The sequence below is a fragment of the Triticum aestivum genome, chromosome 5D (genome assembly GCF_018294505.1).
Source record: "Triticum aestivum cultivar Chinese Spring chromosome 5D, IWGSC CS RefSeq v2.1, whole genome shotgun sequence".
In the NCBI taxonomy this organism is placed as follows: Eukaryota; Viridiplantae; Streptophyta; class Magnoliopsida; order Poales; family Poaceae; genus Triticum; species Triticum aestivum.
In genome coordinates, this window is record NC_057808.1 from 83,985,411 (window position 1) to 84,057,499 (window position 72,089).

General features: G+C 47.0%; 2 long non-coding RNA genes across 3 annotated transcripts; both read right to left on the bottom strand.

Annotated features, from left to right (window-relative positions):
• Positions 1–22,783: 22,783 nt before the first annotated feature.
• LOC123119596 (uncharacterized) lies at positions 22,784–25,689 on the bottom strand. Of its 2 annotated transcripts, none has more exons than XR_006458757.1 (2): positions 25,085–25,689; positions 22,784–23,089 (listed from the first exon to the last, which is right to left on the bottom strand). It is a non-coding gene; the product is annotated as an uncharacterized lncRNA (long non-coding RNA). The 2 variants fall into 2 exon arrangements; XR_006458758.1 differs by having other exon boundaries at positions 22,784–24,503.
• An 11,775-nt stretch (positions 25,690–37,464) lies between these two features.
• LOC123119597 (uncharacterized) lies at positions 37,465–41,817 on the bottom strand. Its single transcript, XR_006458759.1, has 4 exons — positions 41,131–41,817; positions 40,873–40,979; positions 39,936–40,069; positions 37,465–39,717 (listed from the first exon to the last, which is right to left on the bottom strand). It is a non-coding gene; the product is annotated as an uncharacterized lncRNA (long non-coding RNA).
• Between the last annotated feature and the right edge of the window lie 30,272 nt (positions 41,818–72,089).

Below are 72,089 nucleotides of genomic sequence, written 5' to 3' on the forward strand. Positions count from 1 at the left end.
TTTGGTGCTGCATTAGACTAATATCATGCCTAAAAGCACATCTCCATTTATTGAAACTTGCCCTCTCACTTCTGAACACTTTGGCATTTCTGATGGTCCAGATATTCCAGCAGGCAATGAACACCACTTCAGTGAAGAAAGGCTTATCAAAACTTCTCCTTGCCTGAGTAACCAAATCAAGCATGGAGCTGCCAGCAGACCAATCAATCTGCAAATAATTCCAAATCCTAATACTGAAAATGCAGTTGAAGAACAAATGGTCCCTGGTTTCTCTAGTCAGTAAGGGGCAGAGCTGACAATGAACTCCATCATCCATTTGCCAATGTCTTCTTTCAACCATATCCTTGGTGTTCAGCCTGTCCATGATAAGCATCCAAGCAAACACCTTGATCTTGATAAGCATCCACGCAGGTTGTTGTCACATCCCTTGATGTTATGGAGCCTTGTCGGTCGCCTTCTTGTCGGAAGCCCCACTATTTGAAGATGGATGCACTGCATCGCCGGAAACTGCCCTCTGAAGCACTTGTGGTTTCCTTGGCGGGGCAGGGGGCTCCTCGTGTTGTTGCTCTTCGGGGATGTCTTCATTAGCAGAGTCCCGGTAACTTCATCCTCCTGCTCCCCAGCAACTTCACCTTCTTCGGCAAGATTTGCCTTCGGCGCCTCTCCTTCTTCACCAGTTTCAGGTGTCAACTGACCAAAGTCACCAGCCTCTATGGCTAGTTGTGCTTCTTCTGCTCTGCTGGCGATGATGGCTACCTCTTCGTCAGTGGTTGCGGAGATGAGTTCTGACTCCTTCCTGATGGCCTTCTCCGCCAAGGTGTCAAAGAACTTTTGCACGCGGTCTGCCGACGGTTCAGCCCAATTTGCAACAACACCATGAGCGTTGCACTCCGGCATCATGGCGATGATGGTACTTAGGGCATAATTGTTGCATAGGGGGATTATGTGTGCAGGCAATTGGAAATTTTCATCTGGTCTGAACAGAGCATGGAAGAGAGAAGTATGCTGCAAGGTCGTCAAGTTGTTGTTCAACCCTGGGTGCAATCTCATGATGTCTGCGGCGTTCTTGAACTCCCATGCCTTCCTGCCTTTGTTCTGTAGAGGAGAAATTCAGCGGCGGAGAAAGTCAGCGCCTATCATGTCAATGGTGAGCCCGACAGCCCTGAGGCGATGAATCCTAGTTACCGCGATTTTGAGCTTCTCGTCCTGAGGGTCGAAGTCGCTCCAATCGTTGCCGCGGATCACCTTTGTCTGCCGGGGCGCATAAAATGGCATGAAATCCTTCTCTTTGATCCAGCACCACTCGGCCCGCCATTCCTCCCACTTCTTGTGCAAATTTCCTTCTGGATATATGTCTTTGTTCCAGCCTCTCAGAGTCCAAGTGATGGAACCGGAAAGAGCATCTCATGTCTCGATGCAGGGGTTGAAATAATGGCGGAAGAGGGTTGTGTTGGGGATTACTCCGACAAAGTTTTCACAGAGATGGGCGAAAATGGACATGCAAGTGACAAAATTTGGCATGAAATCTAGGAGGTAGAAGACATATGTCTGCATGATGTCGTTGAAGAAAACGGAAAAAGGATGGCATAGTCCGCAATAAAAGTATGCGACAAAGAAAGGAAATTTCTCTGTACTAGTTCTGACAGAGCCGGGAAGTACATGGGCGGTGTCGTGAGCTTTTGTCTTCCTCCCCCACATGTATGCGTACCGGTTAATCAAGTCGCTCCTCAAGAACCAGCTTGAAGACGGTGTGCTTCTTCTGCGCCTCCGCCAAGGCGTTCTTCCTCACCTCTGCTTTCGGTCGACGACCTTCTCTGCCTTGTCTTTGCTCGCCTTCGGTGCCATGGCAGTTATGGAAGCAGGGGGCTGAGGAGGAGCAGGAATGTGGAGGCTGCGGATGAATGGGATGTGCTCTATTTGGGTGCAAGGAAGAAGATGATGGCTGCTAGAATGGAAACAAAGGAGGTAAATGAACAGTGCCCTCCGCGGATTCTTTTTTATGGGGAAGGCGCGGGGGTTGTCTCTTTACTGGCCGACGTGGAAGCGCTTTTGTAGGCGCACTACCTCTGTAGCCGTTTCATTCCACCTCTCCCATGTTCCGCATTTAATGCACATCATGGGGGGCACAAATGAAGAGAGGATTATGGCAGTTAACTCCTACCACACATGCATGTGCATTGTTTGGGCCTAGCCCAACGACACCTCGCATGCGTGTGTGGCCCAGGTCTGGGGGCTCCTGTCGGTGCACTAAAGTTTAGGTACTTTAGTATCCCCCATACTTTTGCACAGGCAGTGGCAGCCTTCCCGACGGTAGGGCTTGCCGGAGGACAACTCAAGACTAACAAACGAAGATAGAAAGAAGACCTCCAAATCAATTGATCGAGAAGTACTATAGAGGAGTACAGAAGATCAGATTTGCAGTTGCCGGCCAGTTCCTTGCCGGCAAGATAACGAAGACCCGGCATGCTCCAATTCTGGCAAGATTCCACTACCTTGCCACCGCTCCACCTCATCGATGAGATTGTCACTTATCGATAGGTGTTGAACGGGCAGGTAGTTAGGTGAACCCTGTCTGGGCACGTGTCAGCCCATCACTGAGGATACAAATTTAATTACGCCCGTCCTAGGAGGATGTCAAGGGAATATGACGTAGATGGGCGAACGACGCCGCGATCTGCCTCATCTACACCGTGCGGCCGACCTGGCCCGTCGGTTGCGCGCGCCTCTGCCGGTCCCGTGAAGATTGTCCTGAGTATAGCGCGCCCTCTGCCGATCGAGCCACTGGTTGCCATCATGTCGTCCCTTCGGAACGCTGCTCGCCGCCTCGAGGTCTTCGCCCCGGCTGCCCTGACCAGCGCCGCTCCCGTCGACGCCCCTTCGAGCTATCGCGTCGCGGCCCGCAGTCCACGCCACCGCCCCGAGATCCTTCCGCCGGCTACCCCCGTAGTAGCCACCGCCTTTGTGTCGCCCCTTAGAGCTGACGCATCGTGGCACGTGGTCCACGCCGTCTCTCGTCGGGCCATCACCCCAGGCCAGTGGTTCTCACAGTGGCTGCACCGACGCGTGAGCCGCCGTTACACTGCCTCTTCGGGCTGTAGCACCGCTGGACGCGGTCACCGCCGCCGCCCGAGGCCGTCCCCACGGCATCACCGACCCGTGCACCGCCGAGGCGCCGCCCCTTCAGGTCGTAGCGTCGCGGCACGTGGTCCACGCCGCCCTGAGGTCTTCCCACCATCACCCTTATCTGCCCGCTGCCCCTGCGTCACCCCTTCGGGCCGTAGCGCCGCGGCCCGCGGTCCACTCAGCTGTCACCGCGCGTTGATCTCCTGTGGTATGCATTGTGTCACCGCCCTCGGTGTGGGAACGCCACCGTCTTCATCCGTCTTCGTCACGCTGTCGGGTTCCTCACCTACTTCGAGCACCGCCACCGCGCTCCTAACCAAGCCGCTGCCACTACCGTCAGGCCGCCGCGGCCGCCACTCTTCTTTGGTCGCCGCCGCTGCTGCCGCCATAGCCGACGCCGCCGCCCGTCCACCCCCTTCATCTTTGTCCAACACCAGCCCATCGCCAACGTCGCCGTCATCTACCCTGACCACTTCGTCTACTATGACCACCGTTGGTGACATCGGCCCCGTGTCGATGGACGCCGCAATCAACGTCGAGTTCTTCCCTGATGTCCCCTCCGACTTCTCCAACATGGCATACAGCTCATGCAGGTCCCCGTCTACGCATGCCCGGTGCTGGCAACACCGATGCGTGTCTTCGTCCATGACGTGTCCTCGGTCCTGGCAAGCATGGAGCGGCGCTTTGTCAACTTCGTCTTCATCCATTTACACATGTCCTGTGCTGACAACACCGATGCATGCCTTCATCCATGACGTGTCCCCAGGCTTGGCAAACCTGGCACGACGCCTCGTCAACACCGTCTTCTTCCCGACGCACCACTACTTCGACACCACTGCGCCCATGACTAACTCGGCGCCTCCTTGCGCCCGCGGCTCCAGGGCATCTTCCTCGACACCGGCTTGAGCAGCCTAGTCGGTTTCCACTCCAGCCACGCCTTCCGTGATGCATCGACCGTTACGACTGTGGGGGTGTCCGTCTGCTTGCCCTCAGATTCTTCTCCAGTCTCACCGTCTGCGTTGCTACCGTTTTGACTGCGGGGGATGTTGAGTATCGTGATTGTATTGGAAACATAGGATAGACTAGAAAGTACTCTGGCTTGTCTTGTACTCCAAGTAGATCATGTACTCCTATATATATCCCCACGAGGCTCAATCAATACACCCCATTATATTCCGCTAATCTCTCTATTCCCTTCTAACAACACACATTTGGTAGGTACAACTCATGTTTCACACGCAACGACCGCCCTTTCCAAGTCCGCCACAACCATTGCAGCATGCTTCTTTTTCAATGCCACTAGACGGATTCCTTTACCAGTGATAATGTAAAAAAATCCTCGACATCCAGATGTGTCCTTCAAAAATCAAAATAGCAAAATAAAAGTAGAAAGTTCATAAATGCAACCCAAGAGCTCTTGCTGCCTTCCAAGCCCACCGCAGCAAAGGTATTTGATTGTTCTCCATGAACTGTCCATCTCATCTTAGCTTGAAGCATTTCTGAACCCTTCATCTATCTTTGATGGACCAATATAGATATGAAATATCGAGTGAGGATGTCCTACCAATCACATGCAATTATTAAGCACATGTATCAAATTTAATGTGGAACTCACCACACCATAACACGTATCGATGTAAGGCATAAATGTTCTAGTCGCTTCCTTAGTTCAGCTCTCAAATTTCAACACAAAGTAGGAGTTGTATAGCAGATGTCTTTGGATATTACTATATGTTTAGTAAAACACTAGGTTCATTTGTTCAAACCCTGGCTAGATCATCATGTTTTTGGGCACCTCGAAAGCTATAAAAAAATTGCCAATTTCAGTTTCATTCCTACGGAATTCCTTTTGGCCCATTATCAACCTAATGTAGACCGGTTTTGTGGTTGTATTTGGGAAAAATTATTTCTTTGACCTGCACACTATAAGTTTCATCTTTCACTACTGCAGGATGCTGCTAACGCGACACTACGATTAGAGACCCTTTGACGAAACTGTGTGCGATGCATTAATCACAAATGGGGATGTAAAAAAACCGTCAAAAAAGGTGCAAAACATTTGCGATGGAGGATGCATCAAACACGATTCAGATTTTAGTTGCATGTGCGATGCAGGGCACACGGTTAACCCGTTCGAACTGTTTGTGATGAGGCAGAACAACAGAAACGGGCAGCCATATCAATGTGTGTGCGATATACGACATACAATTCACTCCGATGAACCGTTTGCTATTAGGGAGTGCAACATAAATGGTTAGCCAGATCAAGGTGTGTGTGATATATGGCATACGGTTCACTCGGACGAACTGTTTTCGATTAGCGAATGCAACAGAAACGGTTCAACTTAACAAGATGTGTGTGATACGTGGCAAACAGCCGACTCGGATGAACTGTTTGTGATGAGAATTTACAACATAGACAATTAATACAGTTAGTTCGTGTGCGATTCTGTGTGTACAAAAAACTTTGAAAAATGCAAACTAGTTGCTTGCGGTGGCTAGGAGTATCGCACACGATGCGTCTGCGAGTACTCATGTGCGATGATTAGTAAGTTACACATGCATTTCCTTATGTTAACACTTGTGTGATAAATAACACGTGGCACCGGATACGGTATTCGGGTTGTGTGTGTGCTCCACTTAGTCTTCCCGCGCTCCAGCGAATGCTTCCCGCGCTCCACATGGGTGAATTGTAAAATCCACGCCTATTCCCTCACCGGTTTCCCGCCACCAGCTAACGGCTTGCTGCATATAAGTTATATGATATAACCCAGGCGGCAACGCACCGCCGCGACACTCTGCAAAGATCTAGTCCTCACCCATCTACCATTAGTTATTCCAAGCATGCCAGGCAACGACCAAAGCTTCAACGTCGACGCCTACCTGCGTTACATCTTCGGCGAGGAGAACGAGCCGGAGCAGGTCGGGGAGCAAGAGCTTCATCGGCCGGTGCAGGCACCATGGCCCATCGGCAGCGATATCGGCATCACGGTCCTTGGGAGCACAATCGACATATTGCAGAGGAGGTGTGATGAGCAGTTCGCCATCCACCATGCAAAAGATCCAGAGCTGCTCGGCGGCATGATCGACGACCCACCCGAAGAACTGCCGTCACCAGTGCTCATCGAGAGCCTGATGACCCACTAGGAATGGGCAGAGGACCTCTGCGATTCAGTCAAGACAAAGGCAGCCTGCGGCTTCATCATTGCCCGCGGTGGCCGTGTCAACCTTGATCCCGATGATGTGGTGGCCAGGCTCGAGCGCATCCTTGGCGGAGTTGACGTCCCCGATGAAGTAAAACATCGCCAACATGATATCTTGAGGATGCAGGTGATCGACGAAATTTGCTACCAGGCCAGAGACATGGAAATGGAGCGGTTCCACGGAGTTGTCATGCGCACGATTGCACGCTGTCAAGCTCTTCTGGAAGAGGCCCAGCAGCCCCAAGAGCCTCCTAGCGCTAGCAGCTCCGTAGGCGGAGGCGGGTCGGGACACTCGGAGTGAACGGCCGCAAGGGTGCTATGCTGATCATGGAGTCCGAGAAGACCATCGTCGGAAGGCCGCCAGCTCAGCCTTTTAGCTTATATTTTATTATAATTGTATGCATATGTAGGTCGTGAGTGTTTTGGGCCTTGCCGCATTTGGCATTTTAAATTATCCTGAATATGTAAGACAATTATTAAGAATTATTAACCGTTGCCATTGTAACTTTGCCTCAACGGCGAGCAGAGCGCGCGCAGGGACGCCAGAGCGGAGTGCACCGCGGCCGCCTCAACGGCGAGCAACGACGTGGTCAACCTTCTGCCATCAATAAATTTTGACCTTGTTTCTCGTCACATTGCTGATTACAACGCAATAAGTAATTGCAAATCTGTTCACACCTATCAAACTAATATGTGTTCACACTTAGCACCGGGCTATAAAAACTACCCACTCGAAAATTACTTCACAGTTCCTCTCCTCATCACCCACAAAACTGGTTTTTTCTGTCAAGTCGTTCCGCCATGACCGGTAGGAGGAGTTTAGGGTGGACATATAACCAGGCAACAAAGACCAAGGCCGCGAAAGCACTAGAGAGGTCCCGCCGCGAAGCCGCAGCCGCAGCAGAGATGTCCAGGCGCGCCGTGGAGCCCTCGAACAAGCTCTCACGGGCACGCGAGGGCTCTCACAAGCGCATTCGCGGCGTCGGCCATCGCGACGAGCCGGCGTTCCTGAAGTCCTTCGCCGGCGACGATGACATTCTCGCTGGCGTCACTACGCAGCAGGAGCTGGTCGACGGCTTGATGAAGCTGCTCAAGATCAGCGATGCCTCGGTTGACAAGGCGACCGGCCTCGTCGAGCAACTCATGGGTGACAATGTGAAGCTCCTCAAGTTGGTCGCCGAGAAGGAGGAGGAGGCCGCTGGCTAGAAGATGCTGCATGAGCAGAGCAGTGCCTCGGAGATGACGCTGAAAGCGGTCGTCGAGGAACTGATGTATGGCTTGAGGAAGCTCCAGATCAAGCGCGAGCAAGAGGTGGAGGAATCTGTGGCTGCTTTCAAGCAAAGTCGTGAGGAATTGAAGGAGCTGGAGGATTTCCCCGCCCGGTGATCCATCGACGAGTAGAGCCAGTAGCGACCCAGATCGTTGTCTGCAATTTCCTTCTTTTCTTGCCCCCGTGTCTTCCGGGCTTTGCCGCATGTGGCATTTTAAATTATCCAGAATATGTAAGACAATTATTATTTGTGCCATTGTAAATTTGTCGTCGTATTATTCGTTGCCATTTTATTTGTGGTCGTATTATCCGTTTCCCTATGTGGCAATTTAAATTAGGGCGGAATACGAGTTGAAAATACGAACAAAGCAAATGTTGCCATGTGATCAAAAGCAAACACCCTCCGTCTAGGTGCTTTAATTAACCCATTAATGGAGAAGTTGTGAGTGAGGCGGGCAGTGGCTGGTGCATGGAGGTCAAAGAGCTTGCTTCCCGGTGAGCATGGGCGGCCTTGCTGCTCACACGTGTCCCGTCGAGCCTGCGAGGTGGACAGGATGCATGGGTCCCGTCGAGCCTGCGCGGCGGACTGCTCGCACGTGTCCCGTCGAGCCTGCACGGTGGACTTCTCGCGCTCGTCCTGTCTAATCAAACAGCTGCACGCACACCATCGAGTATGGTTTAATTTAGACATGGTTAATATAATACAACTGTTTGTGATATTAATGTGTCAGTTTTTTGTTTCAAAAAGGACTTCGTTGGCTACTAATGTGTGCGCCTCTTCTCAAACTGGACGATTTTTTTACCACGGCATATATGTGCCATGTCATGAAACCATGCCAAGTTTCATGTTTTTTGGGTGAATTTTTGATTTACTGGGATTTAAAAACCGAGATTCTCAATGTTTCAGGACGACGACAACTTTGTAATTCATTCCCATTCCTTCAACGAGACCTAAACATGCACCCAATGACACATGTACGATTTTCCACCCATTTTGCTTCACAGGAGCATGTGGTTGTAGCTCAAATTTGAATTATGGACTACATTAAATGCATAGAAAACTTAGTAATTAGTAATATATATACAATGGCCAAACCAACCCTGAACAGTTTCAAATTTCAGCCCGACACTCCTGTTATTCTATGTTGCCTGTAGAAAACAAAGTTGAAAGCGAGAATACGCTGCGATTATCGTTTCGCCCACAAGAGGGGCATGTTTCCCTACCGGAACCACGAGGGTTGCGACAGGCTCCGGTTTGTAAAAGGCTTGTAATATAGCTTCGCCCAAATTGGACAATTATATGTACCATGTAGTGACACCATGCCAAGTTTCATGATTTCCTGGTTAGTTTTGGATTTACAAACATTTAAAAACCGAGAATCGCAATGTTTGTGGCCAAGCCAGGACGGCGAGACGGTTGAATTCGTTCCCATTTGTTCCATGGGACCTAAACATGCACCCGAAGGAAACATGCATGTACGTTTTTTCTAGCCATTTTGGTGCACTGGAGCATGTATTTGTAGTCCGGATTTGAATTATGGACATTAAATGCCTAGAAAACTCAATTAATGAATAAAAAAGGTCAAACGAACCCTGAATAATTTCAAAGTTCAGCGCGAATCTCCAGTTGTTCCGTGTCGCGTGTAGAAGAAAATACGAGGCTAGAAGAGGGAGTGATTATCGTTTGGCCCACAAGGGGACACGTTTCCCTATCGAAACCACGAGGGTTCTTGCGACAGGCTCCGGTTTGTAAGAGGTTTGTAATAAAGCTTGGCCCAAATTGGCAATGTTTTTACCACGACATATATGTGCCATGACGTGACACCATGCCACCTTTGATGACTTTCTGGTGAGTTTAGGATTTATGGGGACTTAAAAACCGAGATTCGAAATGTTTGAGGACGAGCCAGGACACTGGTACGGTTGTAATTCGTTCCCATTCCTGGCATGAGACCTAAACATGCACCCAAGGACACATGTATAATTTTTCTAGCCATTTTGGTGAACTGGAGCATGTATTTGTAGTTCAGATTTGAATTATGGACATTAAATGCCTAGGAAACTCAATTAGTGTATAAAAAGGCCAAACGAACCCTGAATAAGTTTAAATTTCAGCACGGATATCATGTCGTTCCATGTTGCCCGTGGAAGAAAATACAAGGCGAAAAGAGGCAGTGATTACGTTTCGCCCACAAGGGGAACACGTTTCCCTATCGGAACCACGAGGCTTCTTTGAGAGAAGCTCCAGTTTTTGTAAGAGGTTTGTAATAAAGCTTGGCCCAAATTGGACAATGTTTTTACCACGACATATATGTGCCATGACGTGACACCATGCCACCTTTGATGACTTTCTGGTGAGTTTAGGATTTATGGGGACTTAAAAACCGAGATTCGAAATGTTTGAGGACGAGCCATGACACCGGTACGGTTGTAATTCGTTCCCATTCCTGGCATGGGACCTAAACATGCACCCAAGGACACATGTATAATTTTTCTAGCCATTTTGGTGAACTGGAGCATGTATTTGTAGTTCAGATTTGAATTATGGACATTAAATGCCTAGGAAACTCAATTAGTGTATAAAAAGGCCAAACGAACCCTGAATAAGTTTAAATTTCAGCACGGATATCCTGTCGTTCCATGTTGCCCGTAGAAGAAAATACAAGGCGAAAAGAGGCAGTGATTACGTTTCGCCCACAAGGGGGACACGTTTCCCTATCGGAACCACGAGGCTTCTTTGAGAGAAGCTCCGGTTTGTAAGAGGCTTGTAATAAAACTTGCGCCACAATGGACGAAAAAAATTCCTCGACATATAAGTGCCATGTCGTGACACCATGGCAGGTTTCACGATTTTCAGCTTAGTTTTGGATTTACGGGGATTTAAAAACCGAGATTCTTCTCACGAAATGTTTTCAAATAGCACACGGTTCACTCACGAAAGCCGATATTCAATGAAAACTTCATGGAAACCATATTTTAAAGTTTCATAAAAATCTGAAAAAATGTGGGATGTTAAGAAGGTGATGTTTTATTGCGACACAAAATTTCAAGTTGAAAAACATTACGAGATGTGAGCTATGAAAAAGACAAATTCAGCCCTAAATAGTCACATTACTATTCAACACTATTCAACGCTGATTTTTCTTTTTCATAGCTCACATCTCGTAATGTGTTTCAACTTGAAATTTTGTGTGGCAATAAAACATCAACCTCTTAACATCCCGCATTTTTTCAATTTTTTTGAAACTTCAAAACATCTTTTTCTCGTGGTTTTCACCGGTTTCCACCGAATGTTGGTTTCCGTATGATATCCCCCTGCTGCGCGCGCGATCTGAGTCGTGCGTTCTGACTGGCCAGAACCCAAACCCCACGGATCGTACGTGTGCACCGTTGGATGCTCCCAGATCGAACGGCAACCCTGAGCCCTTTTGACAGCACATGCAGTACATCGTAAGCACTGTGCGCATGCGTCGTGTAGCTCACGCTTCCTTCTCTACTAGGTTTTCATTCAAAACAGGTTACCGTTTCTCGCCACTCCTCTCATCGGTTTCCCGCCTCTTCTCCTAGATATGCATGATGTAGATGTTTGTTTAATTCTTATAGTTCATCTAATCCAAAATCAATTAGTTTTATTAAAAAAATCTATTTTAAGATTCATGGAATTGTGCATTGTAAAGGTAAAAACAAAAAGTGACAATTCATTTAGAAAAAAAATGTTTGGGCAATTAAGATATGGAAGATTCTAGAGAACAAATGAGAAGTGCTTGTGTTTTGAGGTTTGGTGCATTATGCTTAAGTTTAACCATGGAGTCTTCTAGATTGTACATGTGGTAGAATCTGGTGGAATGTAGATGATATCCAACGGCCAGTAGTGCTCGGATTTGCCATCTCTGTACCGTCGGATTGGCTTCATCCAACGAGCAACTTTCAAAGTTATTCGCACACTATATAGGTGTATAGATGTGTCTCATGCTAGACAAAATAAAGTTTGAGCGCATGCGTGGGACGACCCCCCCCCCCCCGCCGCCGCCTCGAAGTTGGGAAACTGACATCGTACGTATTGAACCAGGCTTGGAGTCGGGTACGGTGTTCGGTTTGTAATGTAGTTGGTGGCCCATCGAAGTTGTGCATTTGGGATTTAAACACATCATACACCATCTTACCCATACATATTTTTGGGCCGCATGCAGTGTATACGGGGTCTTCAGATCGACCACGTCTCCCTTGTGCGGTTTTTTGTGACGACACGGATATCTATGGGCTCCCCGAGTGTATGTATATCATCCCTTTGACCGATAATGAGGGGTATGTGTTGTCCATGAATGGATTCCTCCTAGTTCGTGTTAGGGCCGGTCACCGTCAAATGTCGGTCAACCAAAGCTCAAGCTCATGCGTTGTCAGGATTCCCTCCCAGATGCTCGGATTGCTGGGTTCGACCTACATCAAACCCTGTGTATCTCGTCCTTACCTACCTTGCATTCATGGTTGTTGTCTGTATCGAGAGGTAGGCACCACATCTAAATTGTACATTATTCTATATTGAAAACACACATCACCCCTTCCCAACGTACATCATTTTGGGCCGCATGCAAGAGGTGATGGTTTTGTGGTCCCTCTCGTGCGATGTTTATGATGGTTCAATCTATTGGCTCAAGCGGTTTATCGACAACAACAACTGTCATTTGACCAAACGATAGATTCATTGGTCCGTCTTATGGTAGGTCATGGCGACATGCATGTATGACCAAAGTATCGATCATTACGTGCATCCGCCCCGCTGACACGAAGTGGGAGGTGGTGGGCCAAGCATCCTAGCTAGGTACGACATTATGTCATTATATATATCCTAGCTAGGTGGTTGTTAGGGTGCTTTCGGGTTTGCGAGGCAGGTGCCACCAAAGTTATGCATTGTGTATTTAAAGTTTTAAACATCCCCAATATTCATACATATCTTTGGCCACTTCCAGGTGGTTCTTGACTTCTGGCCCCTCTCATCGATCTTCAACGACGCGCCCAACCGTGGGCCCGCGGGGTCAAATTTGTGCATTGGAATTTTGAACATCACAGACCACCCTTTTCACTCATATATATTTGGGCCACATGATGGTGTGGCTTCTTTTGACCCTCTCTAACGTTATTTTTTGCTGCAAAGACTCTGATGACCCTCAACGGACACGGGGTATAATATCTTAACCGTGTGCGATACAAGTGCGATGTGAATCACCACGCCTGCGCAAGCGCGAGCAAATTAAGGTGGAGGTACTGGCTCAACTGTGTGCGATGCAAGTGCGCTGAAATCACCACGACCGCGCAAGCGCGAGAAAATTAAGGTGGAGGTACTGGCTCAACCGTGTGCGATGCAAGTGCGCTGAAATCACCACGACCGCGCAAGCGCGAGCAAATTAAGGTGGAGGTACTGGCTCAACCATGTGCGATGCAAGTGCGCTGAAATCACCTCGACCGCGCAAGCGCGAGCAAAGGGTGGAGGTACTGGCTTAACCGTGTGCGATGCAAGTGCGTTGTAAAACCACCACCTGTGCAAGCTAAAGGCGGGTAAGTTTATTCAGAAACTAGGACGAACCGTGTGCGATAGACCAGCTAGTTAGAAATATAAAAAACAAACTACCCGCCTTGAACATTGCAAAAATCGGCGGATCCGCGCCACTTTTCCTTATTATCATACACGCTTATTGTTATTGGACCGTGCGCGATCTTGGGCACTCCCGCCCGCATCAATTCCTTTACCCAAATTTTAGTAGCCGTCGTACTTCAGCCGTCGCCTACACTCCTCCAGCACCGACCTTATAGTAAAATTGCAGTAGCCGAGGCATTTGAACCGTCGCCCTCCCTCGTCCACCACCATTCCACCCACCATTACTAAAATTTTCAGTAGCCGCGGCGTATCCTCAAACACCAACCCCCCCTCCACAGTCCCCCACCCGCCCCTCCCCCCTCGAACCCTAGCTCACGACGGCCGCCGGCGCCGCCGCCAACCCCTGTCGGTCTGCCCGTTCCTCCTAGGTTAGATAATAAAGTTCAGGTTACCCAGCGATTCCCATACCGTCGCCCCACTCCTCCTGAGTTTTTAGATGAGGCCTGCGGTGTCCCTCCCCGCCAGATCCACATCCCCTGCTCCAGAATGTCGCAGCGTAAGCTCGACCACGTATCCCGGGGAGCCCGACGAGCGTTCGGCCAAGAAGAGGTTTATCATGGCCTCTCCGGCGGACGTTGGCGAGGTGGCTGCCGTTCGCCCCGACCTGTCGATCCCGGAGCAACATGTCACCGTGGAAGCCAGCGAAGACGTTGACTACGTTACCATGCCGAAGGCTTCATGTCAGCGGGCTAGCGTATTACTGTATCTCGGGAAAGCTAGCTACGACATCAAGCTCGTCCACACCGACGGCTTCACGTGGGCCATGCCACAGGTTAAGTGGTCCATCCCCAACCCCTCTGGTTCAACCGCCCTCGATCTCTTCGACGGACCTGCCGCTGATCTCCTCCGCCAAGCGGTCAAGGATTTGCGAGCTTTATACGCCATCGAGCCCATTTTGTCATTTCTAAAGGACACATTCTACGGCGGCGGCTTGGGATCCTCAATTGCCAAGTCAGATCCCATCGACCACGACCACGAGGAGGGCACCCACGAAGGTTCTTCCAAGGTGAAACAGCCCATCTGTGACATTAGAGAGCGCACCATGGGTCTGTGCTCTTCCAACTGGAAGGATCCCGTCCATGAAATGTGAGGCAACATTCTATCAGCAAATCTTACCTTTTCTAGCTTGCCAACCCGTACCCTTTACTGTAGTAGCATTTGTCGTGCGGTGCTTTAACTGTGCCATGTTTAATTATTTCAGTTATGCAAAAATGTATTGTTCAATAGGTCTATGTGATGTTTAAGTATGAATTGTCCACTTCAGTTTCACGAATGGCTATATTTGGTTGTTTATAGTGAGTAGATGCCTTGTTTATCTATATTTGGTTGTTAGGTTGGTTGGAGTGAGCATTTTTTAGTTATCGAGCAGATGCCTTGTTTATCTGTATTTGGTTCTTAGTTTGGTTGCAGTGAGCATTTATCCAGTTATCAAGCAGATGCCTTGTTTATCTGTATTTGGTTGTTAGGTTGATTTTTTTAGCATTTGTCTAGTTATCAAGCAGATGCCTTGTTTATCTTTATCTGCTTGTTAGGTTGGTTGCAGTGAGCATTTGTCCAGTTTTCAAGCATATGCATGTTTATCGGTATTTGCTTGTTAGGTTGGTTGCAGTGAGACTGTCCAGTTTTCAATAGCTATATTTGGTTGTTATACCGTTCATTTATGCCTTGTTTATTTCAGTCATTCACAATGTGTTATTCATTATGTGCAAGTCGGAACTGTGCCGCTCGATTACATCAATACCAGTTTGAACGGCTATATTTGGTTCCAGTTATTCCTGGTGTAGTTAACACATGCCTTTTATTTCAGTTTTACACATTTATCCAGTGTGATGTTTAAGCATTACCTACGTTCTATACATTTTCAACAATACGAGTTTGAATTGCAATATTTGATGGCTGTTAAGCCTGCTATCGGTAACATTGCCTTCCATTTTATATCTGCTTTAATAGCATGCTGAAACCATCACATTCAAGCTATCATTTGGAGATGATGTTGTTTACCTTTGCTATATTTGTTTGATGTTAAGATTGTTGTACTTATCATGCCTTTCCACTACTTATGCAGGACAATAACGGGAGTGGCCACCATTTTCCGCCGAGGTTAGCTTCATCCCTCGGCTTGTACTCCCCCCGTCGTTCCATAATGTAGTGCATATAGATCCAGGCCTGGACACTAGTTAGCTTCTAATATTGACTTGTTGCTTGTAGATACATATGCCCTTGGCAAGGATCCACGCATCGATCATTTTTGCGTATGGGGCAATGAGATATTGATGAACAAGCATCAAGTGAGAAAACTGATAAGGATTATTAGCAAAAAGATACGAATGGTGGCAAGCAAATTATTTGTTTATGCTCTATCCAACACAACAGTGAGCTGTAGGATGGTAACTACAAACTCTGCAGCCTTCTCTTTTTACTGCCCATAATGAGTTGTTAGACAACAATGTCTGAATCTTTTTCGTTCCCAGTGGTTCCCGAAGCAGTTCACTCAAGATTACCTCGCAAAGTACATGATTAGTGGACACGCAATGAAGGTTAAAGTATTTCATCCAGACTACAATGAGCATCGAGAAGTCCTAATGAAGATAGTGAAGGATGGACGAGCAGCCATCACAAGGGGTTGGCCTAGAGTCGTGCGCGCATTACGCATGGAGGAGGGCACAATATGGACATTCCGCTTCACCTTCTCCAGCAACCATAATGTCTTTCGCCTCTCTCGTTACAGTCTTTAGTACAACTGTGGTTCATCATTCTTTACTTGGTGCTTCTGTAGTTCTTCAGTATATGTATCTGTGCATCGAATTATGGATTCATGGTTGAACCTATATTTGTAATAAACATGGTTGGATACGAAATAAGTAATTGCCTACTTTCAAATTCAAAACATGTGATTTTTAAATTAGGGATTAATTAGGGATTACACTACACACGGTTTGCGAAAGCGAAACGTCTGCGATATACGTGGAGATCAGAAACGTTTCTAGGATCCACTACGTGTGCGATTAATCTCCACTGCACACACGACTTTCTCTTGAAAACTGTTTGCGTTAGGCCACCTTGCGCAAACGTTTACCACATAAAAAGTGTGTGTGATTGACAGCCTTTGCCACACAGTTTCTTCTACGCACCGTGTGTGATGCATTCAATAACGCAAATGATAAAATTATTAATATCGTGTGTAATGGCAACGCTATCACAAACGATTTAACGGGAAAAATTGTGTGTGATGTACCTGTGAACGGAAACGTTTTCCTTGGAGCGACTATGTGGGATGTACATACGAACAGAAACGTTTAGCGGGGACTGACTGTGTGGGATGTACTTGCGATCGGAAATAATTTCGCATGTATAATTGTATTTTTTAGCTTTATTGTACGTATTTCCGTATTTGAGCGCTTGCCGGTCGCACACGACCTCATTTTGCCGAGCGTGTGTGCCAGGAGGGCATATCCCCGACGGTTTCTGGGTCGTGTGGGAAGGACACCCCTATCGCCCACACTCACTTGGCGACGGTTCCAAATGTCGTCGCGGAAAGGGGTTAAAAACCGTTTGTATAGCACCGACGCGTACCAGTGTTTGTTGATTGAGATCTTTGTCACCCTCGCCACTAACTGGGTTCATATGTTCTTGGTGGTAATGGTTTGTGTTCGAGTGTAGCTAAATGAAATGTGATTAAAATCGTTCTCCAGTAAAGTGCAATTTTGTGAGTCATGTTGATTTCTCTCATTTTGGCTTACTATTTGAAATGTCGGTGTGTTAATTGATAGGTTACACTCCTGATGTTGATGGCCATGGATCCTTTCCTGGCCGATGATGGATATTGGCTTCTAGAGATCATGACGTTAAGATAAGCATCTAAAATTAGGCTTCACATTTGTCATCGCCTTATGTACTACTACCAGTCTTCCATGTCATGAGGTTTATGAAGTTCAGAATTTCCTGGACCTTAATGTTGAAAGAGCTTCATTGTTAAGGTTTTCTGCCTATTAGCAACTAAATAGAAGTTCTTAAAAGGTTAGCCGTCACAAAGTTTAGGTATATGAAGACATCAGAGAAAAACCACAAGTTTTGGTTTGTCAGAAAACATTGAACTTCTATTATGGAACTCGCATATGAAAAGTCTTTAACGGTTTATTTGGATGATTAAAACAAGATACATGACCTTTCAAAATCTTTTGGAGTAGTAAAGCATATTATGCGGCTGAATTCACTCCCCCTAATAAATATAACTATATTAGATCCAATTTACACTTTGAACAATATCTCCCATGAAGTCATATCCATCGATCTCGCATATAGTGGTGAGGTGGAAGGCGATACTTCATTTATATTCTCTGTGAGGAAGAAATTTCCATGTCCTATTACATCAAAACGAAATCATCAATCCAGTAAACAGTACACATTTTGATTTGAGTACAAACTGGCCAGTCCAACGATCGAGAATATTCATGAGCAGAAATGAAGCTACGCTTAACTGAAGTTCTAGCCTTGGTGCATGTTTCCTATATCTGCCTGAATTAGTTAATGTCGTATTGTCATGGGTGAAAGATGCAAAAGTCATTACAAAATATCTATAATGCTTAAAACAACTTTCATTAGAAATTCCAAAAGTCAAAATAGCGAAATAAATGCCCAAAATGTCCTTGCTGCACCATAAGAGCTACTGATGCCTTCCAAGCTACCGAAGCAAAGGGACTCAGGAGCCCTCCATGAACTATTCATCTCTCAGCTTGCATCTATTTTGAATGCTTCACCTGCTCTTTTATGGAGTGAGGATGTACTATTTGATCACATGGATAGTCCAATTCCATGTGAAACTTACACACAATAACCATGTATATATCCATTAAACTGAAGTCGTAAATGTTCTAGTCATCTATTCAGCCCAGCTTCCAAATTTCCGCATTAAAGTGGGAGGAAAATGGCAGATGCCTTTGGGTATAACTCGACTTCAACTATGAAGTGAGAGAAAGCTGGGAGCAAATCAGTCGAAGAATTCTGAGCCTCTCTACAAAATAAGAAAAATTGCCACCACTCATGTACAAACGACACTGCATATAGGTTCACTAGTTCAAACCAGGAGCTAATGGTAGTGTTATTGGGTAGCTAGGGATTCAACCCACAAAAACTTTGTTACACATTGTGTGTGTGCGATTAAGCATGTAGAATTTAGACATTCGTATAATAAATTGTCACATTTTCCTTTTTTTCCTGACCAGAGTTCACCAATTTTTATGAATAATAACAGCTAATGCAGCCTTGTAGACCCAAGCTACAATTACAAGAAGCTCAATTCTTATTTGGGCTGAAGAGAGCACATTTTCTTGACCTCCACCTCAAGTTTGTATTTCTGGCAATGCAAGATTTGGCATCACGTTCAGCTAACTATGCACCGTCGTTAGTTTTAGTTGGTCTGAAAAAAGTGGGCATTCTTGGTGCGAGTTTAAAACCTGATGAATCATCGAGACGGGATTTTAAAAGTATGAAAAGCATTTGTCCTCATGTTATGTACAAATGGCCATTCATCATGTCACTGAAGTTCCGAATTCTCTAGAACCTTAATATGAGAAAGCAGCGCGGCACCAAGTCCAAATGCATACGGATTATGGAGTAGTAGATGTGCCTTGTGCGCGCGCACACCTTCATGAAAGTCGTATGGCTTTACTTATGTCTTCTTTTTGTGCCAACCATTCTCCACAATTCTTCATTGCTACTTAAATATTTCTTTTGGCATATGAACGTCATTGAACTTTTATTCCATATATACAAAGTATACTTAACCACCGGTCCGGATGATTTAAGAAACATATAATTTGCCAAAATATTTGGAGTAAGAAAACACATCGTGTAATGTCATCCATTCATGTTGATGCGGAGCATCCTACGGACATCACCATGTCAAGAGTCCATTTGGCAAGTGACATGTGTCACATATATTTCACATACATAAAGGTGAATCATCTCCTTTCCACGTGTTCACTTGACCCCTTCAAGGATGGTATACTACTTGACACTCCTCTTGTGTGCATGTATAGATGTTATCGGAGCTTCACACATGGAGAGGAGGAGACCATGTGGAACAGAATGACTACACCATCCAAGAGTGAAGCCTGGAAATGGAGAAGGAACCGTCAAGAAGAAGGCAAGGTTCCAGCAAGCACCCACAGGAGTCGACGAGAAGGCAATGACTTGCGAGGCCTCTAGATACCCCGTGCGCACGTGCCCTTTGACCCTGTGCACATGGGACCCCATGCCCATGGTACACCTCAGTGCGCACGGGCTAAGCCGCCAGCTCTCTGGATACCCCGTGCGCATGGCCTCCACTTATCCCGTGCACACGGGGCTGCCTGCGTGCAGCTGCTGGACTTTGCCCATGTATTACCATTTCGCCCCCACTTACCCCCTCATGCCTTGGACCTATATATACCCTCCTTCCTCCTCCATTTAGGGATAGCTAAGATTAGATCAAGATACTAGAGCTTAGCTCATGTATCTCCCATTGTGAGATTCCTCTTGAGAGAGAAGACTCCATTGGAGCGCAAGACCTCCACTTGCGGAGAAGGAATCCCCAAGTGAATCATCAAGACACATCTCCCCTAGAGATTTGGATGAACTATCCTTGTATCTTTATTTCCCTTATTATTCTTGAATCTTGACGCATCCCATGTATTGCTTGTGATTTGAGGAGTACTTGGTGTGGATCTTGTCCATTAGAGTGTTCTTCTTGTGTTTTCCCCTTGTGTTCTTGGTGTTCTTCCTCAAATCCACCTCCAATTCGTGAACATCGGGCCACCTAGGGTTTTGCCCTACATCACATGTACTCTTGGCATTGGCAATTTCTTCTCTTGGTAGAACATGTCTATATGTCTTACGTTTTAGTTTGGATTGGCCTGATAGAGACATTGAGTGGACACTAATACACCGACATTGTTGGAAGAAAAGCAACCTGAACCCTCGATTGGATCTGTCTAACCATCTCTTGCAATTTGAGACTACAAGAGTACAAGATTCTGCAATAGGAGAGCTCCTCATGCCTTCCAAGCTTATCATATCAAATCCACTAGAATGCCCTCCATGAAGATTTCATCTCTCAGATTGCATCACTTATGAATCCTTTTCTGCTCTTTTATGAATCAAAGTTTTCTCTGTGCTCTTATGAACCAAGATAGACCGAGATATCAAATGCCCCCCATGAAGATGTTGTACTAGTTGGTACCGTGCCGAATGGCACGTATAGTCTATTTCATCTCAGGACTTACCACCTCATTCATATGCACATCTCCATATTAAATTCAATTGAAGTTATAAATCTTTGAGCAATTATTCAATTCAGTTCTAATGTCTTGAGTTTGGACACGAAAGTAGGAGAATGATGGTCAGTGACTTTGCATACCGTTGAAGCAGGTTATCGAGAGCTTGAAATGTAGGATCAAACTAAGCGAGTATTTCTGAGTATCTCTACGAATTAAATAAATAATTGCCATAATTTTTGTACAAAGGATACTACATTGTTAACGGATCTCTAGGTTCACTAGTCCAAACTTGTAGTGGTGTTCATGTTTTTTGGGCATCCTGGAAGCCATCCAGTAAGAGTACGTGACCCAAATCGAAGTGCCATAATTCAGCCCCCTTGTGAAATTTAGTACGTATCCTGGATGTTGCCCTATTGGCCATGAGGTGGTCATCATCAGGTAACATAACAAGCTTTCACCAGGATCCAAAGTATTAGACAGACTCAAGAATATGTCTGAATGATTAGAAAGAATCAAATACTCCCTCCGCCTCAAAATAAGTATCTCAACCTTAATACAACTTTGTATTAAAACTAGTACAAAGTTAAGACACTTATTTTGAAACGGATGGAGTACAAGTTAGAAGATCAGCCGTTACTGTTGCTGAAGAGAGCGTGTTTTCCTGGGCCTCCTTTTAATTACGAACACTACTACTCTCTCTGTTCCTAAATATTTGTCTTTTAGAGATACAAATGGACTACCACATACAAATATATATAGACATATTTTAGAGTGTAGATTCACTCATTTTGCTCCGTATATAGTCACTTGTTGAAATCTCTAAAAAAGACAAATATTTAGGAACGGAGAAAGTAAGCAACAGCGGTGCATGCACCAAGACAGTCACACCAAGTTCCACAAGTATAGCTGGCTTTCCGTGTGAAACGCGCAGACAAAGCTGGTGGATATGATGCACTTGGTTAATTACCTCAACTCCACGGCAGTTTCAGCTACAACCTGAGCCTCAGCTGAATTTTTCAGCGCGAAATGGTAAGCTAAGATCTTACCATCTCGTGGACAGACTGTATTACGACAAAGCTACCAGAGTACCTTTCATTGACTACTCGTCTCTTACCTAGCAATGTTGGCGCTGAGAGTGGATTTAAGATTTCTTGTATCGAACTATAGACTATGTGGTGATGTGCTACTCTTCTGATGGCTTTATTTATAAAATCAGACTCTACAATTTTCTTTAAAAGAAAAAAGAAAGAATGGATTTAAGGTGCTTGTCCGCCAAAACAACTTTCCACCCTGGTGCTCCCTTGTGTCACATGCCCTTTCCTAGAGCATCTACAGTCGGATATATCAAATCCAACACCCGATACGTCTGCACACGTGCCATGGACAAGTCAATCCTCAAATCACTGCGTCTACAGTCACGTACCTCATATGTGGTACAACGTATATGATCAACGAAATTACGAAATATAGACAAACGGACATAGAACGAACAATATAAACATGAAGTTAACCCGGACCAAAAGACAATGTTTAAACATCATAGCTCAACCGACGAACGGACATAGATCTAGACTAAAATTACTAGGGGGGGGGAGGGGGGGTCATTGGAGCTGTTGGACAAGGAGTCGATGTAGCTGGCCCTACTTCAGATGGCGCGGTTATGTGGCTTCGCCAGCTTGCCAGCTTCTGCTGCCACTTCACACTTCGATTGCTCGATACTGAGCGGGAGCGCCTTGGCGTTCTTCCCATGAAGCCGGCGGGCATCCGTCTCTGCCTCATGAGCAGGAAGCGAAGAATAGCCGCGAGGAGCTGCTCCTCCGCATCGGGCTTAGGCAATCAGCGTCAGCCGCAGGAGGAAGATGTGGCCGTTTTTGACGCCGCCACCCTCTCCCTAGCATGTTGCCTCTCACGGCGCATGGCTCCAATTCCAGCATTCGCGGCACCGGCACGAGCGCCCACATATCGGCGGTGCGGGCATGAGCGTCCACATATGATCACGAAGAGCAGCCACCGGAATCAATTGATGTCATACTAGGGATTGGGGCGCCCCCTTGGGGCGCCTCCTGAGAGGAACTTGGTGCGGTGCTAGGTGGTTGGCGCCACTTCCACTCTCCTATTTATAGTAAAACAATCATAAGTTACCACACAACAATGTAATCTGACTTCCTCCTCTGTGATTGGGCGTACTAATCTTGCTGTATTATTTGTTAACGTCTGTGTGCAGTCCAAATGAGCGCCAGTTGCTAAAAAAGGAATACACTTAACAGAACTGCAGTAGCAAAGTGTTCAGCCATAAAACATAGCTAGCAGAGCAAGCTAGCGGGTCTATATTAACAGAAGTACATGAGTCGTCCAGCGGTTGAAATCAAAAATGAACATCTTCCAAAAGGTGGGTGATCTCCAAAAGAGAGGCAGAGTCTGTCGGAACGCAGGCATATCAAGTCTTACAGAGAGACTAAACACGACACATGGATCATATGTATAGTCGGCAGCTGCGGCCGACGGTGGTGCGTCTAGAGACAATGCACAGTGAGAGAGGCGGCTTGCACTTGAAATGAAGGCGCATGTGTCACCTAACAAAGTACCTGTGAGGGTAAGCTTACATCAACATTTATGAAGCAACAAAACTTTGAAGTGTATTTTTCACTTCTGATTTAGAAAAAAAAAAACTAATCCCATGATGCTTTGTTTATAATATTTGCAAGAGATCGAAGCTTGGAACTGGATCATATGATCCTAACAGGATAGGTCCATTCTATTTCATCGTTTTCCCAATATTTGCTCGCTTACTGACAACAAAATATTTAGATAAGAAACTGTATGTGCTAGCAAGTGTTGCTTCCTGTCAGTTGAGGTGCAGTTCTAGTTACACAACACATAATGAATTTGAGTTATTAATGGCAAAGAACCTACAAATAACCTACACGAAGTCAATGGTTATCCCCAGATCAATTACAGAGGCTAAAACTTTCAACCGAGAGCCATTGTAATTAAAATGAACTTGTTTTTCTTTTGTCTACAGAACTTGAAGAAACTGACCACACAATAGAGGAGAAGGCATCTGCAAGGAATGGCTCTATCTACAAGTGAATCAAGTAGTGAGCTACACGCAGAAATAACAGTGTCATCTAGCATCAATTTTTGGGGCTGGAGTGTATTAACTATGACAGACCACTTCAGAAATAATTCTCCACTCCTATCTATATGACCTACTCAGTTTAAGGAAAAGAGCATTGAGATTGGATCAATATTAGTTCTATGTAAATATAAAAATCTAGCAAAGTCCTTGGTGGTTTGTACATGTTATTAAATGGTACCATGGCATGTGGGTTCAAGGTACACATAATTTATAAATGGTTATAACAAGATTCTAACCTTGACTCTAATTTGTAAATGTTTGTACATGGTAGCACAACAGATTAGGATCAGGCCTCTTATTATTGAAGGTAGGTGTGAGACAGATCTGATTTTCTCCTTATATTACACCATTCCTTGCAGTTTGAGGGAATTGCATGTCTCCAGTAAAGCAAATTAAGCATATACTACTAAGAAACTAAAGAGTCCATGGTGGCATTCAGAATAATAAGAAAAATATAATGAAGAACAAAACTTACTAACCCGAAAGCAGCCACATATGGTAAAACTGTTCCATATCGAATGCTCAAAAAATAAATAATCATCTTATTAGCTATGGAGTTCAACAATTGTAAATATAGTTCATTTTAGTAATGTAATGCCCAGAAAAAAGAAACACCAGCACTGTCCAAACCCATCATTTCATCTTCTCATTTTCAATGTAAAAGCATGGACTGCACAAACTGTTGTCTAAATCCAGCACTCATTGCACAAGAAAATTAAGAACATGGAGAGATAGGAGAAGATGTAACCAGTGCATGGTCCATCTCAACCCTCGATGAAGAACCATCAAGCATACTTGAACAACCAAGAAACAACCGAAGCCGTGTTCGATGGAAGCTCGAGGTAGGAATCATTTAAGATCTGCACCATATGTGATATTAAATGTGTATATCCACAAGGATATAAGCACCGGCAACAAAAGAGGAATGAATTGAGAGTACTTGCTTTCAAGATTTTCTGTTTTAACACCACTCGTCGATTGAGCCATGAAACATTGACCAAAACTTGCTCAACTGCGCCTACAAGCACAACACGCACAGCACACAACACAACATAGTATGCTCTACCTAGTTTATAGAGTATATAACCACAATTACTAAAACCCATCCAAATAGTATTGTGTCAAGTTGATCTGAGAAGGTGGTTAAATAGACTAACATGTCTGTGTACCATTTTTTCATTTCTAATTTTAGCACAAGTCAATTCGTCATGATACAATGGATACACACACACACATAGTATGCTCTACCTAGTTTCAGTCATCCAAAACTGAACCAAAACGTGACGCACACACACAGTTTGCTCTAGTTTCAGCCATGGCATCTAAGACAGGAGTTTAACCAAAACGAGATGTGTACAAACTGAAATAGAGTATAACCAAAACGTACAAACTGCACTTGATGTTCAGATCTAGGGGTAGATGGGGGAGAGGAGAAACTCACCACATTGGTGTTGGGTGGAAGGTAAAGAGGGATGTTGGCCTGCTCCTCTGGCCACTCTACCTGCAGAGACGAGAGAGGCGGGGTCAGTGAGAGAAGAGATGGCAGATGAGAGGAGATAAGATCATTTCAACAAACAGATCAAATACACGGCCGCCTGGATCCAGATCCGCCCTCTTCCTCTGTCCACCGCCTCATCCCCACGACATCTCTCCTTCCTCGATCTAAATCCAAATCCAACACACACACAAAGAGAAAATGGATTTCATTGTGGGCGCGGGAGGAACGTCCATGAGGCGGAGCCACACGTGGGCGGGACGAGCCACCGCAGGCCGCCAGAGCCTCGCCGGCGACGAAGGGGACGCCGCGCCCGAAACCCTAGCCATGGCTGAGGGTCGGCAGCGAGCGCGGGAGGCCGGATCTGGAGGGATGGGAGGAAGGAGCAGAGCAAGGGGAGGTCGTCAGTCTGCCACCTGCCATCGGGACTCGCCGGAATCGGCCGGCGTGAGTGGCGGTGGGGGCGAGGAGTCGCGGGGCAAGAGAGGGCTCGCGAGAGAGATGGAGTGACAATTTTGATCTAGGGACGAAACCATTTCTGAAATGGGTGCGAAACTATTTCACTCCCCTGACCCTTTTGTGTAGCGCCCGTCACGCCGGCGCCACACCCTACTGTGCAGCGCCTAGCGCGGCGGCGTTGCACTCCTGTCCACCGTGGCAGCCGTTGGGCCCGCACCCAGCAGTGCAGCGCCTCCGAGCTAGGCGCCACACATGGAATGTGCAGCGCCTAGCCGCCAGGCGCCACACATTCTTATCCAGCCACTTGGCTGGCCCCCCTCCCCACCCCCCCCACACACACACCACACACTCTCCCACTCTCTCCCCGAGCTTTGCCCCCTCTCCCACTCTCTCCCCCTCTCAAATCCTCTCCCAAATCTTGCAAATTTGAAGAATTTGTCCGTGGATTTCGAAGTCAAACCCTCCCTCAAGGTAATATTCTCCGATCCCCTTGTTTTGATCCAAGCAAAGTTCTCCCATTGCTCATTTGTTGCTAGTTTGGGGAAACCCTAGTTTTGTTTGGATCTAGAGATTTGCATGGAGATGTGAGATGTTTGTTTGCCAATTTCTATGATTAGGCTTTGTTAGTATGCTAGGGTTATTCTTATGGGTGTTCTTATGTTGGTGCTAAGGTTAGGTTTAGGGCTAGGGTTATGGTTATGGTTATGGTTATGGTTAGGGTTAGGGTTAGGGTTAAGGTTAGGGTTAGGGTTGTTGTTTGATATATATATTAGGGTTTGTATTCCGTGTTAATCCTTGGATTAGTACTCAGGGAAGCAATGTTACCTTGTGTTCTTTGAATGCTTATAGGGATGGGAAGAACATGTGTGTTTGTTCATCATGGGGACAATGACGCCTTTTTGAAAGGCAATATAGAACCGGACCCGGATGAGCTTGACATGGTGTTTGATAGTAGTCCTAGCTATGCGGAGCTCTTGCAACAAGTTAGGAAAGATTTGAATTGGATGGACCCTAGTGATATCATTGAGTTGGAGGGAAGGCATAATGTTGGTTTTGGAATGCACATCCGTTGGAAGACAATGCGTGTCAACTCGGAGCAACGTTGGGTTGCATAAAAGGAGACGGTGGCCGAATCACTAGACAAGGCTCTTGAGTTATTTGCAACGAAGAAGGTTGATTCAAGTTTGCATTTGGACTTGAACCGGAACCCCTCCCCTTTGGTTGCTAGTAGCCCCCACCCTTGAAGCGAGATGAAATTGTTGAACCTCTTTTGACCCAAGAAGTGAGGCCAACATTGAGCCCGTTTACAAACAACCAAGATGAAGCTTTGCAAGAGGACAATGATGAGTATGCGGACGATGATAATGAAGTTGATCTCCATGACAATAATGTGGGTGATCTTGACAAATATCATTTGCAAGAGACAATGGACCATTCCATCCCTTTTTCCCGTGCATATGCATCGGACTCGGATGATGATGGTCCCGATGAACAAGTTGATGCGGAGGGGTTCACGGTGAAGGAGGCCGAAGCTTTCGAGAAGGTATTTGGTCGGGATCATCGGACTACATTGTTCAAGGATGTTAGTCTCGCGGATGAAGCCGTGGTAGATGGTGGCCAATGTGTACCTCTTGGGGTTAGGCCAAGCTCTCACCGTGATTTGGTAGACGACAAGAACCGGATTGCTAAAGGTTCTAAGTTCGACACCTTGTTGGAATTGAAGATGTGGCTCGACAACTACTCGGTTACGCATTATCGTCCACACAAGGTGGTGAACTCGGACGTCAATGTGCGCTACACGGTTGCATGTGCATGTGAAGATGAAATATGTCCATAGATTGTGCGCGCAAGACCATGGAAAGGAGGTCCAACTTGGCATGTAGTGAGTTGTGTGCCAACTCACATGTGCCAAGGCAAAAGGGTGGATGGCAAGATTGTGTCCCAAGACCACAAACAACTCACGTCCGAGTTCATCGCGTACAGGCTCTCCAACTCAATATCCACACTTCCAACAATGAGCGTCCAACATGTCATTGATCTTGTGAAAGCCATCTTTCATTACAAGGTGAAATATGGCAAGGCATGGAAGGCGAAGCAAGCCGCATTTAAGATGTTGTATGGTACATGGGAGGAAGCATACAATCGAATCCCTAGATTGTTGTTAGCCATGGCCGCGACAAACCCGGGCATGGTTCATGTGGTCGAGCCTCATGGGCACCAAACAACGGTTCATGAAGGAAGGAAAGTCAGAGTATTTGGCCGTGCTTTTTGGGCGTTCGAGCAATGTGTGAGGGCTTTCGAACATTGTAGGCCGGTCATCGCAATTGATGGCACGTTCTTGACCGGACAATACAAGGGCACCTTGTTGGTTGTGATATCAAGTGATGCCAATAACCGGGTGTTGCCATTGGCATTTGCTTTGGTTGAGGTGGAAAACAATGACAACTGGGAGTGGTTTCTGCATCTTTTGAGGACGAAGGTGTTACCCGCTCAAAGGGAAATTTGTGTCATATCGGATCGGAATCAAGGAATTCTTAACGCGGTGGAGATTGACATTCCCGAGCATGCTCCGTTGCACCATCGATGGTGCATGAGGCACTTTTGTTCGAACTTCTATAGGGCATGTGGCCTTAAGGAGTTGGCCGATGATCTTCAAGATTGTTGTCTCACTTTCTCCGATAAGCGCTTCGCCACTTTGTACAACAAATTGCTCGCACACAAAAAACTTGATCCCGGGGGTCAAGACTTTCTCAATAGGCACATTCAATACCGGAACAAGTGGGCACGTGCTTTTGATGAAGATGGCCGGAGATACGGTCAAATGACAAGAAATATGGCCGAATGCTTCAATAGGGTGCTCAAAGGTGCACGTGGATTACCCGTGACGGCAATAGTTCAATACACATTTGACAAGGTGAATGCGTACTTTGTAAAGTACTCGATGGAAACCGATGCACAGATAGCGGGTGAGAACCCACGGAAGTACAAGTACAAGTTCCCACCCAAAGTTGATGAATGGTTGGTATCTCAATCACGGAAGGCGGACTCAGAAGAAGCTATATTATATGACAATGAAGAGTGGAAGTACGAAGTGAAAGAGCCAGGAGGAACCACAAACGATGGCCGGCAACATGGAGGTCGGGCTTTCAAGGTGTTGTTAACACAATGTGATTGCACTTGCGGGAGGCCATTGTTGCTTCATCTCCCATGCTCACACTTGTATACCGCCGGTCGCGTTAGGAATGTGGACATCAATCACCCACGCACCGTGAGGGAGTCGGAGTTCTCAATCATGACGGTCAAGAAAACATGGGCTCCCCGCTTTCACCCATACTTTGACCAATCACAATGGCCGGAGTATCATGGAGTTCAACTATGGCCGGATCCGGAGTTGAAGGTTGTTAAACGGGGTAGACGTAAGACAAAGCGTCTTAGAGGCGACATGGACGGATGGGGCCATGGTGGCCGCCGCGAAGCGGGCAACGACCAATTCCAAGAGCCTCGTGAGAGCTCCCGTTGTGGGGAGTGCAAAGGTCATGGCCACAACAAAAGAAAATGTACGAAACCAAGGAAAAGGTCCAAGAAAAATGATGCAAGCACAAGCCAACAAAGAGCTACACAAGGGAGCCAACCAAGTGGTAGCCAACCTAGTGGTAGCCAACAAGTGCCAAGCCAACCAAGTGGTAGCCAACCTAGTGGTAGCCAACAAGTGCCAAGGCAACCAAGTGGTAGCCAACAAGTGCCAAGCCAACCAAGTGTTAGCCAAAGAGGATCTAGGCAACAAAGAGGTCGGCAACTAGGACTTACAAGAGGCCGTGGTGGTGGTAGAGCTCGTGGTGGTGGTCTAGGCCGTGGTGGTGGTAGAGCTCGTCGTGGTGGTAATGGCCGTGGTGATGGTCTAGGCCTTGGTGATGGTCTTGGCCTTGGTGGTGGACTTGGCCGCGGTGATGGACAAGGGCAAGTTCGTTATAGAGGAATGTTTGGATACCTAGATGGACCGTTTCCGTATGTTCCTCACTAACTATAATGTATCATATGTTCTTGTTTTTCATATGTTCTTCTTTTTCATATGTGCTTCCATTTGTTCTTATTATCCTTACTAACCATTATGTTTCACTCATTGTAGGTATGGCGGCTTCCCAACCCAACAAACCAACGATGAAGGAGGATGGCGAAGATGAGATGGCGGGATGATGGGAGAAGGCTGCGAAGAAGCTTAGAGAGGAGGATGCAGCCAAGCTAAAGAAGAAGAAGGAAGAGGAGCTTGAGAAGGAGAGGAAGGCAAAAGAGAGAGCGTTAAATGCGATGCGCGCTAGGGAGCAAGCGTTGGTGAGGAAATGTGAGGAGGCACAGAAGAAGCGTCAAAAGGATTTTGAAGAAAGAACCATGAAGCTTTGGGCAATTGCAGCTGAAAAAGAAGAGAGGGATAATCAGATATTCATGGAGAGGGTGGTTAAGGAGGCTCACCTCATAAGAAAAAGGGAGGAGGAAGAGGAAGAAGAGAGGAGGAAGAAGAAGGGAAAGGGGCCTTGCTCTACGCAATAGAGCTATGTCATCCTCTTCGATTTGGTTGTGAACTACTATGTCTCCTCCTCGATTTGGTTGTGAACTACTATGTGTCGTGAACTACTATGTCTCCTCCTCGATTTGGTTGTAAGAACTAATATGTGTCGTGAACTACTATGTCTCCTCCTCGATTTGGTTGTAAGAACTACTATGTGTCGTGAAGTACTATGTGTTATGAACTACTATGTGTCGTGAAGTACTTCGTGCATATGTTCTCTTCACAGTTGTTTGCTTGCTACGTATCAATCCTACTTCACATCATCTTACTATGTTTGCGTATGCTAAAAAATTCACTAAGTCCAAGTGCAGCGCCTACCACGAGGGCGTTGCACTGTACAGTTTGGCGCCTCCAAGCTAGGCGCTGCACAGGTCTGTAGCTATCCAGAGAGCAACCGAATGTATGACAGGTTACAGACATGTGCAGCGCCTAGCCTGGAGGCGCCACACTGTACAGTGCAGCGGCTACACACTAGGCGTTGCACTGTACAGTGTGGCGCCTCCTGGCTAGGCGCTGCACAAGTCTGTAGCTATCCAGAGAGCAACAGAAGGTAGGCCTCCAGTTTGGGCCAAAAATTTCGCTAAGTGTTTGTGCAGCGCCTAGCCAGGGGGCGCCACACTGTACAGTGCAACGCCCAGCAGCTAGGCGCTGCACTATAGAGTGTGGCGCCTCCGAGCTAGGCGCTGCACAAGTCTGTAGCTATCCAGAGAGCAACAGAAGGTAGGCATCCAGTTTGGGCCAAAAATTTCGCTAAGTGTTTGTGCAGCGCCTAGCCAGAGGGCGCCACACTGTACAGTGCAACGCCAAGCAGGTAGGCGCTGCACTGTAGAGTGTGGCGCCTCCAAGCTAGGCGCTGCACAAGTCTGTAGCTATCCAGAGAGCAACAGAAGGTAGGCCTCCAGTTTGGGCCAAAAATTTCGCTAAGTGTTTGTGCAGCGCCTAGCCAGTGGGCGCCGCACTGTGCAGTGCAACGCCTAGCAGCTAGGCGCCTCACTGTAGAGTGTGGCGCCTCCCAGCTAGGCGCTGCAAATGTCTGTAGCTATCCAGAGAGCAACAGAAGGTAGGCATCCAGTTTGGGTCAAAAATTTCGCTAAGTGTTTATGCAGCGCCTAGCTAGGGGGCGCCACACTGTACAGTGCAACGCCAAGCAGGTAGGCGTTGCACTGTAGAGTGTGGCGCCTCCAAGCTAGGCGTTGCACAAGTCTGTAGCTATCCAGAGAGCAACAGAAGATAGGCCTCCAGTTTGGGCCAAAAATTTCGCTAAGTGTTTGTGCAGCGCCTAGCCAGTGGGCGCCACACTGTGCAGTGCAACGCCTAGCAGCTAGGCGCCGCACTGTAGAGTGTGGCGCCTCCCAGCTAGGCGCTGCAAATGTCTGTAGCTATCCAGAGAGCAACAGAAGGTAGGCCTCCAGTGAATGACAAAAAAAACACTAACTGTTGGAGCAGCACCTAGCCTGGGGGCACCACACTGTACAGTGCAACGCCCAGAAGCTAGGCGCTGCACAGTAGAGTGTGACGCCTCCTTGCAAGGCGCCGCACAAACACTTAGTGTTTTTTTGTCATTCAGACTGGGTCATTTTCAGCCACGGTTCAACATTTCGTATAATAAACATTAAGGTTCAAAAAGTGTTCAACAAAGACATCATTTCTTAGAAAGGACCATCACAATAAGTTCAAGTTTAACATAGAGCTACCACCACTCCAAGTTCAACGACATAACAAATTCCACATTACTAAGAGCTACCACCACTCTAAGTTCAACATTATAAATAAAGGATGATGACTAGTGCTTTCCGCGCTTGCTGGCTCCTCCCCCCTCTTGACGCTTATCTTCTTCACCTTCCTAGGAAGAGGAACCCGCTCCGGCTCCGGCTCCGGTTCCTCCACGTAATCTACATCGTCATCCAAATAGTCATCCAAAGCCGCCATCCGCGAGGTGCCGACCGTCCTTTTGCCTCTTTGGCCTCTTTGGGTGAAGTCTTCAGGTGTGTACTTGTTGATTCCCTTCCTAGGCTTCAACTCGTATGCAGACCGAGCCTGGTACGTCCCCACGGTCATATCATCAGCAACCTATGCATCAACAGAAGATATGGAAAGACTATGTGTGAGGATATAGTTAGCAATGCATCAACAAATGGATATACATCGTCATGCCATACCTCTTGGGTGACCACACCCACATCCTCATCCTCCAAAGGTTCACCATGGCCCTGCCCCGAAGCGGGATCTAATGGTGTCGCCGACCTAGACCGTTCTGGTGATACATACTCGGGGTCACGACAACCGAAAAGGTTTGATAGCCGCCTTAACTTTTGGCCCTGGTGCTGCAACATGTACAAGTGATCACTGAGTTCATCATTGGAGCTGAAGGGATCACCGAGTTGCCTTTCCTGACTAATGCGTTGTACTGGTGCTGGGCTACCTCATCAAAAACGGTGGGTTCTTTCAGAATCTCCTCAGCATACGCCGACTTGCATACCTCCACGCGGGTACTTGCAAGAAACCATGTGAGATAGTTGTTGAACGCGATCGGGCAGTGCTCACGAAGCTGGGCTCGTTTTCCAGCCCTTGCTTGCTCCACACTAAAAGCGAACTGCACGACATACTTCCTGTGATGGTTGGACCAATCCTTGATCTTCCGCTGCTTTTTCCTATCCAACCTGCAAGTTAGAAACAGAATATTAGCATCATCGAAACCGTCGAGAAGCTGATAAGTGCTCAAGGTTAATTATATCTTACGCGTGTAGCAACTTGTCTGTGTCCTCCCACTCCGGCGGGTGTGGCTGGAACAAACCAAACTGGCGGAACACCCGATGTGGCAGGTGAAGCTCAACCGCCCAGTTGCATATCAGTGGGCACCGCATATGCCAGAGATCCCTATCCCTAGTGCACATCGGATTCAGCCTGAACTCCATAGGGTTACCAAAACTCTCTACTTTTCCATACGGCTCCCATTCCACCTGCAAAATGGGATTGAATGCAAAATTGATATCGAGTTACGCTACAAGCATGATAATCACTTAGGCAATGTCGGTTCACCTGCTCAGGCGTGATCACGTCCAGCTCACTCTTGTACAACTTGTACCTGACCGAGGGATCATCCATCGTCTCATTTAACACATCCCACTTGTAAGCCCAAGTGGGGAGCCGTAGTGGGTCGTCTTTGTCGTCCCAATCCTCGTACTTCACGGTCTTCGATCGTCCAACCGGCAAACGCTCCCCGCTCCATATGGAAAGTGCGAGCTGACAACCACCAATACCTCCAGTGTGCCTACAACAGGCTTCGTCCGACTGCACATAAAAGAGAACATGATCAAATTTGCCGCAAGAGCGCATTGATAATGTATCAATGAAGTGAAAAGGAAACAACTTCATACCTGTCGATACAAGTAAGCCAGTGTCGCCGAACCCCAACTCCATTTGCCATCGAAGACGGTCAACGCCTTCAGCCACATCCATGGAGCATTCTTGCCTGTGCCATCAGCAAACATAGTCCTGGATATCACGTACCACATGTAGACACGAGCATATGTCTTCACCATGTCCTCATTAGCATCCTCAGGGCAAGTACTGAAGTTCGATGATATCCACGTGAAAGTAGCGCCGGCTGCGACTCTTTCCTTCTTCTTGTCTTCTGCTTCTGATTCCCGAGGCTCCGGAGGAACCATACCAATAAGGGCATGCATCTGCGCGCGCCACCCATCAGAATCAGTGTTCATACATAAAGGATTCCCGTCGATAGGAAGACCGGTGATCATAGCAATATCCTGGAGCGTCACGGTCATCTCCCCGGTCCGAAGATGGAAAGTGTGTGTCTCCGGCCTCCAATGATCAATAAGCGCGGTGAGTGCTGCAGCATTGTTGGGTGGCGTCGACCGGCGGACCAATTGAATGAAAGGGAGAAGTCCTGCCTCCCTTACATATGGTGTGTACCGCTCATCATAGCGCATCCATCCAAGGGTGACCCCGTGAGACCGAAGCTTCAGAGGTGCAAGCTCCTACAAACAAACAAATCATAACATTACATATGGGGCATTTGTGTTTAAAAAATATGAAATTCATAACACCGGCCACTTTCAATATTACCCGCTGCTCCACTGACATAGCGTACGACCGGTGTTGTTTGTCCCAATGATCATCGAGAAGCCAAACCATCCTAACAATTTCAACAAAGCATTCTTGTCAACACGATTATCTTTTCAATTCAAAAAAACTAAAGTAGGCCTACTAGATGCAACCATATCAATCTATGTATCCAACCATATCAAATCAAACAAAACTAATAAACTAGGATTCCACAAATAACTAAGCCTACTTCATACAAATAACTTCATACAAATAACTTTTCCATAAACTAGGCCTACTTCATACAAATAACTTCATACAAATAACTTTTCCATAAACTAAATTAGGGTTCCACAAATCAAACAAACAAGGGTTGGAATACATGCAAAGTTCTAATACATGCAAGATTCAAATCTAATCAAATCAAACAAGGATTCCCCAAATCTTCAAAATATCATATTTTCTATGGATAAAAAGAAGGGGGTCGGAGGAGAGTACCTTCTAGGATCGATTGGTGAAGAAATGCATGGACCAAATCGTCGGATCTGAAGGATTTGGGAGAGGGGATTGAGAGGGGGAGTGGAGAGGGCCGCCGCCCTGTTCTGTTCTGTAACTAGCAATGGGGTGGGTGGGGGAGGAGAGGGCCGGCGCGGCTGGATCTAAGTCACAGTGCAGCGCCCGACGGCTAGGCGCTGCACATTCCATGTGTGGCGCCTAGCTCGGAGGCGCTGCACCGCTAGGTGCGGGCCCAGGGGCTGCCACGGTGGACAGGTGTGCAACGCCCCCGCGCTAGGCGCTGCACAGTAGGGTGTGGCGCCGGCGTGGCGGGCGCTACACAAAAGGGTCAGGGGAGTGAAATAGTTTCGCACCCAGTTCATTCTATGAATTGATTTCGTCCCGAGGTCAAAATTGTCAAATTTGCCTGTGGGGGGTGGGGGCTGGGAGCTGGCCAATCTCTTTCTCTGTTTCTTCTCAACAAAACGAACTTTTTTGTCTGATAGCTAGTCCGACGTGGACGTCGCGAGAGGGCGCATATTGCGCGACTGTTAATGGGTTTTATTATGGTAAGCACATCTAAGTGATGGTCGGCACCAAAATATCATTACTAGCATAAACAATGTGCCTTTTCAATTATTCTCGGAGCAACTCCACCGTTGGTACCCATTTCGTCCGCCGCCGTCCGTTTGGGTCTGGGCAGACAAAAGTGGAGGCCCAACGCACCGACCCATTCGTAAAACGCGTCCGTGCGAATCCATTTGCGACAGAATTGCTTCGGCACGGACGCGAAAGCGGACGCCCCCAACGCACGCTCGGACTAAAAAAGGCCGACCGTTGTCGCTGACGCGTGGGCCCACGATGGGCGATCGTCATTAATAAAGCTGATCGTGGTAGTTGGGCGACCGTCAGGTGGGGACGCGGCGGACACCGAGAGGCGCGCGAAGCGTCCGCTTCGCGGCCGCGCCGACGCATTTCTGCCACAAATTTGGGCCGCAAATGGATCCGTGCGGACACGAAGTGGACGTGTTTTGCGAATGGGTCGGCGCATTGGGCCTCCACTTTTGTCCGTGCCGACCCAAACGGACGGCGGCGGACGGAATGGGTACCTGCGTTGGAGTTGCTCTAAAGTCCGCAAAGGGTAGCACCTTCAAATTTTAAATTGTGAAAAAGTATTTCAAGCTACAGTGGGTGCATGTGTCAAATGTGAAACGCTCTAAGCTAGCAAACGTTATTGCCTAATTAATTAACCAGAAGCTGGCCAATATCGCCGAACTGTAGTGCTTTTGTTTACTACTACTTCCTCCGTTCCCAAATACAAATCTTTTTAGATATTTTAATAAGGGACTACATAGAGAGCAAACTGAGTAAATCTATACTTTAAAATATGTTTATATACATCCACATGTCGCAGTCCATTTGAAACCTCTAAAAAGACTTATATTTAGCAACGGAGGGAGTATATCATTGATGGCACGCGTTGTCGTGCCGTCTCTATAAAATATTTGGGAATAACGTAAATATAACGAGACATTTAAATTGTAAGTTAAAATGACATGAATTTATAAGGCATCATGGCTTGCTTTATTGAACATCATTCCTTCTATTTATCCCTAGAATCATTTTCTTGTTACATTGTCCACTAGTTTAGCCAACAACAAAAATTAAGGGGTTCATAGACACGGTTACAAAAATTGTTATGATCAATATCAAAGCACAACCTAGCTAAACTCTTTGGACAATGGCCAAACTCCGCTCCACCTTTTCCTTGTTGAAGTGATTTGTTAGTCATTTAAGAGTTGAGCACCTTCTTTTGGTGTTTTTCCGGTTTTGATCTCAAAACTAGATGGTTATTAGAGGAACAATTTTTTAACTCCTTTAAGCTCAATATGGTTGCCTTGTGACCATGAGGTCACGGGTTCAAGTCCTGCAAACAGCCTCTTGCAGAAATGTAGGGAAAGGCTGCATACTATAGACCCAAAGTGGTCGGGCCCTTCCTCGGACCCTGCGCAAGCGGGAGCTATGTGCACCGGGCTGCCCTTCTTGCCTTCGTGATGAATGAGGTCACAAGGGATATACAAGGAGATATCCCATGGTGTATGCTCTTTGCGGATGATGTGGTGCTAGTTGACGATCGTCGGACGGGGATAAATAGGAAGTTAGAGTTATGAATACAAACCTTGGAATCGAAAGGGTTTAAGCTTAGTAGAACTAAAACCGAGTACATGATGTGCGATTTCAGTACTACTAGGTGTGAGTAGGAGGAGGTTAGCCTTGATGGGCAGGTGGTGCCTCAGAAGGACACCTTTCGATATTTGGAGTCAATTCTGCAGGAGGATGGGGGTATTGATGAAGATGTCACCCATTGAATCAAAGCCGGATGGATGAAGTGGCGCCAAGCTTCTGGCATTCTGTGACAAGAGAGTGCCACAAAAGCTAAAAGGCATGTTCTACGGGACTGCGATTTGACCCACAATGTTGTATGGTGCAGAGTATAGGCCGACTAAAAGGCGACATGTTCAACAGTTAGGTGTGAAGGAGATGCATATGTTGAGGTGGATGTGTGGCCACACGAGAAAGGAACGAGTCCGGAATGATGATATACGAGATAGAGTTGAGGTAGCACTTATTGAAGAGAAGCTTGTCCAACATAAGCTCCAGTGCATAGTGTCAAAAGAGGTCGGGGTAGACCGAATTTGACATGGGAGGAGTCCGTTAAGAGGGACCTAAAGAATTGGAGTATCACCAAAGAGGGACCTAAAGAATTGGAGTATCACCAAAGAGCTACATATGGACAAGGGTGCGTGGAAGCTTGCTATCCATATGCCAGAGCCATGAGTTGGTTGCGAGATCTTATGGGTTTCACCTCTAGGCTACCCCAACTTGTTTGGGACTAAAAGCTTTGTTGTTGTTGTTAAGCTCAATATGGTGGCAGTGGTGTATACAGAGAAAACAGAAGTGCGGCATGAATCTATTAGAAGGGTATAGATATGGTAAAATTATGCACAAAGAGCAATAAAGATCTTACATATGGAAAGAGGAGAAATATATTGTACTTCTGGTAAAAGAAAAACTGATGTTGTGTTTTATCAGTAGATAAAACTATATACATGGAAAGTAACTGGTAGAATTGATTGTGCAACAGTAGGGCCTATAATTTGCCAAAGGCCATAGAGAAGTTACCAGGGTTTTTAAGGAGCAAACATCATATTTTATTATGAACCATATGCAAAATGAACATTAGCCATGTTCAAAAAACTTATGGAAATATGAATCACACATACTTCTACGAAGGCACAACAGTGAACAGGTCATATAATAAATATTTTTCTGTGTGCTGCTTTTATGAACAGTGGGCAAACAGGTAGGAATGTCCCTTTGAAACGAGATGGCAAAACAATGCAGGTTTAGATAATCATCGTATAAATATTACTATCTTAGGACTTAATTAGGAATATCACGTATATATGGTCTAGTACATAGATATTTTTTAAGATGTATACACAGCTGGAGTTGTACATATTTAAGGATAGCTTCCTTGAACTTTGGATCTACTGAAGCCATCAGTTTATTTGCAGATATATTTTCAAGCTGATAGTTGGACAGTGAGCATTACATATGATATATATTTTAAATGGGAAAATATGCTAGTAATGGTAATTATTTAGCATGGCGCAGATAATATTTTATCTTCATAGGGTAGGGGCCAGTCAAGTATAGTAATTGTTCTCTCCGGTCAGTATGAGACCAAGAAACAAATATACAATCGGTACATATCAGAACTATTAAGAGTAGAAAAGACAAAAGCTAGGAATGTGTAGTATTTCTGTTCCATCAGTAGGAAAGAAACTAAATGAGAACAGAATAGTGCTCTTCTCTTATCAGACAAATGGAGATCATGACTGATTAATTATAGATCATGAATCATACAGCATACAATGGTCATATACAGATGCACACTGCAACACATTTCAATTACAGGAAACTCACAGCAAAGGTTATTATGAGTTAGTGCAGAATTCAAGTAGCACCACCTTTGCACACTAAAGTTTGGAGTATAAGCTTACGTGAATGCATTACTGTAGCATGTGTTTATGCCTGGAAAGTGCTTGTTATTACATGTACACAAACATAATAGCAGCCTTATCAAGTGATAAATTCTAATCAACGTATTATTTAGTAAGACTGAAAAGTGAATTAAGAATAATAAGTGAAATTTACTCAAGTGCTTAGAAACCATCTTGCAGAAACTGAAGAATTGGGCTCAAGCTCTAGAAATATACCAGGGAGTTGCATGCAGGTTGGTGACTTCACTTCTGAAGCGATCATGTGATGATGTCCGAACTATTAACTGCTCAATAAGTTACTCTTTTAAGACGGAGTTAGTCACAGCACACATAAATAAAAGTTAGTCACATCAATGCCATGCTAAATCTCAACCAAAGGGCAAAGCAAACCTTCAAAGTCTCTAGGTTTCCCATCAAGTTTAGGCTCTCCTTCCTCAAAAAATGAGACCTCCAAAGAATATCAAATGACACTGTCAAATCAAACATCTAGCCAGTGTGGTAGAATGTGTCGCAATGCATACATGACACCATGATAAATAAATTATAAACTCAACGGATCTATTTAAAGGTCTCTTAACCACCTGTGACTTGTTAGTACTGTAGCATCATAGCAAGCCAATTCTAAACAGGCCCAGCTTTTCAGGTCTCAAATAACTTAAGGCAATTAGGTGATCACAACGAACTGATTTGTTTTGAAGTTCAGTTAACATCTTGATGGAAACACCATGATATAAATAGACAATGTTTGGATTATATTTGCATGAAGAGATGAGGTAAAACAGTCCCACGTCTGAACTAATTACCTGACAGCAGCCGTTACGGATTTGTCAAGTGAAGAACTCCCCACAAACAAAAATATGAGCACCAACCTCGAAGATTTGCTCGAATCAGTCAGTTGACCAAAAAAAGGATTTCACCACCTATAAGAGCTGAGATTTGAATAACATTAGAACACAAAATCGTTGGATGGAAGGGGGGATTGTAGGCTTAAAAAAATGATGATAGAGGGCAACATATCCGAGAAATGTAGCTGCTCGAATTTCTGCTGCCAGAGTAAAAAGACTCAAGAGAATTAAGCGACGAAGCATACATATACAGGTGCATGAACTCAAGCAGCAGCAGGTTGGGAAAACAGTAACATATATACCTTCATTAATCCCCTCCGGTGAGTGGCACACATCAGCTTCTTCCAGGAACTAACAATTCATCAATTCCTTGGACCTAGGGGGATGAGCTTCAGTCCACTGTTTCATCAATTCAGTCGACTGTTTCATCAATTCCCTGCAAAGATCAAGTGTCGCCGCATGCATCAATGAGATCTGACCCCCTAGCCCGCGTGGCCTTGCTCCGCCACAGATCATTGGTGGCGCACGTTGCCACGCCCGACTATTTGGAATTTTATTAAATATAGAATACATGGCTCATGGACCTTAATTAAATTTGCATCTATGACCTACATATTTGTTAGTAATAGAAGAGATATGAAATCTAATTGATTTGCAAGGAATTATAGGGATAGTATGGCAGGACATGGTTTTTTCTTCGCTCTAATGGGCTTTAGTTGGTGTGAGGTTGGTGTGTGTGAGGACATTCGACAGATGAAAGGGTAGATAACTAAAATATTATGAGGAAAGTATGCTTCATATTTGGGACTGTAGATTATACATGATGGTTCAAAAATTACTGGAGGCATTGTTCCTAGCAGTAGAAGATAGTGCGGAAAATAATGGAACAACTTAGATGGGCCAACTATTAAAATTCATGGGTAGGGAATTTTCAGGTTCGGTTACTTTTCCTACATAGAAAGTGTTCTCGTTATGAGTAAAAGTTTATTGAACATTGCTTTTATTTATGCCACATAATACAGATTCATCTAGTAAATTTGTGTAATGGGGCAACTTAGATTATATAGTATGCTTTGTAATATCAACTTCCACATAGGCGACTATAAGATGGTATGGATCATTTGACATTATGCTGATTTCTTGTGCAGACAATAAGATTCCTAGAAGACGGCAGTAGAGCTTCCATCACACAAACACAATAAGATAAATCTACGAAGTATGTTAATTCTTTGGGCATACCTTTCATATGACAATATCAACTTGTAAGGAGCTAACCAAGGAAATCCTACAGGCATCAGCAGCTGGAGATGACTCTTCGTGATGTAGGTTTCCATCCATGGGTGGCACTGTACATTGAGTAACTTCAGTAAACATGCTGCAAAGTAGCAAATGATGTAATATTCTAAGATACGTGGGCAAAAGCTACATGTTCACGAGTGAATGCATGCAGGTAGTTTCATCAAATTTGCCACAAGTCGTGATTTCCTAAACACTCACAATATAGTTAGGGGGTCATAGCCCATATAGGTCTTGCACATACGTTGGTTCACAACAGAACAGGTTTGGACAACATGAGTTCGCGGCACCAAGTCCATGTCCCTAAATCAAACGATTCAAACCAACTTAGCCCAAAAGCTACATGAATTGCAACAACAGAAATTGATTGAATTGTAACCATTATTGATCAATAGAAACTGGCACTTCTCACGGCCTGGCCCTGACCGATACTACTAGGAAGCTTGCAATTGGAGATGGAACCTGCTGCATCCCATCTCCTGAGGCAAGAAGAGATTATATAATTCCTGATGATGCTATGCCAGGAGACTCCGGTTGGTCTGTTTTCGTCTCAAACGAGGTGCAGCAACAAAGAGAGGCACAGGACGTACGCCTGACCACCTTGTTTGAAACAAACACAGACCAACCAGAGACTCCAGGGCGCGGAGGGAGAGGAATAGGGAGTCGCCGCGACTGCTGTAGGTCACGGTGGACGACATGGGGGCCGGTGGGTTTGGACGGGATCGGCGGCGTTGATCCGGCGGTCTGGAAGTGGGGCATCTACGCAGCGGTAGGGGATCTTGGGCGCACGGATTTGCAGTGGGAGGGGAGAAGACGACGGCGAGCGGGGAGTCGGGGAGCATGGCGGCGGTGGCGGTGGCGGTGGCAGTGGCTGATGGATAACTCTGTACTAGGGTGGTTGTGGGGCTGCGGCCCATGGTGCTTGTGGCAGTTAGGATAGAGTTCCTCACCATAAAGGACTGGCAGTTAGGATAGCATCTTAGACTGATATCTTAGTAGCATCTCAGCATATGCTTGGCTGGCTGGCAGCCTATAAGTATATATTCCCAACCCCTCAGGTTGGCATGACATTGTGTGAGAAATAAACCAACGAAAATTGTCCCAATTCTCCTAGTGTCATCCACAACTATCAATGCTCAGGTTCAAAGGTCTAACAAGTGGTATCAGAGCCTCGTTATCTTGTACCCTGAGCATTTCCTGTGAGCAGCCTAAGTCGGTAGCAGCAGCTGCTCCGTCTGCCTCTGGTTATCTTCCTCCCTCCGGACCGTCGAGCAACAGTTCGTCTTCAACAGCCTCCTCTTCACGCAACAGCCCCCTTGCAGCGAGCCATGTCTGCAGGTCGCTCTCAGCACACGGCTACCTCGAGCATACGGCGCCGGCAGGAGGCCGAGCGCGCCGTGGCAGAGGAGCGTGAGCGAGCAGCTGTAGCAACAGCTGCTGCGGCAGCAAGGGTGTCGAGGCTGGCTGCAGCGGAGCTGGCAGCGGCCAGAGCGGAGGTAGAAGCAGCCAGGGCGGAGGTAGAAGCAGCAGCAGCAGACGCATCACGTGAGGCTACGCCGGATGCCAAGGTACTCCGCAGCGGCTCCGGCAGCTCCAACAGCTCCGCGCCTGCGGACGACGGCACTGACGCAGACCGCGCCAAAGTGGCGCAAGAGCGGACGACGCAGTGGGCAGCCGAGCACGCCCGCGCTCCAGGTGGAGGTGCGCACCGCGACGGCGGCTGCAACGACCAGGACCGCGGCCTCTACGAGGTTCGGACTGTGGTCAGGGATGTTGGTCCCAGTGCTGGGTGGCCTAACCTCACTAAAACCAACTACGTCGAGTGGTCCGGGATCATGAAGATCAGGCTCCAGGTGCGACGCATGTGGGAGGCAGTCCAGGACAGCAACGTCGACCATCAAGAGGACCGACGGGTGCTGGACGCCCTCATCGCCGCAGTCCCGCCCGAGATGCAGTTCTCGCTTTCCAGCAAGCGGACTGCCAAGGAAGCTTGGGACGCCATCGCCGCGGCACGCATCGGCAGCGACCGTGCTCGCAAGTCCACTCTGCAGGCACTTCGTAAGGGGTGGGAGAGCCTGGGTTTCAAGCCAGGTGAGGACGTTGATGACTTTGCTCTCCGTCTCAACACTCTGCTGCATAAGTTGGTGAAGTTTGGCGATGCCACCTACACCGAGGAGAGAGCTGTCGAGAAGCTTTTTCGGTGCATCCCCGAGAAGTACAAGCAGATGGCTCGGTCGATCGAGTCTTTGCTGGACCTCTCCACGATGACAATCGAGGAGGCGATAGGTCGCCTCAAGGTCGTCGACACTGACGAGCCACAGCCTTCCTCGGGGCCCATCACCACCGGCGTGAAGCTGCTCCTAACTCGGGAGCCGTGGGATGCCACCCTTGGTGACAGGAAGAAGGGGGAGCCTTCTTCCACGGCGGGCGGCCGCAAGCTTGGCAAGCAGCGTAAGACGCGAAGAGACTCCCCGGGCAGGGCACAAGGACGTGCCGAAGGTGACGCCTGGGGAGGCGCCAAGGACGGCGCCGCTGGCAAGCCCAAGCCGGCACAAGACAACAGTTGCCACAACTGTGGCCGGTTTGGCCATTGGGCCAATGAGTGTCGGCAACCACGACAAGGCCAGGCTCACGTCGCACAGGCGAAGGAGGAGGAGACGGCTCTGTTCATGGCGCATGCAAGCATCGAGCTATCTTCAGCGACACCGGTCGCAAAAGCTCTCATCCACCTCGACGAGCCAAAAGCACACGCTCTTCTCGGCGATGGCTCCGGGAAGGACAAGACTACGGGGTGGTGCCTCGACACCGGCGCCACCCACCACATGACCGGTCGAAGGGAATTCTTCGCCGAGCTCGACTCCGATGCGCGAGGCTCCGTCAAGTTTGGGGATGCCTGCGCTGTGGAAATTAAGGGCGCCGGCTCCGTCATCTTCACCACCAAGACGGGAGAGCACCGGCTGCTCACCGGTGTCTACTACATCCCCGCGCTAAGGAACTCCATCATCAGCTTGGGACAGCTGGATGAGAACGGCTCACGCGTGCTGATTGAGCATGGGGTCCTACGCATCTGGGATCGCCAGGGTCGCCTTCTCGCCAAGGTACCGAGAGGTGAAAATCGACTTTACGTCCTTGATGTGCAGGTGGCACAACCGGTCTGTCTCGCTGTCCGTCCGGACGACGAGGCGTGGCAATGGCATGAGCGCTTTGGGCACCTTCATTTTGAGGCCCTGAAGCGTCTAAGTGCCAAGGAGATGGTATGAGGCCTGCCATGCCTCGACCATGTGGAGCAGTTCTGCGACATCTGCGTACTGACGAAGCAGAGACGACTCCCCTTTCCCCAACAGGCGAGTTTTCGGGCCAAGGAGAAGCTGGAGCTCGTGCACGGAGACTTGTGCGGCCCGGTGACGCCAGCCACACGAGGAGGTCGACGCTACTTCCTGCTGCTCGTTGACGATCTCTCTCGCTACATGTGGGCGATGATTCTCGGCAGCAAGGGAGAAGCGACGGACGCCATCAGGCGCGCGCAGGTTGGTGTGGAGGCGGAGAGCGGCCGCAAATTGCGCGTGTTGCGCACTGACAACGACGGCGAATTCACGGCGGCTGAATTCGCGCCGTACTGCGCCGATGAGGGCATCCAGCGCCACTACTCCGCACCGTACAGCCCGCAGCAAAACGGAGTCGTCGAGCGGCGCAACCAGACGGTAGTGGGGATGGCTCGGGCTCTCCTCAAGCAGAGAGGGATGCCGGCTGTTTTCTGGGGAGAGGCGGTGCTGACGACCGTCTACATCCTCAACCGCTCGCCTACTAAGGCACTCGACGGCAGGACACTGTACGAGGCCTGGCATGGGCGGAAGCCGGCGGTCTCCCATTTGTGGGTCTTTGGCTGTTTTGCGTTCGTTAAGGAGCTCGGCCACATCGGCAAGCTCGATGACAGGAGCACTCCGGGAGTCTTCATCGGCTACGCGGAGGGCTCAAAGGCGTACCGCATCCTCGAACCAAAGACACAGCGTGTGCGCACGGCGCGAGACGTCGTGTTCAACGAAGGGCGAGGGTGGCAATGGGACAAGGCGGTGGACGACGGCTCGACGCTGACGTATGACGACTTCATTGTCGAGTACGCCCACTTCAAGGAAGCCGGGGGAGCAAGCAGCTCCTCTTCGCCGGGCACGTCTACCCCGGTCCCCAAAACTACATCGACTCCGGTGCCTGCTACGCCGACGGCACCACAACTGGCGACGCCGCATACTCCAGCCCCGGCAGTCACCACTCCGGGTTCATCTTCATCAGCACCAGCTCACGCAGAGCACAACCCGATGAAGTTCGCTTCCCCGCTCACTCACGACGAGGAGCGTGTCGACGCGTATTATGGAGGCGAACAGCTGCGGTATCGCACGATGGATGATCTACTCGGCGACCAGCCGGTGCCGGGACTGATGCCACGTGACCTGGAGGCGCAACTACAACTCGCGTGTGAGGACGGCGAACCACGGTCCTTTGCAGAGGCCGAGAGAGATGCCGCATGGCGCGCCGCGATGCAGTTGGAGATGGATGTGGTCGAGCAAAACCGCACCTGGGAGCTCGCTGACCTCCCTCGTGGTCACCACGCAATCACCCTTAAGTGGGTGTTCAAGCTGAAGAGGGATGGAGCCGGCGCCATCATCAAGCACAAGGCTCGCCTGGTGGCCCAAGGCTTCTTGCAGCAGGAAGGAGTCGACTTCGACGACGCCTTCGCTCCCGTGGCATGGATGGAGTCCGTGCGACTTCTCCTTGCGCTGGCTGCCCAGGAGGGTTGGCGTGTCCATCACATGGATGTCAAGTCGGCATTCCTCAACGGCGACTTGAAGGAGGAAGTCTACGTGCATCAGCCACAGGGATTTGCGATTCCTGGCCAGGAGGGCAAGGTACTCCGACTGCGCAAGGCACCTAGGGCGTGGAACGCCAAGCTGGACTCCACGCTAAAGAAGATGGGCTTCGAGCAAAGCCCGCATGAGGCTGCCGTCTACCGATGGGGCAGTGGAGGAAATGCCCTGCTGGTGGGCGTCTATGTTGACGACTTGGTGATCACCGGCACCAAAGATGCAGAGGTGGCGGCGTTCAAGGAAATCATGAAGGCCACCTTCCAGATGAGTGATCTGGGCTCCTCTCCTTCTATCTAGGGATTGAGGTGCACCAGGTGTTGGGGAACATAGTAATTTCAAAAAAATTCCTACGCACACGCAAGATCAAGGTGATGCATAGCAACGAGAGGGGAGAGTGTTTTCCACGTACCCTCGTAGACCGAAAGCGGAAGCGTTAGCACAACGCGGTTGATGTAGTCGTACGTCTTCACGATCCGACCGATCAAGTACCGAACGCACGGCACCTCCGAGTTCAGCACACGTTCAGCCCGATGACGTCCCTCGAACTCCGATCCAGCCGAGTGTTGAGGGAGAGTTTCGTCAGCACGACGGCGTGGTGACGATGATGATGTTCTACCGACGCAGGGCTTCGCCTAAGCACTGCTACATATTATCGAGGTGGACTATGGTGGAGGGGGGCACCGCACACGGCTAAAAGATCAAATCAATTGTTGTGTCTTTGGGGTGCACCCCTGCCCCCGTATATAAAGGAGCAAGGGGGGGGGGAAGGTGCGGCCGGCCAGGAGGAGGCGCGCCAGGAGGAGTCCTACTCCCACCGGGAGTAGGACTCCCTCACTTCCTTGTTGGATTAGGAAAAGGGGGAAAAGAGGAGGGAGAGAGGAAGGAAAGGGGGGGCGCCGCCCCCCTCTCCTTGTCCTATTCGGACTGGAGGGGGAGGGGCGCGCGGCCCTGCCCTAGCCGCCTCTCCTCTTCTCCACTAAGGCCCACTATGGCCCATTAAGCCCCCGGGGGGGTCCGGTAACCCCTCGGTACTCCGGTAAAATCCCGATTTCACCCGGAACATTTCCGATATCCAAATATAGGCTTCCAATATATCAATCTTCAGGTCTCGACCATTTCGAGACTCCTCGTCATGTCCGTGATCACATCGGGGACTCCGAACAATCTTCGGTACATCAAAACTCATAAACTCATAAACTCATAATATAACCATCATTGAAACTTTAAGCGTGCGGACCCTACGGGTTCGAGAACTATGTAGACATGACCGAGACACGTCTCCGGTCAATAACCAATAGCGGAACCTGGATGCTCATATTGGCTCCCACATATTCTACAAAGATCTTTATCGGTCAGACCGCATAACAACATACATTGTTCCCTTTGTCATATGTCTGTTACTTGCCCGAGATTCGATCGTCGGTATCTCAATACCTAGTTCAATCTCGTTACCGGCAAGTCTCTTTACTCGTTCTGTAATACATCATCCCGCAACTAACTCATTAGTTGCAATGCTTGCAAGGCTTAAGTGATGTGCATTACCGAGTGGGCCCAGAGATACCTCTCCGACAATCGGAGTGACAAATCCTAATCTCGAAATACGCCAACCCAACAAGTACCTTTGGAGACACCTGTAGATCACCTTTATAATCACCTAGTTACGTTGTGACGTTTGGTAGCACACAAAGTGTTCCTCCGGTAAACGGGAGTTGCATAATCTCATAGTCATAGGAACATGTATAAGTCATGAAGAAAGCAATAGCAACATACTAAACGATCGAGTGCTAAGCTAACGGAATGGGTCAAGTTAATCACATCATTCTCCTAATGATGTGATCCCGTTAATCAAATGACAACCCATGTCTATGGCTAGGAAACATAACCATCTTTGATCAACGAGCTAGTCAAGTAGAGGCATACTAGTGACACTCTGTATGTCTATGTATTCACACAAGTATTATGTTTCCGGTTAATACAATTCTAGCATGAATAATAAACATTTACCATGATATAAGGAAATAAACAATAACTTTATTATTGCCTCTAGGGCATATTTCCTTCAATCTCCCACTTGCACTAGAGTCAATAATCTAGATTACACAGTAATGATTCTAACACCCATGGAGCCTTTGTGTTGATCATGTTTTGCTCGTGGAAGAGGCTTAGTCAACGGGTCTGCAACATTTAGATCCGTATGTATCTTGCAAATTTCTATGTCTCCCATCTAGACTAAATCCCGGATGGAATTGAAGCGTCTCTTGATGTGCTTGGTTCTCTTGTGAAATCTGGATTCCTTCGCCAAGGCAATTGCACCAGTATTGTCACAAAAGATTTTCATTGGACCCGATGCACTAGGTATGACACCTAGATCGGATATGAACTCCTTCATCCAGACTCCTTCATTTGTTGCTTCCGAAGCAGCTATGTACTCCGCTTCACACGTAGATCCCGCCACGACGCTTTGTTTAGAACTGCACCAACTGACAGCTCCACCGTTCAATGTAAACACGTATCCGGTTTGCGATTTAGAATCATCCGGATCAATGTCAAAGCTTGCATCAACGTAACCATTTACGACTAGCTCTTTGTCACCTCCATAAACGAGAAACATATCCTTAGTCCTTTTCAGGTATTTCAGGATGTTCTTGACCGCTGTCCAGTGATCCACTCCTGGATTACTTTGGTACCTCCCTGCCAAACTTATAGCAAGGCACACATCAGGTCTGGTACACAACATTACATGCATGATAGAGCCTATGGTTGAAGCCTAGGGAACATCTTTCATCTTCTCTCTATCTTCTACAGTGGTCAGGCATTGAGTCTTACTCAACTTCACACCTTGTAACACAGGCAAGAACCCTTTCTTTGCTTGATCCATTTTGAACTTCTTCAAAACTTTGTCAAGGTATGTGCTTTGTGAAAGTCCAATTAAGCGTCTTGATCTATCTCTATAGATCTTGATACCCAATATATAAGCAGCTTCACCGAGGTCTTTCATTGAAAAACTCTTATTCAAGTATCCCTTTATGCTATCCAGAAATTCTATATCATTTCCAATCAGCAATATGTCATCCATATATAATATCAGAAATGCTACAGAGCTCCCACTCACTTGTAAATACAGGCTTCTCCAAAAGTCTGTACAAAACCAAATGCTTTGATCACACTATCAAAGCGTTTATTCCAACTCCGAGAGGCTTGTACCAGTCCATAAATGGATCGCTGGAGCTTGCACACTTTGTTAGCTCCCTTTGGATCGACAAAACCTTCTGGTTGCATCATATACAACTCTTCTTCCAGAAATCCATTCAGGAATGCAGTTTTGACATCCATTTGCCAAATTTCATAATCATAAAATGCGGCAATTGCTAACATGATTCGGACAGACTTAAGCATCGCTACGGGTGAGAAAGTCTCATCGTAGTCAATCCCTTGAACTTGTCGAAAACCTTTTGCAACAAGTCGAGCTTTATAGACAGTAACATTACTGTCAGCGTCAGTCTTCTTCTTGAAGATCCATTTATTCTCAATGGCTTGCCGATCATCGGGCAAGTCAACCAAAGTCCACACTTTGTTCTCATACATGGATCCCATCTCAGATTTCATGGCCTCAAGCCATTTTGCGGAATCTGGGCTCACCATCGCTTCTTCATAGTTCGTAGGTTCGTCATGGTCTAGTAACATAACCTCCAGAACAGGATTACCGTACCACTCTGGTGCGGATCTTACTCTGGTTGACCTACGAGGTTCAGTAACAACTTGATCCGAAGTTCCATGATCATCATCATTAACTTCCTCACTAATTGGTATAGACGTCACATGAACCGGTTTCTGTGATGAACTACTTTCCAATAAGGGAGCAGGTACGGTTACCTCATCAAGTTCTACCTTCCTCCCACTCACTTCTTTCGAGAGAAACTCCTTCTCTAGAAAGGATCCATTCTTAGCAACGAATGTCTTGCCTTCGGATCTGTGATAGAAGGAGTACCCAACAGTCTCCTTTGGGTATCCTATGAAGGCACATTTCTCCGATTTGGGTTCGAGCTTATCAGGTTGAAGCTTTTTCACATAAGCATCGCAACCCCAAACTTTAAGAAACGACAACTTTGGTTTCTTGCCAAACCACAGCTCATAAGGCGTCGTCTCAAAGGATTTCGATGGTGCCCTATTTAACGTGAACGCGGCCGTCTCTAAAGCATAACCCCAAAATGATAGCGGTAAATCAGTAAGAGACATCATAGATCGCACCATATCTAGTAAAGTACGATTACGACGTTCGGACACACCGTTACGCTGTGGTGTTCCGGGTGCCGTGAGTTGCGAAACTATTCCGCATTGTTTCAACTGTAGACCAAACTCCTAACTCAAATATTCTCCTCCACGATCAGATCGTAGAAACTTTATTTTCTTGTTACGATGATTTTCAACTTCACTCTGAAATTCTTTGAACTTTTCAAATGTTTCAGACTTATGTTTCATTAAGTAGATATGCCCATATCTACTTAAATCATCTGTGAAGGTGAGAAAATAACGATACCCGCCGCGAGCCTCAACATTCATCGGACCACATACATCTGTATGTATGATTTCCAACAAATCCGTTGCTCGCTCCATAGTTCCGGAGAACGGCGTTTTAGTCATCTTGCCCATGTGGCATGGTTCGCAAGTACCAAGTGATTCATAATCAAGTGATTCCAAAAGTCCATCAGTATGGAGTTTCTTCATGCGCTTTACACCAATATGACCCAAACGACAGTGCCACAAATAAGTTGCACTATCATTATCAACTCTGCATCTTTTGGCTTCAACATTATGAATATGTGTATCACTACTATCGAGATTCATCAAAAATAGACCACTCTTCAAGGGTGCATGACCATAAAAGATATTACTCATATAAATAGAACAACCATTATTCTCTGATTTAAATGAATAACCGTCTCGCATCAAACAAGATCCAGATATAATGTTGATGCTCAACGCTGGCACCAAATAACAATTATTTAGGTCTAATACTAATCCCGAAGGTAGCTGTAGAGGTAGCGTGCTGACGGCGATCACATCGACTTTGGAACCGTTTCCCACGCGCATCGTCACCTCGTCCTTGTCCAGTGTTCGCTTAATCCGTAGTCCCTGTTTTGAGTTGCAAATATTAGCAACATAAATAGTATCAAATACCCAGGTGCTACTGCGAGCTCTGGTAAGGTACACATCAAATAACATGTATATCACATATACCTTTGTTCACCTTGCCATCCTTCTTATCCGCCAAATACTTGGGGCAGTTCCGCTTCCAGTGACCAGTCTGCTTGCAGTAGAAGCACTCAGTCTCAGGCTTAGGTCCAGACTTGGATTTCTTCTCTTGAGCAGCAACTTGCTTGCTGTTCTTCTTGAAGTTCCCCTTCTTCTTCCCTTTGCCCTTTTTCTTGAAACTGGTGGTCTTATTGACCATCAACACTTGATGCTCCTTCTTGATTTCTACCTCCGCAGCCTTTAGCATTGCGAAGAGCTCGGGAATCGTCTTATCCATCCCTTGCATGTTATAGTTCATCACGAAGCTCTTGTAGCTTGGTGGCAGTGATTGAAGAATTCTGTCAATGACACTATCATCCGGAAGATTAACTCCCAGTTGAATCAAGTGATTGCAGTACCCAGACATCTTGAGTATATGCTCACCGACAGAACTGTTCTCCTCCATCTTGCAGCTGTAGAACTTATTGGAGACTTCATATCTCTCAATCCGGGCATTCTTTTGAAATATTAACTTCAACTCCTGGAACATCTCATATGCTCCATGACGTTCAAAACGTCGTTGAAGTCCCGGTTCTAAGTCGTAAAGCATGGCACACTGAACTATCGAGTAGTCATCAACACGTGACTGCCAGGCATTCACAATGTCTGCAGTTGCTGGCGCAGGTGGTACACCTAGCGGTGCTTCCAGGACATAACTCTTCTGTGCAGCAATGAGGATAATCCTCAAGTTATGGACCCAGTCCGTGTAATTGCTACCATCATCTTTCAACTTTGCTTTCTCAAGGAATGCATTAAAATTCAACGGAACAACAACACGGGCCATCTATCTACAATCAACATAGACAAGCAAGATACTATCAGGTACTAAGTTCATGATAAATTTAAGTTCAATTAATCATATTACTTAAGAACTCCCACTTAGATAGACATCCCTCTAATCCTCTAAGTGATCACGTGATCCATATCAACTAAACCATAACCGATCATCACGTGAAATGGAGTAGCTTTCAATGGTGAACATCACTATGTTGATCATATCTACTATATGATTCACGCTCGACCTTTCGGTCTCAGTGTTCTGAGGCCATATCTGCATATGCTAGGCTCGTCAAGTTTAACCTGAGTATTCTGCGTGTGCAAAACTGGCTTACACCCGTTGTAGATGGACGTAGAGCTTATCACACCCGATCATCACGTGGTGTCTGGGCACGACGAACTTTGGAAATGGTGCATACTCAGGGAGAACACTTTTATCTTGAAATTTAGTGAGAGATCATCTTATAATGCTACCGTCAATCAAAACAAGATAAGATGCATAAAAGATAAACATCACATGCAATCAATATAAGTGATATGATATGACCATCATCATCTTGTGCTTGTGATCTCCATCTCCGAAGCACCGTCATGATCACCATCGTCACCGGCGCGACACCTTGATCTCCATCGTAGCATAGTTGTCGTCTCGCCAATCTTATGCTTCTATGACTATCGCTACCGCTTAGTGATAAAGTAAAGCATTACAGGGCGATTGCATTGCATACAATAAAGCGACAACCATATGACTCCTGCCAGTTGACGATAACTCGGTTACAAAACATGATCATCTCATACAATAAAATTTAGCATCATGTCTTGACCATATCACATCACAACATGCCCTGCAAAAACAAGTTAGACGTCCTCTACTTTGTTGTTGCAAATTTTACGTGGCTGCTACGGGCTTAGCAAGAACCGTTCTTACCTACGCATCAAAACCACAATGATAGTTTGTCAAGTTGGTGCTGTTTTAACCTTCGCAAGGACCGGGCGTAGCCACACTCGGTTCAACTAAAGTTGGAGAAACTGACACCCGCTAGCCACCTGTGTGCAAAGCATGTCGGTAGAACCAGTCTCGCGTAAGCGTACGCGTAATGTCGGTCCGGGCCGCTTCATCCAACAATACCGCCGAACCAAAGTATGACATGCTGGTAAGCAGTATGACTTATATCGCCCACAACTCATTTGTGTTCTACTCGTTCATATGTCATCTACGCATAAAACCAGGCTCGGATGCCACTGTTGGGGAACGTAGTAATTTCAAAAAATTTCCTACGCACACGCAAGATCATGGTGATGCATAGCAACGAGAGGGGAGAGTGTTGTTGTGACGCCCCCGATTTGACCGTACACTAATCATGCACGCAAACGTGTACGATCAAGATCAGGGACTCACGGGAAGATATCACAACACAACTCTAAAACATAAATAAGTCATACAAGCATCATAATACAAGCCAGGGGCCTCGAGGGCTCGAATACAATTGCTCGATCATAGACGAGTCAGCGGAAGCAAAAATATCTGAGTACATACATAAGTTAAACAAGTTTGCCTTAAGAAGGCTAGCACAAAAGTAGCAACGATCGAAAAGGCAAGGCCTCCTGCCTGGGACCTCCTAACTACTCCTCGAAGCCGAACTCCATGTAGTATCATCCTCGGGATCTCTAGCTCCTGGACTCCAGCATCTGGTTGCGACAACCAGGTATAGAAAGGTGAAAAGAGGGAGAAAAGCAACCGTGAGTACTCATCCAAAGTACTCGCAAGCAAGGAGCTACACTACATATGCATGGGTATATGTGTAAAGGACCATATCGGTGGACTGAACTGCAGAATGCCAGAATAAGAGGGGGATAGCTAATCCTGTCGAAGACTACGCTTCTGGCCACCTCCATCTTGCAGCATGTAGAAGAGAGTAGATGGTAAGTTCACCAAGTAGCATCACATAGCATAATCCTACTCGGCGATCCCCTCCTCGTCGCCCTGTTAGAGAGCGATCACCGGGTTATATCTGGCACTTGGAAGGGTGTGTTTTATTAAGTATCCGGTTCTAGTTGTCATAAGGTCAAGGTACAACTCCGGGTCGTCCTTTTACCGAGGGACACGACTATTCGAATAGATAAACTTCCCTGCAGGGGTGCACCACATAACCCAACACGCTCGATCCCATTTGGCCGGACACACTTTTTTGGGTCATGCCCGGCCGCGGAAGATCAACACGTCGCAGCCCCACCTAGGCTCAACAGAGAGGTCAACACGCCGGTCTAAATCCTATGCGTGCGGGGGTCTGGGCCCATCGCCCATTGCACACCTGCACGTTGCGTACGCGGCCGGAAGCAGACCTAGCCTAGCAGGCGTTCCAGTCCAATCCGGCGCGCGCCGCTCCGTCGCTGACGTCAAGAAGAGCTTCGGCTGATACCACGACGTCGAGTGCCCATAACTATTCCCGCGTAGTTGGTTAGTGCGTATAGACCAAATGGCCAGACTCAGATCAAATACCAAGATCTCGTTAAGCGTGTTAAGTATCCGCGAACGCCGACCAGGGCCAGGCCCACCTCTCTCCTAGGTGGTCTCAACCTGCCCTGTCGCTCCGCCACAAAGTAACAGTCGGGGGCCGTCAGGAACCCAGGCCCACCTCTACCGGGATGGAGCCACCTGTCCTTTCAGCCCCCTCACCAGAATCACTTGCGGGTACTCAACGAGCCGACCCGACTTTAGTCACCACATGTGTCATGTATATAAAGTATATAGTATATACCCGTGATCACCTCCCGAAGCGATCACGGCCCAGTAGTATAGCATGGCAGACGGGTAAGAGTGTAGGGCCACTGATGGAACACCAGTATCCTATACTAAGCAGTAGGATGGCAGGTAAAGGTAACAACAGTAGTAGCAAGGACAGGCTATGCATCAGGATAGGATTAACGGAAAGCAGTAACATGCTACACTACTCTAATGCAAGCAGTATAGAGAAGAATAGGCGATATCTGGTGATCAAGGGGGGGCTTGCCTGGTTGCTCTGGCAAGTAGGAGGGGTCGTCTTCGATGTAGTCGAACACACGAACATCGGCAGCGGTCTCGAAGTCTACCAGAAAGAAATAACGGAGGGGGAACACAATAAATAACAGAGCAATCAAATGTAACACAAAGCAAGACGCGACGATACATTGTGCTAGGGGTGACCTAACGTAGGGATAGGTGATACCGGCGAAAGGGGAAACATCCGGGAAAATATCCCCGGTGTTTCGCGTTTTTGGACAGATGAACCGGAGGTGAAATGTTGCAGGTTCGTTATGCTAGGGATGCGTGGCTGGCAAACAGGTCGCGTATTCGGATTCGTCTCGTCGTTCTGAGCAACTTTCATGTACAAAGTATTTTCATCCGAGTTACGGATTATTTTATATGATTTTTATAAGTTTAAATAATTTTCTAAATTTCCAGGATTTATTTTAATTCAAAAATAAAAGAGAAATTGCTAAATGTACCCAGCCCTGTGTACACAGCAATTTACACAGGGGCTGACATGTGGGCCAGGGGGACCCAGTTGACCAGTCAATGTTTGACTGGTCAACAGGGGGTGGGGCCCCCGTGTCATTGACAGATTAGGCTAAACAGGGTTTAGTTAAGTTAACTAGTGATTAGGTTATTCTAATTATGATTAATTAAATTAATTAATATTTTTATTATTGTTATTTTTTCAATTCTTTTTTTATTAAAAATGTTCTGGGCAATGGGCCCCGTTTGTCATAGGCCCTAGGGGCTTAGCGGGTTTGGCCGCTAGCGGGTGCGGGTTGGCGGTACTGGAGAGGGTGCCCGAACGGGCACGAGCGCTCGACGCGGCCAGCGGGCGCGGGGGCTGCGGCCACGGCGAGGCCGCCGGCAAGGGCTAGCGGGGAGGGAGAGGCCGCAGGAGGCGGCAGTGGCCGGGCCACGGCGGGTCAGCGCCGGTGCGCAGGAGCAGAGGCAGGGGTGGACGGGCGGGGTCGCGGCGGAGTGGCATGACAGCGGGGAACAAGCACGGTCGCCGGAGGCAGCAACAGTCGGCCGCGGGCACGCGATGGAGGCAGCAGAGGAGGCTGCGGTGGTGCGGGCCACGGCAGGTGCGAGCGCTCCGGGGAGGAGCAGCACGGCGGGTGCGGCTTGGCGCGGCTGCGGGCGCACGCGACGGCACACCAGGCGGCCGCGGTGAGCACGGTCGGCGCGCGTACGGGGCGGTGGTCAAGGGCGTGCGCCCGTGCGGTGGTCGGATCGACGACGGAGTGTAGGGGGAGCAGGAGGCCGGTGGCCTCACCAGCGTTGAAGAGAAGCGGGGCGGCGAGGCGTGAGGAGGCCGGTCGTGGAGGAGGACGAAGACGAGCGGTCCGGCGATGCGGCGTCGGGGAGGCAGGGTGTCTTCGGGGCGAGATGGCACCGGCGATTCGACGACGACGACGGTGCACAGCGGCGGGGAGGCGATGGCGTCGGTGAAGGAAGGGCATCGGGCTCGTTGCCCCTTCCCGATCCATATTGGGTCGGGGAAGAGGTGCGAGAGGGGAGGCGAGGCGGCGACGGAGGGGAGGAGATCCGGCGACGGGCCTTAACGCCGGCGACGGGGAGGACGGCGGGCAGCGGCGCAACGATGGGGGCGATCCCTCCGATCCATTCGGGGGCAGAGGAGGGGAGATGTGGATCGAGGGAGAGAGAGGCGTGGGAATCATGGGGAGGGGAGTGGGGCGACCGGTAGCTAGGGTTACGGGTGAGGGGGTTATGGAGGGGCGGCTGGGCCGGCCTGACTAGGCCAAGGCCCAGTTGGGCCGAGGGGGGGAAGGGTCCCCTTTTTCCCCCATTTAATTTTTTGTCTTTTGTTTTATTTCTTTTCTTTTCTTTTTAGTTTTATAAAAATTTCCACTAGTATCTAAATTTGTATTTATAAATAAACTACTGTCAGATTAATTCCTAGCCCATAATAAAATAGTTTTAATATGTTATAAAATTAGGCATTTATTTAATTGTTTTCACTACGGGTTCATAATTTTAGTGCACTTAAATATTTTATAAATATGTGGATTCTCCACCATAATTAACTATGCAATATTTGTCACCTCTAGAACATTTTAGTTTTTATGTTTGAAAACTTTTAATGTTTGCCTAAAATTCAAATTTGATTTTGAAACGTTTTGATCTAACGCGAGGTTAGCAACAGTAACAGAGGTGATGTGGCATCATTAGCGTAGGTTTACTATAGCATAATTATCCGGGCGTCACAATTCTCCTCTACTACAAGAAATCTCGTCCCGAGATTTAAGAGGGGAGTAAGGGGAAGATTAGGTTACGAAATTCCAATGATTCTTCTCGGTCTTGGTTGCTCTTCTCGAAGAGATTGATCCATTACATTGATGTCTTCATTGCACTACTTCAGGTCATCATGATGAAGTCATCATCCTTTCTTCGGAAATTTCATCGTACTTACAAAAGGACAAGGGAATTGCAAAAGCAACGGGCACAAAGTCTCAAAAGAATATCGGAGAGTAACTTCGAAATCTTCTGGTGCAGCCGGCGATCATCTGGACTGAAGGGGCTCTCTGAGAGAAAGTGTTTTCGAGAATCTAAAGTTAGATTTTTTAGAAATTCATTTAACCCGAATAGAAGAGAGATTAGAATCCCAGATTGTAGACGAGGAATAAAAGATCCTAATACCACCCAATGGCGATGTGGGCCTGTAAGGCACACAACCATGTTAGTAAAAGTTTAGCAATGTCTAGACTCGACTTCGGCCAAGGAGTTTGGAAGGGGGATTCCTACAGGCAGTCGGCTCTGATACCAACTTGTGACGCCCCCGATTTGACCGTACACTAATCATGCACGCAAACGTGTACGATCAAGATCAGGGACTCACGGGAAGATATCACAACACAACTCTAAAACATAAATAAGTCATACAAGCATCATAATACAAGCCAGGGGCCTCGAGGGCTCGAATACAATTGCTCGATCATAGACGAGTCAGCGGAAGCAACAATATCTGAGTACAGACATAAGTTAAACAAGTTTGCCTTAAGAAGGCTAGCACAAAAGTAGGAACGATCGAACCGGAGGTGAAATGTTGCAGGTTCGCTATGCTAGGGACGCGTGGCTGGCGAACAGGTTGCGTATTCGGATTCGTCTCATCGTTCTGAGCAACTTTCATGTACAAAGTATTTTCATCCGAGTTACGGATTATTTTATATGATTTTTATAAGTTTAAATGATTTTCTAAATTTCCAGGATTTTTTTTAATTCGAAAATAAAAGAGAAATTGCTAAATGTACCCAGCCCTGTGTACACAACAGTTTACACAGGGGCTGACATGTGGGCCAGGGGGACCCAGTTGACCAGTCAATGTTTGACTGGTCAACAGGGGGTGGGGCCCCGTGTCATTGACAGATTAGGCTAAACAGGGTTTAATTAAGTTAACTAGTGATTAGGTTATTCTAATTATGATTAATTAAGTTAACTAATTCTTTAATTAATTAATTAATTAATATTTTTATTATTATATTTTTTCAATTCTTTTTTTTTATAAAAATGTTCTGGGCAGTGGGCCTCGTTTGTCATAGGCCCTAGGGGCTTAGCGGGTTTGGCCGCTAGCGGGTGCGGGCTGGCGGTACTGGAGAGGGCGCCGAACGGGCACGAGCGCTCGACGCGTCCAGCGGGCGCGGGGGCTGCGGCCACGGCGAGGCCGCCGACAGGGGCTAGCGGGGAGGGAGAGGCCGCAGGAGGCGGCAGTGGCTGGGCCACAGCGGGTCAGCGTCGGTGCGCAGGAGCAGAGGCAGGGGTGGACGGGCGGGGTCGCGGCGGAGTGGCACGACAGCGGGGAACGAGCACGGTCGCCGGAGGCAGCAACAGTCGGCCGCGGGCACGCGATGGAGGCAGCAGAGGAGGCTGCGGTGGTGCGGGCCACGGCAGGTGCGAGCGCTCCGGGGAGGAGCAGCACGGCGGGTGCGGCTCGGCGCGTCTGCGGGCGCACGCGACGGCACACCGGGCGGGGCGAGGCCGCGGTGAGCATGGTCGGCGCGCGTACGGGGCGGTGGTCAAGGGCGTGCGCCCGTGCGGTGGTCGGATCGACGACGGAGTGTAGGGGGAGCAGGAGGCCGGTGGCCTCACCAGCGTTGAAGAGAAGCGGGGCGGCGAGGCGTGAGGAGGCCGGTCGTGGAGGAGGACGAAGACGAGCGGTCCGGCGATGCGGCGTCGGGGAGGCAGGGTGTCTTCGGGGCGAGATGGCACCGGCGATTCGACGACGACGACGGTGCACAGCGGCGGGGAGGCGATGGCGTCGGTGAAGGAAGGGCATCGGGCTCGTTGCCCCTTCCCGATCCATATTGGGTCGGGGAAGAGGTGCGAGAGGGGAGGCGAGGCGGCGACGGAGGGGAGGAGATCCGGCGACGGGCCTTAACGCCGGCGACGGGGAGGACGGCGGGCAGCGGCGCAACGATGGGGGCGATCCCTCCGATCCATTCGGGGGCAGAGGAGGGGAGATGTGGATCGAGGGAGAGAGAGGCGTGGGAATCGTGGGGAGGGGAGTGGGGCGACCGGTAGCTAGTGTTACGGGTGAGGGGGTTATGGAGGGGCGGCTGGGCCAGCCTGACTAGGCCAAGGCCCAGTTGGGCCGAGGGGGGGAAGGGTCCCCTTTTTCCCCCATTTATTTTTTTGTCTTCTGTTTTATTTGTTTTCTTTTATTTTTAGTTTTATAAAAATTTCCACTAGTATCTAAATTTGTATTTATAAATAAACTACTGTCAGATTAATTCCTAGCCCATAATAAAAGAGTTTTAATATGTTATAAAATTAGGCATTTATTTAATTGTTTTCACTACGGGTTAAATCATTTTAGTGCACTTAAATATTTTATAAATATGTGGATTCTCCACCATAATTAACTATGCAATATTTGTCACCTCTAGAACATTTTAGTTTTTATATTTGAAAACTTTTAATGTTTGCCTAAAATTCAAATTTGATTTTGAAACGTTTTGATCTAACGCGAGGTTAGCAATAGTAACAGAGGTGACGTGGCATCATTAGCGTAGGTTTAGTGTAGCATAATTATCCGGGCGTCACAGTTGTGCACGTACCCTCGTAGACCGAAAGCGGAAGCGTTAGCACAACGCGGTTGATGTAGTCGCACGTCTTCACGATCCGACCGATCAAGTACCGAACGCACGGCACCTCCGAGTTCAGCACACGTTCAGCCCGATGACGTCCCTCAAACTCTGATCCAGCCGAGTGTTGAGGGAGAGTTTAGTCAGCACGACGGCGTGGTGACGATGATGATGTTCTACCGACGCAGGGCTTCGCCTAAGCACCGCTACAGTATTATCGAGGTGGACTATGGTGGAGGGGGGCACCGCACACGGCTAAAAGATCAAATCAATTGTTGTGTCTTTGGGGTGCCCCCTGACCCCGTATATAAAGGAGAAAGGGGGGAGGTGCGGCCGGCCAGGAGGAGACGCGCCAGGAGGAGTCCTACTCCCACCGAGAGTAGGACTCCCTTCCTTCCTTGTTGGATTAGGAAAAGGGGGGAAAGAGGACGGAGAGAGGAAGGAAAGGGGGGGCGCCGCCTCCCTCTCCTTGTCCTATTCGGACTAGAGGGGGAGGGGCGCGCGGCCCTGCCCTAGCTGCCTCTCCTCTTCTCCACTAAGGCCCACTATGGCCCATTAAGCCCCCGAGGGGTTCCGGTAACCCCTCGGTACTCCGGTAAAATCCCGATTTTGCCCGGAACATTTCCGATATCCAAATATAGGCTTCCAATATATCAATCTTCATGTATCGACCATTTCGAGACTGCTCGTCATGTCCGTGATCGCATCCGGGACTCTGAACAACCTTCGGTACATCAAAACTCATAATATAACCGTCATCGAAACTTTAAGCGTGCGGACCCTACGGGTTCGAGAACTATGTAGACATGACCGAGACAAGTCTCCGGTCAATAACCAATAGCAGAACCTGGATGCTCATATTGGCTCGCACATATTCTACGAAGATCTTTATCGGTCAGACCGCATAACAACATACGTTGTTTCCTTTGTCATCGGTATGTTACTTGCCTGAGATTCGATCGTCGGTATCTCAATACCTAGTTCAATCTCGTTACCGGCAAGTCTCTTTACTCGTTCTGTAATACATCATCCCGCAACTAACTCATTAGTTGCAATGCTTGCAAGGCTTAAGTGATGTGCATTACCGAGTGGGCCCAGCGATACCTCTCCGACAATCAGAGTGACAAATCCTAATCTCGAAATACGCCAACCCAACAAGTACCTTTGGAGACACCTGTAGAGCACCTTTATAATCACCTAGTTACGTTGTGACGTTTGGTAGCACACAAAGTGTTCCTCCGGTAAACGAGAGTTGCATAATCTCATAGTCATAGGAACATGTATAAGTCATGAAGAAAGCAATAGCAACATACTAAAGGATCGAGTGCTAAGCTAACAGAATGGGTCAAGTCAATCACATCATTCTCCTAATGATGTGATCCCATTAATCAAATGACAACCCATGTCTATGGCTAGGAAACATAACCATCTTTGATCAACGAGCTAGTCAAGTAGAGGCATACTAGTGACACTCTGTATGTCTATGTATTCACACAAGTATTATGTTTCCGGTTAATACAATTCTAGCATGAATAATAAACATTTACCATGATATAAGGAAATAAATAATAACTTTATCATTGCCTCTAGGGCATATTTCCTTCACCAGGACCACTCCGGGATCACGCTTCGACAGTCCGCCTACGCCAAGCGCATCGTTGAGCTAGCTGGGCTCACCGACTGCCACCTAGCTCTCACTCCGATGGAGGAGAGGCTGAAACTGAGCCGCGACAGCACGACGGAGGAAGTGGATGCTACGCAGTACCGACGCCTTGTGGGGAGCCTTCGCTACCTCACCCACACATGACCGGACTTGACATTCTCCGTCGGCTATGTCTGTCGGTTCATGGAGGGACCGACGTCGGAACACCAGCAGGCAGTGAAGAGGATCGTCCGCTACGTAGCAGGGACCCTCGACCACGGCCTCCACTACCCTAGGTGTCCGGGGGCGGCACACTTCGTCGGGTACAGCGATAGCGACCACGCCGGCGACATCGACACCAGCAAGAGCACGAGCGGCATCATCTTCTTCCTCGGCAAGTGTCTCGTGAGCTGGCAATCAGTCAAGCAGCAGGTGGTGGCCCTGTCCAGCTGTGAGGCTGAGTACATAGCGGCCTCCACCGCTTGCACTCAGGCGCTCTGGCTCGCTCGACTGCTTGGTGATCTTCTCGTTCAAGACGCCAGAAGGGTGCAGCTCCTGGTGGACAGCAAGTCCGCCCTAGCCCTGGCAAAGAACCCCGTGTTCCACGAACGAAGCAAGCACATCCGACTGAGGTATCACTTCATCCGCAGCTGTGTGGAAGAAGGGAGCATCGAGGCGAGCTACATCAACACCACGGACCAGCTCGCAGACCTGCTCACCAAGCCTCTTGGGAGGGTCAAGTTCCTCGAACTTTGCTCCAGGATCGGGATGATTCAACTCTCCCACAAGACGACGTACAAGACTTAGGGGGAGAATGATGGATAAGTCTGTGTACTAGGGTCGTTGTGGGGCTGCAGCACATGGTCCTTGTGGCAGTTAGGATAGAGTTCCTGACCATCAAGGACTGGCAGTTAGGATAGCATCTTAGACTGGCATCTTAGACTAGCATCTTAGACTGGCATCTTAGCAGCATCTCAGCATATGCTTGGCTGGCTAGCAGCCTATAAGTATGTATCCCCAACGCCTCAGGTTGGCATGGCATTGTGTGAGAAATAAACCAACGAAAATTGTCCCAACCTTCTAGTGTCATCCACAACTATCAATGCTCAGGTTCAAAGGTCTAACAGTGGCATCTAGGGTTGGCTAGGTAGCGGCGGCGGCATCTTAGGGTTGGCTCAGGTAGCGGCGGCGGCAATCTGGGCTCCCTCGAGCGCATCCTCTCCCGAGTCTCCACCAAATTTTTATAATACCTAAATATCCCCACTAACAACATGCAGCCTATCCACATCAGCAACAACATGCAGCCATCCACCTCATCTAATCTGCTACATCATCAAGTGCTTTCTTTTAGTATTTTTCTAATCCTCCCAGCCATTAAATGTTTTTTCTATAGAGGATTCCACACCGGTCACACGCTTGCCTGAGAGATTCCGCGTCACACGCTTCCCCTTCCCATGCCCGTGGCCTCTTTTTTCAATTCAGCGCAACCTGCTACCTCTATCTTAAATAATTTTCCTTGAGAGTCTACGATGAACTTTGGTGGTTATGCTCTCAACTGCTACTTTCCCTGTCTATAGAAGTAAGAACATACCCTCCTTTAGTTATCCTTATACAAATTGTTATTCTTTGATTCCTACAGAATTGCTTCCGTTCTACAACTTTAATTTAATTATGTTCAGCTTTGCAGAATCAGTAAGATTTACTTGACCATTCTCTCTTCATTAATTGTTATATTTGTTCAGTTTACGTACATGCTGTTGTTTTGGAACAGGTTATCGTGACTTCCCAAACCATGACTATTAGACTTAGCCAGTTTTGCATTGATCAATCTCATGAAATGGTTTTATTTTAGCCAAGAAACGGTATGGTTAACAAGTATATCCAAATTATTTATATTTAATTTGTCTTAACATATCCTTTTTCTTGCTACAATTCCCGCAACAACATGCGGGGGTATCATCTAGTTTCAGATATAGAGAGCAGCAGCGAGCTAGCGACAGGTTGGAATCGGACTTCGATCCATTAAATAGGCTGCCCAAGTGGCCCAATTAATCAGAGACATCGGTTTTTTCTTCCACAGCAGCAACCGATATCAACTAATTAACGAGCGTTCCTTCGAAGCCTCACAACGATCAGCGCCACTTGGCGCGCTCTCAGCCACCCGCCATATGTCGTGCTCTGGACGCTCCCTCCGGATTTTTTTTTAATTTTTTCGCACGCCTTTTCGGCTTTTTAAACGTTTTTTCGCTTTTTTCCGACGTTTCGGTTTTCCACCGGTCTTCCTTACCATTTGAAAAAAAAAAATCAAAAACAAATTTTTTACGCGAAAAACGCGTTTTTTTTGCTTCCGCGAGAGGCACGGTTTTGCTTTCGCGAGAGTCACGGCCGTGCCTCTCGGAAACGGAAAAAAATGCGGTTTCTGTTTTTTTTTCTTCCGCGAGAGGCACAGTTTTGCTTCCGCGAGAGGCGTGGTTGTGCTTTCACGAGAGTCACGGCCATGACTCTCGAAAACGAAAAAACGTGTTTTATGTTTTTTTCATCCGTGAGAGGCACGGTTGTGCTTTCGCGGAAACGAAAAAAATGCGTTTTTTTTTCTTCCTTGAGAGGCACGGTTTTGCTTCCGCTAGAGGTATGGTTGTGCTTTCGCGAGAGGCACAGCCGTGCCTCCTCGGAAAAGGAAAAAACGCGTTTTCACTTCTTGTTTTTTCTTCCGCGAGAGTCACGGTTTTGTTTCCGCGAGATGCATGGTTGTGATTTCGCGAGAGGCACGGGCGTGCCTCTTTCGAAAAGGGAAAAATCCGTGCATCTGGTTGGTTTTTTCGTCCGTTTTTTTTCGTGAAAAAAAGTTCGTCAAAACCTATCAACATGGGATCTAATTTTGAAGATCTCGATGCGAGGAATTCTACTATGAAAACGGTTCGAGATTTGAACGCATGGTTTAAGAGATAAAATGTTTTGAATAAACGGATCTACGAAAAAAGGGAAAACTCCCAGGTTGCGACAAGTGGCGCACATGCAGCACGCCACTTGTCACAACATGAAAAGGTGGGAGTTATCTTTAGAATAAGTACTCCTAAATTAGTGATTTCGGCAGCAACCCCTTAGGCTGCAGGACACTACATGAGTTGGGCCAGAGGACGCTAATGAAACAGATCTAACGAACAGGAATGATTATAAATCAGTAAAACGGACAACCACAAAGCCTAATGACGTGTGAGAGCTCGGTTTAGGTGCAGTTTTACTGTCCTAAAAATAAATAAATAGGGTTGAGTGCGGATGTACTAGTTGATCCCGTGCAACTATTCGACACCTGCAGTGCAATTCAATGTGGAACTTACCACAACAACAACAAACATCGAAAAGGAGGAGTACCCCCAACCTCTGCATCGAGGGTCACATCGTACCCCAAACGAAAATGTACATGTTATGTTCTACGTCAATTATTCAATTCACCTTCCAAATTTCTACACGAAAGTAGGAGGGCAGATGGCGCATGCCATTGGATATTATTAAGTCTAACTATGAATTGAGAAAAAGTTGGGATCAAACCAGTCATCAAAGTCCGAGTCTCTCGTAAATGAGACTACATATATACCGTGGGGTTCACTAGTTTAACCCAGGAGTTAATGGTCGTGCTTTGGGGTACCTTGGTCGGCATCTCACAGTATTTTTATTCTACTACCAGTATTCATTGTGTGTGTGTGTGTGGATTTTATGTTTTTTTTGTAGTTTTTTGGGTGCTTATCAATATTCACACAAATTCATTTACAAGGATGTGTTTTGACCTATATAGACTCTTAAATGATAATCATAAGAAAATTTAGGTGTACAAAAAAAATCAGGGAGAACATTTTGGTTTGTTGGAAGACAACAGATTTTATTGCAAAACTTATACATATATAAATCACTTGAGAACCTGTTTGGATGACCAGGAAAAAATACATCAATTTCCAAATTATTTGGAAGTAGGATAACATATTATGCAGCTATAACCTTTTTTGAAATATGAAAAGAAAAATCCAGTCTCACACCCAAAACAATATATTCCCAATTGTGAGATTCAAGGCAACATTTGATTATGATTTTCAAGGATGAAGACCACCCAGGTTCCATTTCACTGAAACGAAACCGTAAAGAATAAAGAACGAGGTCCAGTGAACCAAAATATTCAAGAAAATCACTAAAGTTACACTAAACTAAATATTTGGCCTTGTCGTTTGTTCCCTTCATCTCCATGGATTATCTTCATTCACCATCATGTTGCCTTGGATCAATCTCAAAGATGCAAAGGTCGTTGTGATACTTTCATGCCCAAAGTGGTGCTTCACGACTAGGATCGAAGGATTGCAGAAAGGTGAATGAGAAGGTAACAAAGTTGGGGATGTGGAACAAAGAAAGGAAGAGAATTCTTCAGAGTCTCTTAAATTTCACAGATAATCTTCAGCATATTTGTTACATTGGTGTTTATACCTAGCTCACACTTGGTAGGTACATCTCATGCTCTCACACGCAACGGCCACACATGACAGTCTAGCCAAACCAGATGAGCTTGGCACACAACCCATCTATCTTATCCACCTTCTCTACGTCCGTCACAACCATTGCGACGTACTTCTTTTGGCAAACGCCTCCAGCCGGATTCCATTACCAATGATAATGGAACAAAATTCTCAACATCCAAATGTGCCGGTTACCAATGAAGATGAGGGTGAGGGCATGATAGGTACGTGCACAGTGTTCAAGAAGACTTCTACCAGAGAATTCAAAAAGTCAAAACAACAAAATAAAAATAGGCAAGCTCAAAATTGCAATACAAGAGCTCCTGCTGCCTTCCAAGCCCACCACAACAATGGCAATGGACTTCCCTCCATGAATTGTCCATCTCTCTCAGCTTGGAGAATTTATGGATCCTTCATATGCTCTTTGATGGACTTATATAGATCTTAGTATCGAGTGAGGATGTCCTACCGTTCTCATGCAATTATTAAGCACATGTTTCAAATTTAATGTGGAACTTACCAACACCATGACATGCATGTTTATACCATTCAATTGCAGCCATAAATGTTCTAGTTGATTCCTTAGTTCAGCTCAGAAAACACAGGGTAGGAGTTGGATGGCAAATGTCATTAGATATTATTGTATTTTTAGTTAAACGGTAGGTTCATTTGTTCAAATCTGGCTAGATCATCATGTTTTTGGGCACCTCAGAAACCATAAAAAGTCGCTAATTTTAGTTCCATTCTAAGGAATCCCTTTTGGCCCCTTTGCAACCTAATGCACACAAGTTCTATGGTTAAATTTGGACAAAATTATATCTTTGATATGCACACCATAAGTTTCGGCTTCGGTGATCGACATCTTCGTCACCCTCACTACTAACTCGGTTCATATATGCCTTGTGGTAATGGTCCGTGTTCAAGTGTAGTTAAATTAAATGTGACGAGATCATTTTCAAGGAAAGTGCAATTTTTGTGAATCATGTTGATGTCTCTTATTTGGACTACTATTTGAAATGCTGGTGTGTTAATTAATATGTTACACTCCTGATGTTGATGGCCATGGACCCCCTCCTCACCGATGATGGATATTGGCTTCTAGAGATCACCATGTTAAGATAAGCATCTAAAATTAGGCTTCACATTTGTCATCGCCTTATGTACTACTACCAGTTTGTCACGTCATGAGGTCTATGAAGTTCAGAATTTACTAGACCTTAATGTTGGAAGAACTTCATTGTTAAGGATTTCCGCCTATTATCAATTAATGAAAGTTCTTAAAAGCTTAACCGTCACAAAAGTTAGGTATACGAAGACATCAGAGAAAAACCACAAGTTTTGGTTTATCCGAAAATATTGAAATTATATTACAAACGTATATAAAAAGTGCTTAACAATCCATTTGGATGATTACCACAAGATACATGACCTTTCAAAATCTTTTGGAGTAGGAAAATCTCCCATCAAGTCATATCCATCGGTCTCGCACATAGTGCTGAGATAGAAGGTGATACTTCATTTAAATTCTCAGTGAGAAAGAAATCCCCATGTCCTATTACATCAAAACGAAACCATCAATCCATTAAATGTTGCACAGCTTAAGCTCGGTATAAACTGGCCAGTCCAATGATCGAGAATATTTATGAGCAGAACTAAAGCTACACTTAACTGAAGATCTAGCTTGGTGTATGTTTCCTATGTCTGCCCAAATTAGTTTATGTGGTCTTGTCATTGGTCAAAGATGAAACAGTCATTACAATATGTCCATAGTGCTTAAAACAACTTTCATCAGAAATTTCAAAAGTTTAAATATAAAAAAATGTTCAAAATCTACTTGCTGCACCATAAGAGCTACTGATGCCTTCCAAGCCTACCGTACCAAAGGCACCGGGGTGCCCTCCATGAACTGTTCATTTCTCAGCTTGCATCTCTTTTGAATGCTTCACCTGCTCTTTTATGGGGTGAGGATGTACTCTTTGATCACATGCAATTATTTTTCACAGGAGTCCAATTCAATGTGAAACTTACCACAAAATGACCATGTATATATCCATTGAATTGAAGTCGTAAATGTTCTAGTCATCTATTCAACTCAGCTTCGAAATTTCCACACTAAAGTAGGAGGTAAATGGCAGATCCCTTTGGGTATAACTTGGACTTTAACTATGAAGTGAGCGAAAGTTGGAATCAAATCAGTCGAAGAATTCTGGGCCTCTCTGCAAATTAATAAAAATTGCCACCACTCATGTACAAACGACATTGCATATAGGTTCACTAGTTCAAACCAGGAGCTAATGGTAGTGCTTTTAGGTAGCTTGGGATTCATCCCACAAATACTTTGTTACACATTGTGTGTGCGCGATTAACCCCGTGGAATTTAGACATCCGTATAATAAATTTTCACATTGTTCTTTTGTCATGATCAGAGTTCACCAAATTTTATTGAATAATAATACCGAATGCGTGCAGACTCCTAGACCCTATATACATTGAATCTAAAATGTCTTGGAATGATCTAAGAAAGTCAACTACAATTACAAGAAGCTCCATTCTTATATGGGCTGAAGAGAGCACGTATTCCTTGAGCTCCACCTCAAGTTTGTACTCCCGATAATGCAAGATTTGGCATCACGTTCAGATAACTAGGCATCACTGTTAGTTTTAGTTGGTTTGAAAAGAGTGGGCATCCTTGGAGCAAGATTAGAACTTTATATGAATCATCGAGATGGGCATTTAAAAGTATGCAACACATTTTTCCTCGTATTATGTACACATGGAAATTCAACAGAAAGTACCGAATTCTTTGGACCCTTAATATGAGAAAGTAGAGCGGCACCAAGTCCAAATGCATATGGATTATGTAGTAGATGTGTCTTGTGCGCGTGCAGTCCCTCATGAAAACTGTATGCCTTTAATTGCATCTTATTTTTGTGCCAACCAATGTCCACAATACTTCATTGCTACTTAAATATTTCTTGGAACACTACTAAGAAATGTTCACCTTTATGTATCTCGAGGGCAGTGCATGCACCGAAACTGTGAAAAATGCACCATGATAGTAACCTTAAGTTCCACAAGTATAGCTGGCTTTCAGTGCGAAACGCGTAGACAAATCTGTAGGATTTGACGTGCATGCACTACAGGAATCAGCTTCTTTGCCGTCTGCCATGGCAGACGGCAAAGGTACCAAAAGAGGACGGCAAACCTCTTTGCCGTCTGCCACCGACGGCAAAGCTGCCCGGCAAAGAAAGCCACGGTAAACAGGTTCTTTGCCGTCTGCCCGCCACCATCAGCATGGCCACTCGGCCCCTCAGGCGTGTTGTAGGGTGGAACCCTAGATGGAGATCTTTCACGAATTGGAGGGGAAATCCCCAAGAACAAGAAGAACATAAAGGGGGAAAACAAGAGGAACACTCAAATATACTTGATTCAATCACACATGTGCTAGATCCAATCACACAAAGAGAGATACAAAGGTCCAAATCCAACACAAGAAGATACAAGAGGTAACTAGTTCATCCCAATCCTATGAGGAAAGAGGTCTTGATGATCCTATGATGGGGATCCTTCTCCAAGAGGAGGGCTTGATCTCCAAGAGGAGGCCTTGATCTCCAAAAGGAGCTTCTCCAAGAGGAGGTCTAGATCTCCAAGAGGAGGAAGATAAGCAAAGCTCTCTCTTTGTCTATCAAATACTTTGCTATCCTCAAGAAAGAGCTAGGGGAGGAGTTTATATAGGCTAGGGATGAAATTGGGGAAAGAGAGGGGTATAAGGGTCGAAACCCATAGTGCATGCAGGCACTCTCGGAGGGGTCCGGGCACCCGGGGTAAAGGGGTCCGGGCACCCGGACCGGTCAGAGGCAGGCGCCGGGGAGGGGGCCGGGCACCGGGGGTTGGCGGCCCGGGCACCCGGACGGGTCAGAGGGCCAGCACCCTTAGCGGCTGGCAGGGCCGGGCACCCGGGGATGGCGACCCGGGCACCCGGTGGGGCAGCTCCAGCGCCCAGGCTGGGAAGGGTCGGGCACCTGGGGGTAGCGGCCCGGGCACCCGGGGTGGCGGTGTGATGTCTACTACGCGACTATATTATTGTAGACTCGTGTTGGGCCTCCAAGCGCATAGTTTTGTAGGACAGTAGCAATTTTTCCTCAAGTGGATGACCTAAGGTTTATCAATCCGTGGGAGGTGTAGGATGAAGATGGTCTCTCTCAAACAACCCTGCAACCAAATACAAGAAATCTCTTGTGTCCCCAACACACCCAATACAATGGCAAATTGTATAGATGCACTAGTTCAACGAAGAGATGGTGATAAAAGTGTAATGTGGATGGTAGAAATATATTTTTATAATCTGAATAAATAAAAACAGCAAGGTAGCAATTGATAAAACGGAGCACAAACGGTATTGCAATGCTTGAAAATGAGGCCTAGGGTCCATACTTTCGCTAGTGCAATCTCTCAACAATGCTAATATAATTGGATCATATAACCATCCCTCAAAGTGCAACGAATAATCACTCCAAAGTTCTTATCTAGCGGAGAACATAAGAAGAAATTGTTTGTAGGGTATGAAACCACCTCAAAGCTATTATTTCGTTCGATCTATTCAAGAGTTCGTACTAAAATAACACCAAATAATTTCAGATTCATAATACTCAATCCAATACAAAGAACCTCAAAGAGTGCCCCAAGATTTCTACTGGAGAAACAAAGACAAGAACATGCATCAACCCCTATGCATAGATTACCCCAATGTCACCTCGGGAATCCACGAGTTGAGTGCCAAAACATACATCAAGTGAATCAATATGATACCCCATTGTCACCATGAGTATTCATATGCAAGACATATATCAAGTGCTCTCAAATCCATAAAAGTATTCAATCCGACAAAACGAAATCTCAAAGGGAAAACTCAGTTCATCACAACAAGATAGAGATGGGAAAACACCATATGATCCGACTATATTAACAAAGCCCCCGCGATACATCAAGATCATGACATCTCAAGAACACGAGAGAGAGAGAGATTAAACACATAACTACTGGCACAAACCCTCAGCCCCGAGGGTGGACTACTCCCTCCTCATCATGGTGGCCGCCGGGATGATGAAGATGGCCACCGGTGATGATTCCCCCCTCCGGCAGAGTGCCGGAACGGGGTCTAGATTGGTTTTCGGTGGCTATAGAGGCCTGCGGCGGCGGAACTTCTGATCTAGGGTTACCCCGAGGGTTTTTGGAATATTTGGGCATTTATAGGGTGAAGAGGGGGTACGGGAGGACACCGAGGTGGGCACAACCCAGGTGCTGCTCTGGCCCTTTGGATGTCTTCTGGTCCATAAACAATCCGTTTGATATTGATTTCCTACGATGTAAAAAACAAGCAAAAAACAGCAACTGGTACTGGGCACTAAGTCAATAGGTTAGTCCCAAAAAATGATATAAAGTTGCTATAAAATGATTGTAAAACATCCAAGAATGATAATATAATAGCATGAATACTTCATAAATTATAGATACGTTGGAGACATATCATCATCCCCAAGCTTAATTCCTACTCGTCCTCGAGTAGGTAAATGATAAAAGAAATAATTTATGAAGTGTGAATGCTAGCAAAGTGCACAAGTTTGATCAATGACAATTTCAATCACTTTTCCTAGCATCATAACAACAATTCTTTCTCATAAAACTTTTCATGTTAAAGTAGCAACCAATTCACATGTTAAGGTTCAAACAATGAATTCTCTTGAAACTCAACAACCTATGTTCTCGGTCACCAAGCAATTGTAATTCCACTTATTCAACAGAGTTTAAGTAAGAGCTCCACATACTCAACCATCGTATAGTCTTCTATGATTCCTAACACTCACCGCATACACATGAGAAAAACATTTCAACCGGACACATAGAAAGATAGGGGCTTATAATTTCGCCTCCAACGTATTCACCTCAAGGGTGATGTCAACAATAATAACTCAT